The sequence below is a fragment of the Leptodactylus fuscus genome, chromosome 3, assembly GCF_031893055.1.
Source record: "Leptodactylus fuscus isolate aLepFus1 chromosome 3, aLepFus1.hap2, whole genome shotgun sequence".
Lineage (NCBI taxonomy): Eukaryota > Metazoa > Chordata > Amphibia > Anura > Leptodactylidae > Leptodactylus > Leptodactylus fuscus.
Genome location: NC_134267.1, coordinates 88,702,851 through 88,774,939, shown reverse-complemented (window position 1 = coordinate 88,774,939; position 72,089 = coordinate 88,702,851). Strand labels below are relative to the sequence as shown.

The following is a 72,089-nucleotide window of genomic DNA, read 5'->3' as shown; positions in this document are numbered from 1 at the left end:
CCGCTGCTCCTTTATACACAGCTCCAGTGCCAGCCAGCATCAGGCCAGCAGTCAGCAGTTCAGCATGTCCCAATGCTGATGCTGAACTGCGATGCTGGCCCGATAAGGGAAAAGTACCAAAAAGGCCTCCCATTGATTTCAATGGGTAGCGCACGTATGCCGGCTCCCATTCAAGTCAATGGGAGCTGCTTTTTACGCGCTCATTCTGAACGTGTTTTTACGTTCAGAATGAGCGCAACGTAACTCCATGTGAAGGCTCCCTAACTGAGGCTTGTACGTTTAGCCCCAGTTGCAGGAGGAATACAGCCTCCTGCCTATAACTATAAAGCTGATCTGGGTCCTGCGGGACCTAGCAGCTCTAACACACTCTGATCCAGACTGATCACGACTGCTGGGTCAGAGGGGAGCCACATCATGGCAGCACCCATAGCTGTGTATACAGCGCTCATTGAAAACTGCTTGAACGAACCCATAAGTCCTTGTTAGAACAAGGCAACTACTCTCTGGATGTATTTACCCAATGGTAAAGTTGTTAATAAATATCCATAAAAGTCTGATAGCTGTAGGTTCCACCTCTAGGACCTACAAAGGTTTCCTAAATGAGGGTCCTGTATCCTACGTTGTTTGAACAGCCTCTGGCTGTCTCATTTAGGCTGAATAGCTATAGAGAGTTGGTTGTACATTTGAGCGGCTGTCTACATTATCTTTTATGGGAATCACAGAAAAAGAAGAGCATACTTATAGATTGTTGTATATCCCACAGGTCGGACCTGCATCTAACAGACAGTTATGTCATATCCTATGGATCCTTTCTAGGATGAGTATATGGCTTTAATAGCTGTGTCATCATTACATATAAACTTGTAATAATTTGCTTTTCTATTTAAGTTCCTTCCTTCCTTTTTTTTTTTTTTTTATAACTTGGATCCTTTGTTATGTACTTCCTGTCAACAGATTCAGTTCCATGTTTCAGCTTACTTGCTTCTGCAGCTCTTAAAGGGGCTCTATCAGCAAAATTATGCTGTATGAGTCCCACATATGCGTGAATAGCCTTTAAAAAGGCTATTCAGGCACCGCAAATGTTATTTTAAACCTCCCCCCATTTTAAAATAAAACCATAAAAACATATTTGTAAATCATACCTATCGTGCAGGCTGGGTGGTCCTCCACGGTCTGACGTCATCTTGCGGTCACGCCTTCCTCTTCTTTCTTCTTCCAGCGACGTCCTCCTGTCCTCACTTTTCCCCACCTTCATCTTCTTTTCTTCTTGAATAAAGAAGTTTGCGAGCGTACTGCACATGTGCAGTACGCTCGCATAGTTCTAAGGGGTACTTAGAACTACAACAAAAATGGCAGGGAAGAGCCAGGACAGGAGGACGTCGCTGGAAGAAGAAAGAAGAGGAAGGCTTGACAGCAAGATGACGTCGGACCGTGGAGGACCACCCACCATGCACGATAGGTACGAATTACAAATATGTTTTTATGGTTTCATTTTAAAATGTGGGGGGGGGGGGTTAAAATAACATTTGCGGTGCCTGAATAGCCTTTTTAAAGGCTATTCTCGCATATGTGGGGCTCTTACAGCATAATTTTGCTGATAGAGCCCCTTTAAAAATTTAGAGGCTGGGAAGAATTTATTGAAAATGGAATTTCATACACTGGCTTTAATCTGGAGTAAAATAGGCCATTTATTAAGAGGCTCACACATCTCAATAAATTTGGCACATATTTAGCAGCACATGCACCACAAAATTATATCTATGGCAACCTTGAGTAATGTTGATAAGGGGGCACAAGTAGTATTCCAAAGCACATTGATCAAAATTCAGAAAATTCTGCACTCCAAAATTACTTTTCAGTAATGCTTTTCTGAAGTGTCTGAAGCAATTACATAGAGTATGACATACAGTCCTATGAAAAAGTTTGGGCACCCCTATTAATCTTAATCATTTTTAGTTCTAAATATTTTGGTGTTTGCAACAGCCATTTCAGTTTGATATATCTAATAACTGATGGACACAGTAATATTTCAGGATTGAAATGAGGTTTATTGTACTAACAGAAAATGTGCAATATGAATTAAACCAAAATTTGACCGGTGCAAAAGTATGGGCACCTCGACAGAAAAGTGACATTAATATTTAGTAGATACTCCTTTTGCAAAGATAACAGCCTCTAGTCGCTTCCTGTAGCTTTTAATCAGTTCCTGGATGAAGGTATTTTGGACTATTCCTCTTTACAAAACAATTCAAGTTCAGTTAAGATTGGTTAGACTGGACTGCGAAGTGGAGAAAGCATTGATGGGAGGGGGAGATAGGGATGTGAAGTTTTCCATATGAAAATGGTGAACCCAAAGAAAGCAATTGTTGAACTTGAGATTCAAGATTGAATGGACAGGGGGAGGCATAAAATAAATGTTTGAATAAAAACCAGCAACCATGTCCTGATAAATGAGTATCTTCTAGACCCTAAAAGACTAAGAAAGAAGGACAGAAAAAACAGCATGGGAGGAAAGTTCTGCATGTGGGACTTCCTAACGTGAAGGAACAGGAGCCTGCCCCTACCTAGTTGTTTACGCAGAGAAATGTAGGTTGGACCCAGCCTTAGGCTCCGTTCTCACAGAGTAATGCGCCGCTCATTTAGACACGTGTACACGTGTCAGAGTGCGGCGCTTCAAAACAGATCCCATTGATTTCAATGGGTGCCAGCTTACGCGCGTAACACATTGAAATCAATGGGAGGCTTTGTAACCTATTGATTTCAATGTGTAATGTGCGTAAGCCAGCACCCATTGAAATCAATGGGATCTGTTTTGAAGAGCAGTGCTCAGACACGTGTATACGTGTCTAAATGAGCGGCGCGTTACTCCGTGAGAACGGAGACTTATTTTCCTCATGAGTTTGCACACAAAGACTTCAAAAGGGCCAGGGTTTGTAGTACAGCTTCCTCTAGGATTCCAGCTGGGTGAAAGTCTTTGAGGGGAGAGAGTCAATGAAAATGGAGGTCATACACTTTGGGCCGAGCTTGGATGAGGCTAGTGCTCTTGCCATCTGTGGCCTAACCAATAGCAGTGTACAGCTCAGTGCCAAAAAGACAGGAGTCAACAAAGGGACAGGTACCTAGTTTGCAGGCCGAATCAGATCTCCACGTTTTGAGCCACAGGATACCAGAGAAGGTCACTGCCAGTGTGGTGCACAGTGAGCAAGCTTGCATCAGTAGAGGCCTCTCAGATGAATTGGACTGCATTGGAAATCTGAAGGGCTAACTTGGCTATCTCGTATCACAAGGAACCAGCAAGAACATCCTGAAGAAGATTCTTTGCCTATTCTCTGACCACTTTTGCAACCCGAGCATATGGGCCTAACAGCTGATCCTCCTGCTTCAAAGACAGACTTGGAGAAAGACTCCAAGTGTCTGTGTAAGCGGTTGCGAAAGGAGGCGTTTACAGCAGTGGATCACAGACTCATTGTGCTACCAAACCAGTTTGGCTTGGGACCACTTCTAAGGGTGTTATCCTAACAGACTCCCTGGTTTTCGCCCTTTTGAACTCCATATGGGGATCTGGTTTTTGCTATAGGGAGTACACCAGGCTGATACCTCCTGAGGTGGCCACATTTTGATAGAAGCTGACCAACAAGGACTGAACTATGGTGCAGACAACCACAGAAAATGCATAATGTGAACAGGGCTAAAACCAGGAGAGACAGAACATGACTACACACGAAAAACAAACAAGGTTACAGGATAGAAAGCAGAAGACACAGATAGTAGAACGCAGGTCTAACATAGGCCACAGGATAAGTCGTCGAAGCCCAAAGATCACAGGAATTAGGCCTGGATCAAATCTGTGTTCGGTAATCCGTTGGGGGAATCCTAAGCACTTTCCTGTCTGCATGACTCGTGCGGACAACGTGTGGAAAGCAAACAGACCCCATTATAGTCTATAGGGTCCGTGTGCTTTCATAAGCTCACTGCTTGACAATGGGTTCAGTAGTCTGTTGGGGTGGGTCCGCATGTGGACTCCCCAAACGTAATACCGAACGCAGATGTGAAGCAGGCCTTAGAAGTATTGCAGAAAGCCTAGAAGTACTTAAAGGGGTATTCCCATCTACATAATTATTTTTACATTTGTAGATAATTAAAAGTTAAACATTTTTACAAATATAAGTAATTAAAAATTCTGCAGCGTTTTAAAGATTTTCTCTAACTTTCTTAGTGGTGACAGTCTGTTATCTTGATCGGTTGCCAATGGATACGACCACCAATGCAGAAACTTTCTAAGGTCAGAAAATCAGCCATGATTTCCTTATTGTGGCCGGGATATCTTCTGATACATGTAGTGTCCCTGCCTGATAACCCGGTTACAATAAGAAAATCGTAGTTGGGTTCCTGACAAGTCCCAGACCATAGAAAATTTCTGCGTTTGTGGTCACAACCATTGGCAACCGATCAAGACAACAGACTGTCACTACTAAGAGGGTTAGAGGAAATCTTTAAAACTCTGCAGAATTTTTAATTACTTATATTTGCAAAATTTTGTAACTTTTAATTATCTACAAATATAGATATGATTATGTACATGGGAATACCCCTTTAAGAACAGCCGTCTAGGACTTTAAACAGATATAGTATCAAACAAAACAGAGGTAGGTAATCAAACAAAACGAGAGCCACAACTAAATACAGACAACAGATAACCAATCTCAATGAAAATGAGGCACAAAATAGCATAGCAGCATGCATACAAACAGAACTAAATCAAAACTTGCAATCCAAATAAGACAGACAGTCATTAGAATAAAACAGCATGCATTTACTGGCAGTACGCTGATACTGTTACAGGAGCCTTCTGCTAAGGGAATGGTGGTGATCTTAGATAAGCAGGACACCGGAAGATCCACCACAGGAGCAGAAGCCTGTTTGAATTTCAGATTCTCTGAAAAAGGATACAAACTGTAAGGATTGGAGTCAGGGTCAGGGTCAGGCAGTGCAAAGTGACACAGCTGGGAAAGCAACACTGTGCAACTAATGACAAAAGGGGTCGTAGGCCCAGCGGCTATAACTATGCTGTAATATCTGAGATGAGGCAGACCAATGTACTTCCTAATTGAAGTGCGTCTACCACGACTCCTTACGCTTCTATCCCGGCGGCTAGGATAAGGAGGCCCTGAAAGTGCTAGGGACTGGAGTCACGGGGGTCACACCTAAACAGAAAGCACAGTGTAACTGCAATGCAAAACAAAAGACTAAACAGCATGGAACCAGGGAGGACCACAAGTCCCAGCAAGACACAGAAGAGAAGGCGAGGTCAGACGAGCAAGAGGTCGAGCCAGGAGATATAGTAAAGGTACCAAATCAAAAGACAAGGGATAGTCAAAAATACCAGCCGGGTATAAAAACCAAGGAACAGACTGAATACAAACAGACAGGGAATCAGACTGAGCAGGGGAACCAGGAAACCCAAAGTGAATGGCTGGCAAAGATCCATGCCTGGGTGGGGTTTAAATAGCAGCAGAGAACACACCTGATGGCTAATGGCATGGAGACTGAGAGCAAGGAAAAGATTAATCCTTAATGACCTAAGTACACCCAATAGAACTCCTAACACGTCTCCCAGGGAGACGCCGCGCAGCAAGGAGACCATGGCGACTCCGTATCCTGACACAAACAATCTATGTGCTTAGGCATGGAAAAACACCTATCAACATGTGACTAGATTTGCAAAATGAGAAAAGTATCCTGGTAGAGGAAGGAGCAGACTTTTTGAGTTGGAACATGCCTTAGGTGGAATCAATTAGGCTATCCATCATGGTTAACAATTCGGACGACTGGTTTGTATCTGGGCTCATGTCTGATTGTAACAACTCGCTTCTGGACAAGTGAAAATGCAGCATCCCAGAGTGACGCTGCTTATATCATCTTTATTTTATGTGCCTCTGGTTGTATATATTGTCTTAGTATTGTATATTTTATGTTTTGCAGCTTCCCTTATGTGTCACCCATAATGGTTTATTCCCCACTGTTGGTCACCCCTCAACCTTTTCAAGGCTTGGCTCAGACCTGGCCAATCACAGGCCACTGGGTAGGGTTTGGAGATTTACGTCTCTAGGAAACCATTGGAGTTCTGTAGCGTTACAGTGAGTGTTGGTACTGTGAGACATGTTCCAGTCAGCCCCTGAGGGAGAGGATTACCGCCCAATTCTGCTAAAACACAGCTGTGACACAGAGAAGGATAGCCTTTCTACTTACCAGACAGTGTGCCAATGAGGAGAGAAGGAGTCCTGCTATCCAGGAACTGTATTCCAGGAACCACCTAGATCTGGGCTCAGAACCAGCTACTGGCTGAGGCTAGGTTCACTACTTATTTGATGGAGTGGAGTACAAGGCACTATCTACCATTACGGTCTGGGCATCTCTCATCCCCAAGCCTGGGTGAACCCCCATAATTGGGAGACTACTATCCCCATCAGGAAGCTGGATGTGTTCATGGTTGAACAGTTACGACAGTAAAGTTCACTGCATTACTGCTTTCTGCGTAGTTCCTGCATTCACCATCAGGTTCCTTCTGAAAACCATCAAAAGGCTCAAGGTAAGAGAGGACTCTCCAACTGGAGAAGCGTTGGCCTGGGAGGTGGTCTTCCATCTGGATTGCAGCAACTGATTTTTGGCATAGTCGGCAGGATCATCACCTCCGTGTCCTTTACCATCATCCAACATTACTAATTGGTGAGTAAAAAACCTCAATTATCTGTGTGAGAGACTTCTGCTTTTGGAGTAAATTGAGGACTCTGATATAGGCACAAGAGCCCAGCCCACAAGTGGTAATGCCAGTTGGAGATTTACAGCTGGTCCAAAGGAATTCTGGGCAACCAATGTGGACCAGATCCTTGTGTCACCGCTATTACAAGAGGTATGGGAGGAGTCAGTCATAGCCACTCCAGGGCATCTGCAACTGATATCTGTGAGCCTTGCATATGGTCCAATTCCCTCTGGGGATGCACCTATATCACCACACTCTGCACCTGCAACTACTCTACCTGCTGTCCTGAGTACCATCATCATCTTAGGAGGTGACCACATCTCTGTGGGCGGTCACTCAGCCACTCCTGCAGATGTACAGCAGGCCAATCCACCAGAGTTATAAGAGCACCTTCATATAGGCATGTATTAAATGCCCTGTGCTTAGCAGATATGAAATGAATATGTTATATGAGTAATTTACAGTTGAATAAACTCAAATTCCACATATGCAAGCATATAGTACATAACCTGCGTTTCAAAGATGTAGAATGAACAGGTTGTATGTCTAGTTTATGATGTAATCAACACATATTCCAGATACTCAGGCATTCCCCATGCTTTGTAGATGTGAAATTAAACGGTTATATGTGTAGTGTGACAGGACCAGGGGCACCGCGGCAAATTTAGCTCCACCCACTTTTGTTGACTCCGCCCATTCTCATTCATTTTTCATGTGCTCCCACAGTATAATCCTCCTACAGTCACCCGTCAATTATATGCCCACCTCCATTTCTCCCCCAGTTTCATATACAACCTTCCTCTGCCCCCAGTTTCATTCCCCCCTCCATCTCTGTCCCCAGTTTCATGCCATTCTCCCCCCTTCATATTCCACAGTGTCATGCCGTTCTCCCCCCCTTCATCTGCGCCAGTGTCATGCCGTTCTCCCCCCCTCATCTGCCCCATTGTCATGCTGTTCTCCCCCCTTCATCTTCCCCAGTGTCATGCCGTTCTCCCCCCCTTCATCTGCGCCAGTGTCATGCCGTTCTCCCCCCCTCATCTGCCCCATTGTCATGCTGTTCTCCCCCCCTTCATCTTCCCCAGTGTCATGCCGTTCTCCCCACCTTCATTTGCCCCCAGTTTCATAGGCCCCCTTCATTATGTTCCACCTTAATGTTTAACACAAAACAAACACACTCACCTTCCAACTCTCCCCCGCCGCTCTCACTCCACGTCATCACATCGCGCCTACAAATATAGAAGCCAGACTGCAGCGTTAAAGCAGGAGCTGAGCTGTGACAGCTCCTGCTTTAATCGCCTATGTATTCAGCTCATCGGCGTCGGACGGACGCCGATGAGCTGAAATCGGGACAGGCAAGTGCTGGGGTGGGCAAGTGCCGGGGGGCCCCCAGAGGCTCTGTGGGCCCCGGCAGTTGCCCGACTATGCTGTGTGCTGACATCGGCCCTGCTGGAATGTACACATATTTCACATATACAGGTATATAGTATATCCCCTGTGCTTCCAAGACATAGAATGAACAGGTTATATATCTAGTTTACAGTGAAATACACACATGTAGTACATTCCCTGTGTTTGTAGATGTGGAATGATCAAGTTATGTCTAATTTACAGTGTAATACATACATATTCCTCACATGTAGTAAATTTGTACGTGGTGTAAGCCGATGGCTGGTCAGGTAATGAAGAGGGTGTACATCTCACCCAGACTACTCAGGTGGGTGAGATGAGAAAACTCCAGGAGTGTTTGTTCTCAGCAGACAACTTTCGTCTGCTGAACATTTTGGTAAATCCTAAGTATTGGGCTGGATTTTTAGGAATGACAGGTAGGTTTGGTAGTGGGACCTGTCATTCCACCCCCCTCCAGTCCACACTTTGGGGATGTTCCGGCAGCGACCCAGCTGCAGAGAGTCTCCTCGTCAAGGAGGCTTAAGAAGTTGCTCCAGCAGCAACACCTTGGCAGAGTTTGGCTGGAGAGTGAAAGAGAGAGGTCATATTTTTGGAGCTGTGTCCTGAGTGATTCTACTGGCTTTTTGATTTCTGTTATTCTGGGTGAGGTAACCTATTCTATGTTTAGTTAGAGCCTAGCCGGGCAGGTATTTATTTTTGTGTTGTTTTCTTTTGTTGCTGCACTACCTTTTGTGAGTGAAAATAAAACTCTACACATCTATGATGCATAGGGAATGTGCTATTTAAAGAGATCCTATCATTAAAACGATTTTTTTCTCAATAACACGTAGGAATAGCCTTAAGAAAGGCTATTATTCTTCTACCTTTTAGATGTCTTCTCACTGCCGCCGTACCGTAGAAATCCAGGTTTTCTTTGGTATGCAAATGAGTTGTATCGCAGCACTGGGGGTGGTTCCCAGCGCTCAACAGCACTGGGGGCGTCCCCAATGCTGCGAGAGAAATCTCCAGCGCCGCCTCTATTTTCTTCTTGAATGCCTCTCCCTGCGTCTTCTTCCGGTGCTGACTTCAAACTTCTAGGCGTGCTTCTCTGCTGTTGGGCCTCGGGCAGAGCCGACTGTGCATGCCCGCCTGGTGTAAGCGGCCATTTTCTTGTGGCCGCTTACACAGTAAACTGGGGTAAGCGGCCACAAGAAAATGGCCGTACGCATGTGCAGTCAGCTCTGCCCGAGGCCTGATGGCAGAGCCGACTGCGCATGTGTAGAACTTTGATCCCAGCACTGGAAGAAGATGTGGGGAGAGGCCGTTCCAAAAGAAGATAGAGGCGTCGCTGGAGAGTTCTCTCGCAGCATTGGGGACGCCCCCAGTGCTGTGAGAGAACTCATTTGCATACCGAAGAAAACCAGTATTTCTACCGAACGGCGGCGCCGAGAAGACATCTAAAGGTAGGAGAATAGCCTTTCTTAAGGTTATTCCTACATGTTAGAAAAAAAAAAACATTTTAATGATAAGAATCCCTTTAAAAAAAATATATATAATGGTATATGTATTAATTTCTCCTTAAACTAAACACACCACTTGTTCCTTCATACCTAGGAGGCTCATGGAACATGCTTGCCTATGTAGAATATATGTTAATTCCACTGTAAACTGTACGTATAATCTCTTAATTTTATGTCTCCAAAGCGCAAGAAACTCATTATAATTGTCCATGGCTAACTGCTGTACTAAGACTTGGTGTAGTTGACACTTACAGTGCCTTTTCACTTATGCCCCATCATAGTATAGTCCCCTTCACCATACAGGCTTTTTGATTTCTCATTGTTTTGACTTGGCATATGATTTTAAGTTTGCTTGATCTGCCCAGCCTACAGATACACTGATGAGTCCTGTAATTTTGGGGTGAAAAACGTGACCGGATAGGACTTGTTAGGGTCATTGTCTGTAGGACTAGTTTGGGGACTACCCTGTTGTGATTATGGCATTTGCTTATTTTTTTTTTTTGTATATTGACCAGGGATTCAATCTGTTTTTGGATTTTAATGGTGTTATAGAGCAGATACTAAGAATTGCACCTACTATACAAGACAAGGGAAGTGGCACTGTGCATTGTCAATATATACTGATAAAGAGCACACAGTATACAGGACAAAGTAAGGGGCCATTCACACTTGCGCCTAGTGTCCGGTGTATGCAGTTCGCCGGGTTTCCGTTCTCAGCACTGGTGAAACTAGACAGGGGATGGAAACCCGGAGGTCAGCTTGGTGACCGCTGGTGTCCGCCTGTGGCCTGTTCACGGGGAAACGGTTTTTTTTTTTAGCATTGTTGTTAAAGGGGTTGTCTGGGATATGAGTCTGGGGAAGGTTAAAAAGGAACAAAAGAAAAAACAAACCAAAAAAAACATACCCACTTGTCCCTGGAGTGTTCCAGTACATTTCAGTCCTGCTGCTCAGGTGTTTTCTTCTCAGTGGCCTCAGGAAAGGGACACAGGACATCAAAGGTAGTGATGTTCCGTATTCTTTTGTTAGGTCACTGATTGGCCTCACTTAAGCTAATCAGCGGCCTAAAGTAACCCTTGGTTCACACCTGCGTTCGGTAATCGACATAGTCGGTAGTCTACATGGGGATGTCGGTAGTCTACATGGGGACATCCCCCCCCCCCCCCAATGGACTACCGAACGCATTTGCAAGTGGTGTGCAGTGAACGCACACAGACCCCATAGATCAGGGGTAGGGAACCTCGGCTCTCCAGCTGCTGTGAAACTACAACTCCCAACATGCTCCATTCACTTCCATAGGAGTTCCAAGAACAGCAGAGCAAGTCTGCATGCTGGGAGTTGTAGTTTTGCAACAGCTGGAGAGCCATTGGTTTCCTACCCCTTCCATAGACTATAATGAGGTCCGTGTGCTTGCCGCGAGATCTGCGCACGAGTCATGTGTACAGGAAAGTAGATTGTGAGCTACTTTCTTTTCCGCATGTTCCCTGTGGATATCTCGCGGCAAACACACAGACCCCATTATAGTCTATGGGGTCCATGTGCTTTCACTGTACGCCGCTTTCCAGTACATTTGATAGTTTGTTCGGGGGGTCCCCATGCGGATTCCCCTGAACGAATTACCAACACAAATGTGTACGAGGCCTAAGAAATATGGGATGTCACAGTGCGACAGGGACTGAAGAAAATACCAAAGCAGCAGGACCAAACCGCGCTGGGAACATCGGGGATCACCCTTGGACAGATGAGTATTTGAGTTTTGTTTTAATTTTTTTCACCTTCCCCAGCCTCATATTAAAAAGTGGTTGTCCTGGAAAACTCCTTTAATAACAATGCACTTTATTATGTCCCATCCATCAGCCTTCTTCCCTCTCCTCCTCTCCACGTGCGCTGCTCCTGCTATCTGTGACCCCGCCCCTTCCTGACCGGCCCCACCTCCATGACATCAGGGGGAAGCTGCTCCACTCTAGCGCGCTCGTCAAGGCTGGAACCTTCCCAAGTGTTTGTTATGAGCCTGCAGTGTAGGGGAAGCTCTTCCCTGCAGCGGACATGCGTGCCCGGGCGCCGCCCTCTCTTACTTCCCTACCACACTGAAGGGAGTTTCCAGGCGCTTTTCTTACGTGGGTTGTTCGTACATATAAAGCCGTGCCGCAGTCAGACATGGAAGCCATCCCATCCAGGACCGTATCTCTCCTGCTCTATGTCCTCTCAGTTCTGGCGGTGTCTGCTGTGCCAGGTAATGTTCTCACCTAATGGCCACCTGCTGACAGGTTTCTTAGTGTCAGTCAGTGACTGTCAAGCCTTCTGTCTGTTTGATGTTCTCCCTGTATCCTACTTAACTCCTACGTCATGTTCTCAGGTCTGAATGCTGGCTCACACTACTGCAGCTACAGTGTGGGAAATATATGCATGCATAGGCCTTGTGTTATTGTGTGCCGGAGGCTTATGTGTTCACCAGTGGTGTCTCCTTTAGACATCCATACACCAGTGGTGTTCCAGAGCACATCTCTTATAGATGTCTGTACATCGGGAGCATCCCCTATAGACATCCTTACACGAGTGGTGTCCCAGAGCACATCTTATATATGTCTGTACATTGGGAGCATCCCCTATAGACATCCATACACCAGTGGTGTCCCAGAGCACAACTCTTATAGATGTCTGTACATTGGGAGCATCCCCTATAGACATCCATACACCAGTGGTGTTCCAGAGCACAACTCTTATAGATGTCTGTACATCGGGAGCATCCCCTATAGACATCCTTACACGAGTGGTGTCCCAGAGCACATCTTATATATGTCTGTACATTGGGAGCATCCCCTATAGACATCCATACACCAGTGGTGTCCCAGAGCACAACTCTTATAGATGTCTGTACACCGGGAGCATCCCCTATAGACATCTGTACACCAGTAGTGTCCCAGAGCACATCTTATATATGTCTGTACATCGGGAGCATCCCCTATAGACATCCATACACCAGTGGTGTCCCAGAGCACAACTCTTATAGATGTCTGTACACCGGGAGCATCCCCTATAGACATCTGTACACCAGTGGTGTCCCAGAGCACATCTCTTATAGATGTCTGTACATCGGGGGCATCCCCTATAGACATCTGTACACCAGTGGTGTCCCAGAGCACATCTCTTATAGATGTCTGTACATCGGGGGCATCCCCTATAGACATCTGTACACCAGTGGTGTCCCAGAGCACATCTCTTATAGATGTCTGTACATCGGGAGCATCCCCTATAGACATCTGTACACCAGTAGTGTCCCAGAGCACATCTCTTATAGATGTCTGTACATCGGGAGCATCCCCTATAGTCATCCATATACCAGTGGTGTCCCAGAGCACATCTTATAGATGTCTGTACATCGGGAGCATCCCCTATAGACATCCATACACCAGTGGTGTCCCAGAGCACAACTCTTATAGATGTCTGTACATCGGGAGCATCCCCTATAGTCATCCATATACCAGTGGTGTCCCAGAGCACATCTTATAGATGTCTGTACACCGGGAGCAACCCCTATAGACATCCTTACACGAGTGGTGTCCCAGAGCATATCTCTTATAGATGTCTGTACATCGGGAGCATCCCCTATAGACATCCTTACACCAGTGGTGTCCCAGAGCACAACTCTTATAGATGTCTGTACATCGGGAGCATCCCCTATAGACATCTGTACACCAGTGGTGTCCCAGAGCACATCTCTTATAGATGTCTGTACATCGGGAGCATCCCCTATAGACATCTGTACACCAGTGGTGTCCCAGAGCACATCCCTTATAGATATCAGTGACATCCCCTATAAATGTCCATACACCAGTGGTGTCCCAGAGTGTGTCACCTATAGACGTCCACACACCAGCGGCGTCCCACTCCGATATATTACAGTATAGTTTTTACCCTGACCAGTACTGTTATATCCTGATGGCTTGTTGGATATACCTTTTTAGTAAAGTTCTCCAATGTGACATTTTTCCCTGATAATCCTGGTGGGTAGCACCACCACTTGGTGAGGGTGAGTTAGTATTAGTGATTTTTCTGAAAATGGAATGTCACCAGAAAATGTGCTTGGGGCGGTCACATGGCTGCGCAGTGATCTAGGTAACTACAGATTTTTGGTAAAGTAATTAATTTAGAAGGTAGACAGGGGTTAGGGTGTTTAGGTTATATAGATCAGTTTATCCAACAACCGCTTTAAAAATAGTCATTATTAACTGACAATGGTGAAGTAAATATTTTGTATTTTTAAATGGAAACCTGAATGATGCAAAAGAGTGAAAGTGTTAGAAATGTTACAATTACATTACAATTATTATGTTCAGACTTCCATTTCTGTTATGCAGAAGTGCAGCTCTGAAGATAAATCGAGCTGATCGGTGGGTTGCAGAGCTGCTGTAGGTCCCCTAGAAAGTGAATATCGATTCATTAAAAAGATCCCATCTGCTGTATATACTGTTGTGTACAGTTACAATGATTGACACACCATAGTGCAGTGTGCCCCAGGTCAGAAGTGGTGTACTTTAGTTGTTAGTAGCAAAACTGCCTGACCCCTTTAATATGTTTTCTACTTTTACGTTTGTTCTGTGTGTTCCTTTTCGTTAACCACATTAGAAGGATTTCTTGTATTTTTTTTTTTTTTTTTTTTTATTGTGCAACCTTGGATAGTGTATGCGTCAGTACTCTTTACTTCCTCATTATATTTTAGATTTGACAGATTTGTTCTCGGAGATAGGTCAGGTGGCTGGGTTCTTGTGCCATGTGACTTCCTTATTCAACTGTTGCCACCATGTTACAGAGCACATTACTGTGATAAAAAATAATATACCTCTGTTATGTACAGTGCTTTTGTAGATTTGGAGAAAAACATCTTATACAATTGAAGCAGGTAGTACACAGGGATGGATCTTTAGCCCCGGGAGCTCTGCTTTTGCTGCTCAACTAGGATGGGTGATGTCACAGCATTATATTAATATTCATTTCATGAAAGCTGAAGCCCGCCCCCAGCGCACAAACTGCCTCATATGCATAAGACGTCAAAGATGTATTTTATCAGAATCTACAGAAGTTACGTATATAACGAGAGGTATATGGTTTTACTATAATGTGCTCTGTAACCTGGTTGTGTCAGTTGAATATGTTTTGGGGAGGCAAGAGTTCCCTTAAAGGAATCCTATAATTAAAAAGCAAATGTTTTCTCTTAATAATAATAATAATAATAATAATACATTTTATTTATATAGCGCCAACATATTCCTCAGCGCTGTACAATTTGTAGGGTTCAAATACAGACAGAAAGATACATTACAAAGAAAGTCATTTCACACAATGGGACTGAGGGCCCTGCTCGCCAGAGCTTACAATCTATGAGGTAGAGGGGGTCACACAAGAGGTCGCAGGGGCAGAATTATACAGTAGACTGACAATTTTGTAATAAAGGTTACTTTCATTACACAAACATAAAATTTTATGAGCCGTCACTAGTTGTGTCCTTTAACATGTGGATGGTGCTTGGACATATAAAGTTAGCCTGAAATGGCATCATATCATGAAGGGTAATGCAATAGAGAAGTGTTACATTTTAGGGATTCTAATGAGGGTACAGAAGGGTTTACATTAGGAATTATGGTAGGCCTGTCTGAAAAGATGTAGGAATAGCCTTTAGAAAGGCTATTCTTCTCCTACCTTTAGATGTCTTTTCCGGCCGCCATTCGGTAGAAATCCCGGGTTTCAGTATGCAAATGAGTTCTCTCGCAGCACTGTGAGTGGTCCTCAGCATGTCAAAAGTTCGCCACGGGGCCCTTCCATTCCTAGTTATGCCACTGGTCTTCTGTATCCATGTTTTTGAGAGCACGCGCTCTTGTTGTAGTTGTTTACGGTATATATACAAAATTGTGTACACCTGGATCTATTATTTTATGTGTTTTGTCGGTGAATGTACAATTGAATAGGAGTTTTAGGTGCAAATATATGTGTTGGTGCTTAATTTTTTTATTTTTTTTTTTTTCAAAAAAAAATTGTCACAAAGTTACATGAAAGTGGTCATGACTATTGAGACACATGTAATCTGCAGGTTATATACTTTCAAAAAAAATGTAGGGTTTAGGGGTGCACTTTTTCATGTTCATGCAGGTGTAGGCTTATGTTGAGCTTTTTTTTTTTTTTAATAAGGAGCTTTGGTGCTTATAATTTTTTTGTTTGGTGTCTACTTTTAGCAACTAATATTTATTAGCTTTTTTTTAATATAAAACTTTCACCTTAAATAAAAATTGGATGAACGGGCCTGTTTGTGTACAGTACCAAGTGGCATTCTGACAATGCTGCAGGTGTCTACATTACGGAAAAATTATTTTTTATTTATGTTGCGATTTAGGTTTGATTTGACCAACGCAAAACTGTTAAAATTGCTCTGGTCACTGAAGGTGCAGAATTTCCGGAGACCCCGGGATGCGAAAGGGTTAATGACAGATGCAGTTGGAGCCCCATCTGTCCGTTTTGTACATCAGCATTCAGCCCCCCCCACCATGTAATAACATGACACAATCATCCAAAGTCACTACACAATGTGTTCCTGCTTCCTGAGAATCAGATCCCCATTGTTCAGATCCCCAATCTAAGAATAAGCCATTCATATTAACCCTTTAACCTTGAAAAGTTATGTGAAAGACTAATGTGACATGTTTAAAATCGCGTGTGTGTTGCTTGCCGTGATTGAAAAGCACAGATGGCACATGGATGAGATGGGATTTAACCGCTTTGTTTTCAAATGCCTATCAGAGGCGAAACCGCGATAGAACAGCATTTTGGCACTTTTGGTGTGTTTGTTTTTTTTTTTTTTTTTTTTTTTTTTTTACTATTTTATTAGTAAAACAAATTTTCAGATTAGGATGACTACTTGCTAGACTAGAAAAGGTTTACTGTACGTACACTTAAAAACTTGATGACTACTGTATTGTGCCACTTCCTTTACCCTAGAGTAAGCTGCTGTAAGGCGTCTGATATACTGTATCTGAAAACCATCCAAATAAGGAAGTTCTGTGCTTGTAACACAGGGTCCTAAAAATGTGTAATCTGGTGGTGTAATAAGAGCAGAAGTGCCATTTTATATCTCTAGCCTCTGTACTCCATCATATGTATTCCATCTTTGGGCAAGGTTTGGGCCCCCTTTTCCTTATTTCAAGATAATAACTTTTTAATCCATTTTTATTATATAGCACTAACATATTTCACTTTACAAATCATAGAGTTCATGTACAGACAGAATGATACTTTAGAGTAATAAATGAATTCACACAATAGGAGTGAGAGGGATCAATGATGTCTGAGGATTAAGCAGTTATGTCTTGGTGGATTGTACATGGGAAGAATATGCAAATCTGACTTCCATGATGTAATTAGGATGCCAGTACCTCAAGAATGCACACCAATAGAGGGCGCTCACTGAGAATGTGCAAGTCTATCTTCCATGATGTAATTAGGAAGACAGAGTCTCAGTCAAGCAAACTAATAGAGGGCGCTCCCTTTAACATCATGCCCGACCTTAGAGGCCTTTGTTTGCAATGATGTTGGGATTTTACCAGGCACAGTCTCTCAGCCAAGTACAGTTGTTTCGATGTGTTGCATCTCATCAGCTTGGCGCAAAAAAGAAAAGGGAGAGACACCGAGCGCACTAAGTTTAGTATACACTGGAAGAGGGACACAATTTGAAAAAATGTAGAATGACCAAAAGGCCTCTCACCTGACTGGGTTGTGATGGAGTCACAATGCCCTAAGATGCAATGGTGAAGTGAATATTTCTGGTAAGAGTGGCAGCGGTTCCGTCAGCAGACACCGGGGATTGAGCAGGACAAGAAATGGAAGCAAGGATCCGCGCTCACTGGTCATCCAGGGTAGGTAAAAGTCAAATGACTGTCAGCTTTTTTTATTCAGAAGAAGGTACAGTACAGCTGTGATCCTTGCTTCCATAGCCGTTCCGAATAGCACGCTCCCATAGAAATGAATGGAAGCAGCTGGCACGCATACTTCGCCGGCGGCTGGTCGCATAAACCCCCCCCCCCCCCGCGCTTGCCGGCTACATCCATTCATTTCTATGGGAGCGTGCTGTTTCGAATAGTATTCGCTCATCTCTAATAAGTAACCCTTGTCTTTTAATGTCTATCTCAAAAATTGTATCCACTGGTAACTTTCTGTGTGACCTTGTTTTCCAAGCACAAAATTTAACCAAGTGTGGGAGACCTGATGGCCATGCAGAGGTCCTACAGACTGACAAGTCTGTTTCCTTTTAGCTCTTATATCTAGGTTTAGTGTTGTTTCAAACCACTATGGCTTCACACCAAAACCCACATCAGTGACAGTCACACCTATTGTTTCCCTTTCCTTTTTACATTTCTTCTGTAACTACGCGCTGTGTCACTAACAATTTGTATTGACCACAAATAACACCTTGCTATGAAGAGGTTATGGTTTTCTGAGAGTACATTCAGTGAGAGAGTGGCGGTTTACGTGAAACCTCAGAGCAACGATGGTACATGTTCAGATTAGTTGTGATTGGTCTTTTAGCTGATGACAGTGGTCAGGGAAAGCCAGATTTCCTGGCCACTGTCTCCTCTGTAAATGGAATACATTGGCGCTCATCACTACTGCCTATAGAGTTCAGCACTGTGTCCTCCACAGGCAGCAGAGGCGAGTTCAATTTGCTGCCAGACATGTAGTATCTTTAGACTGGCTTTCCATGGCCACTGCCATGTTCCTGTTGGGCCCTGGCTAACTGCTGACTGTGAGCCTCTAACCCATCTGTGTCTGGTCACACCCCCTGTGACCACGATCGTTTTATCCTGTTCATCATCCTGTTTTTTTTTTTTTTGTTTTTTTTTTCCTTCCCCCTCCCCCTCCCCCTCCCCCCGGTGTATTTTGCACAAGATATTGAAAGGTAAAGTTTTTAGTATATTATAGTATAAGCACAATTTTATTTATTTTTTTAAAACTACTCTTTATATGAATATGTTGTGGCTCCTGGAAGGTTGGGTGTAAAACATGAAAGCACAGAAAAGGTTACATCCTGTAGACTATGGGACTATGTGGGTTGTAGAAGACCTTTCACCACCTCCACTAATTTCAGCAACTTTTCATTCTTTAAAAGATGCTGCGTCATCTAATTCCGTCACAGATGGTGTTTATTTTTTCTTCCCCTCTAACTCACCCCTTACGCTCGGTTCCTACGGAGTAACGCGCCGTGCATTCAGACACGCATACACGTGTCAGAGTGTGAGCGCTCCAAACAGATCCCATTCACTTCAATGTGTGCCGGCTCACACGTGCTACACATTGAAATCAATGGGTTAAAAAGCCTCCCATTGATTTCCATGTGTATCGCCCGTAAGCTGGCACACATTGACGTGAATGGGATCTGTTTTGAGTGCTCTCACTCTGACACGTGTATGCGTGTCTGAGTGTGCGGCGCGTTACTCCATGGGAACGGAGCCTTACAAACACACATATACACACCACGGTCTTTTCCGTCATCTTTTTTGGCTGCAGCTCTCTACATGGGGCTAGAACACACTGTAGAAGAGCAAAGTTATTGGCTGTTATAGAAATGTCTCAAAGTGAAATGATTCTATTTTATTTGGACTGTTTACCACACTGGGGGGAAAAACTTCACTGTTTCATATACACTGCATGTTACTTTTACTTGTAAAAAGCAGTTTTTCCCTTAGTTACATGTGGTCGGGAGGCAAAAATATGAAGGTACAATGAAAAATGCAAACCTGTTTTTAGTGTGTGTTACTCATAACATACAGCTCTACTCCTTTCACTTTCTGTAAGTAGGTACATACAGTATGCGTAGTGACATGTTATGTCACTATACATACTGTGTGACATACCATGTGAGCAACGACCACTCTAAGGGTATGTTCACACAGTTTTTTTGGAGAGGAAAAAAATCCGCTTAAGGAATTAGGAAATGGGTTTTTTTTTATGCGGTTTTTTTTTTTTTTTTTCTCCCCCGCTAGCTGAAAGAAAACACTAGTGGGGGGGAAGGGGAAGCTAGCGGCTTCCATTGAAATGAATGGGAGGCGTTTTTGCAGGTAGATTTTGAGGCGGATTCCATGTCAAAATCCGCTCGCAAAAAACTCTGTGTCAACTAGCCCTAAGGAGTGCATGGCAAACAGGCTTTTGCTAGCCTCACAGCCTCTACTGTGTTCTCAGTAGAAGAGTATTTGGAAGTATGAATATGGAACCAGGAAAGGATCTGCTGGAAAAGTGTGTCCACTATCTCACGTCACATCTCACATGTCTCATACCAATAAAAAAAACTACACTTATTATTGAATAAGTGTAGTTTTTTTTTTATGCCAAAAATAAGTAGTCAACTAGCTCCGATAACAGAAAAATCTTAAACCTCTGAAGATGATACAAAAACACTTGATTTCTTTTTCACCAAATGGATTTTTATTGTGCAAAATTAGTAATACATAAAAAAAACTGTATAAATTGGGTATTGCTGTAATTGTAATGACCAATAGAATAAAGGTGACCTATATATGTTGCATAGTGCATAGGCAAAAAAAAGTAACATGCCTGAATTGCGTATAGCTACCTCACTAGAAAAATAGAATATACTGTATTTTTCAGACTATAAGACACACCTAGGTTTTAGAGACGGAAAAAATTATTTAAAAGCAAAAAATGTTGTAAAACATTTAAAGGGAGTCTATCACTAGAAAAACACATTGGAATAGCCTTTAAAAAGGCTACTCTACTCCTTTCTACAGAGAACTACACAAGTGTACTGCGCAGGGATATGGGTAGTTATATATTTACTTAAAAATTAAAAAAAAAAAAAAAAAAAAAGTAAATTGGCAGTTAGGTGGGGGTAGGAAGTTTAGTTTAGGGGTTTATTTGCACTTTATCTCAGACAACCCCTTTAAGGGGTTAAATTCTAGAATGTGAGAAATATGTAAACAGAAAAATAAATTGGCAAGGTGGTAAATTATTTTACCGCACTGTGCTACATCAGCAGACTGTGTATGATTTTTTTTTTTTATTATTATTATTATTATTATTATTAGGCATCCACCTACTTCAGCCATGTCTACTCTTTACTGTTTAGCTAGTCTGCTCATAGCTGTCATGTGGATATCATCATTCAGCGCCGCACCTCCCATGAGGCAACCTGAAGCGAGTGCTTCAGGCGGCGCTATGGCAGGGCCCCAGGGAGGGCGGCATTTTTGATCACCTAAGCCAGTCCAGGACAAGCACCGAGCGGTGGTTTGGGGAGGCCACTGGAGCAGCGCTGCTCCAGCAGCCTCCCCTCACGCTCAGGCAGAGAGCAGGTTGTCTCCGTGCCTGCGAACGGTGCCCCTTCATGTCGCCATGCCCCTTTGCTCCGCCTCCTCCTCGGGGGGGGGGGGGGCTTTCTGTAGTTCGCCTCGGGCGGCGAAAGGGGCAGGTTCACCCCTGTCATCATTACTCTAATATCTCTATATCTACTCTAATATCACTATTTATTCATATAATTAAATAAGTAGAAATCTGTTTATTTCACAAAGTAGGCGGTTGGCAATTCAAAAGACTCAAATAGCCGCAAAAAAAAAAAAAAAAAAATTGCCCATCTATGATGAACAGAGAAACAGCAGGTGTCAGACCTGAACAGAGCCCACTTTGACTTTTTTTTTTTTTTTTTTTTTCTTCCTGAAATTGCTAAAAAAAAAAAAAACAACAAAAAAAACAGGCTGGCACCAGAGACTCCAAATGGGGATACAGATTTGAATATAGCCTTAAAATACAACCTCAATTCCAATTATGTTTGCACGTTGTGTAAAACAGAAATAAAAACAGAATAAAATGATTTGAAAGTCCTTTTCAAATTATATTCAATTTAATTCACTACAAAGACAAGATATTTAATGTTCAAACAGATAAATAAACTTGTATATATCCTATCCTACTAATATTATAAACCTATAAACCGAATAATAATAATAATGTTGTTGTTGTTATAATTATTTATTATTATTATTTGTTCCTCAATCACGCAAAAACGGCTGAACGGATTTGAATGAAATTTGACACACAAATAGATTGTAACCTCAGTTAAAATATAGGCCACCTTTTATCCCGGTAAATGACATGGTTTCATGACCGTTATGAATTTGGGTTCACATACTATATTAAGTTGCTGCAGGAACAGTGTATCTCACCCAGGGCTGCTATCTCTCTGTGTCAACACACGTAAAGGGGTTGTCCCATCACAAGCATCCTATCTATACTGCTAGTTTATGTGAATTTAAGACTTTTCCTAAATGTATTGCTTTATCAAAATTTTGTTTGGCCGCTATCTTAATTTATTCACTTCATTGTTTACACTCCGTTTCTATGGCCCTTGGGATTATCTGCTCATTTGTCAAGTGATGTAGCTGCCTGCTCTCAGGGGGGAGGGAGGGGCTGGTAGCAGCTCTGAGCTGTTTGTGTCAGATAAGTAGCGGAGCTTCTCAGATAGGGGAGGTGAGAGCTCCGGGATTTCTGAGCTCTTATCAGTCGGTTTAATTGAATTTGGCTGATAAGGACTGAGATAGGGAGTCCGTTACTTCTGTATGTAATGCAAACTCCAAGCTCAATCCCGTGCAAGTGAAACCCTGCCCACCGATGTGCCGAGAAAAGCAGGAAGTGAAGAGAGCACAACAGCCTGCAGGTTAGTGAACAAGCGTCATGGGAATACCCCTTTAACCCTCAGTGTGTAGACACCTTTGCATATTATCTGATCTGCTCCACTGCTGACAAACTCCTGTAATCTAAATTGGCAGTTTGCCAATTTTTAACATGCTTGGAAAAAGAGAATCAAATTTGTTGACAGCTATGAAGGTAGGGTAGCAAGAAGTCAGAGTTCTTCTCAAGCGCAGCTGAAGGGAATTATCAACGTCAATAACATGCTCATTATATGGCTTCCCAGCGAGCTGCTGAGATGCCGGAACAATCCCAGCCACAGTGCAAGAACCAAGTTCAGCGGCAGGCCAGCTTGAGAGCTGCCGAAACGCATGAGCATGTGGATCATCAACGCCAACAACACACTCATTATATGGGGTCCCAGTGAGCTGCTGAGATGCCAGACCAATCATGGGCACAGCGCCAGGAAAGAGTTCAGTAGCAGGCCAGCTTGACAGCTGCCGAAATGCTGGAGCAGGTGGATCATCCACACCAACCACACGCTCATTATATGATGTTCCAGCGAGGTGCTGAGATGTCGGAACAATCCCAGGCACAGTGCAAGAACCAAGTTCAGCGGCAGGCCAGCTTCAGAGTTGCGAAAATGCTGGAGCATGCTGATCACCAACGCCAAGAACACGCTCATTAATATTGTGTCAAAGCAAAGTATCTTCTTATTCGGACACCCCTGCAGAGACCCCCTTGTGGGACAATCCTGGCTTGTCTGATCTATTTGTGTTACCTGATGCTAGGTCTTGGTCACGATATGGGGTGTCTACTCTAGCGAATTTATATACACAGGGGGTGTTTGTTACTTTTGACTCTTTGACCGCATCACATGAGATCCCAAGACACCAGTTCTTTAGGTTTCTTCAGATACGTCATGCTCTTTCCTCGATATTTCCTGCCCAACCGTGTGCCATTTCCGAATACCCGCTCATTGGTGTGCTACGCTCTCAGGGCCCTGGGGGTCTTATTTCGGTTCTATATAACCATCTAATTCATGTAAAGGTATCTCTGGCTGAGTCCCCGGCTCTGACGCGTTGGCGCACCAATATCCCAGAATTGACTGATGAGCTGTTTCAGGAGGTTTTGGAATCTCCTCTTTATGTCTCTCCTTCAGCTAATAATAAATTGATCCAAATTTTTATCATACACCAATGTTATTTGACCCCTGTCCGTTTGCACAGAATGGGCCGTATGTCTAGCTCGACTTGTCTCAGGTGTCCGTATCCTCGTGCAGATTTTTGGCACATGATGTGGGGTTGTCCGGTGGTTCGCACCTTTTGGAGGGGAGTGGTAGACCTTCTGGCAGATGTCCTGGGCCGCCCAGTCCCGTTTTCTCCCGAAGTCTGCCTGTTTGGCGTTTTGGAGGAGGAGTTGTGGCAGCATCATACTCGATTTTTTCTTAGAGAGTGCTTGTTTTATGCTAGGAAAGCCATCGCCTTGCGGTGGATGGCCCCTAGATCCCCATCTGTCTCCCAATGGCGGAAAATGGTTAACTCGGTTCTCCCATTTAATCAGATTATATATAAAGGGAGGGGCTGTCCCCAGAAATTTACTACGGTATGGGGTGCGTGGTGTGATTCTCCCGTGACCCAATACTCTGCTCCCATGATGCGTTCGGCCCTAGACACCTTTGCTCCATAAATGGGAGCTACTGCCAGATAGGTCTGTGACTCCTCGTGTGGGGAATATATGTGACTGTTGTAACTTTGTTGTTGTGTCATGTGATATTGTGTTCAGAACTGTGTTGTGGTCGGGGTGGTTGGGTTGGGGTCGGGATGGACCAGTGCTGTGGCTTGTTTCTGGTTAACTATATGTTTCTTGTGCTTATACTGTACCTGTGTTTTTCTTTTGTTTTGATTGTATTACTTGCTTTGTTATGTAATCTTCAATAAAACGAGTTTAAAAAAAAAAAATATTGTGTCAAAGCGAGCTGCTGAGATGCCGGAACAATCACAGGCACACTGTGAGGAATATATAATTTTTTTTGGGGAAATACTCACTCTTTGAATTTGATTGAGTTTTAACCTGCACTTGTAGATGTAGCAACTAACTATGTTCACTGACAGTGGTTTTCTGAAGTGTTCCTGAGCCCATGTGGTAATATCCGTTAGAGAATGGCGGTTTTTAATGCATTGCTGCCTGAGGGATCTAATGTTACGGACATTCATTGCTGACTTTCAGCCTTGCTTAGGGTTGGTTCACATCTGATTTTGTATTCCGTCTGGGGAGAGTCCGCATGGAGATCCCCCTGAACAGAATACAAACGCAATTGCAAGCGCTGTGCTGTAAAAGCAAACAGACTCCATAGACTATAATGGGGTCCATGTGCTTGCCACACACTGCCTGCACGAATCATGCGGACACCCTTTTTTTTTTTTTTTTTTTTTTTTTTTTTTTTTTTTTCTCCAAACCCCCCCCCCCCCCCCCCCCTGACTTTTGTTGTCCCTGTCCTAGCTTTTTTGGTACATTTTTCACTCCTTTCACAAAATAAGTGAATATTTGCAAAAAAATAACCCGTTTGAACATTAAATATCTTGTCTTTGTAGTGTATTCAATGGAATGTAGGTTAAAAAGGACATGTATATCATTGTATTTTGTTTTTATTTATGTTTTACACAACATCCCAACTTCATTGGAATTGAGTTTGTATTAGGGCTAGTTCACTCGTGAAAACCGCCTGGCTTATTTTGGTCCGGAAAAAAAAAATGCTTCCTAATTAGGAAGCGGTTTTTGGTAAAGACCGCTTCAGAAAACGCCAGGCGGTTTTCTCCTCCTCTAAAGTGAATAGACCATAAAAAAAAAAAAAAAAAAAAAAAAAGCGGCCCTCCAATTCACTTCTATTGCTTTCCTTAGGCGGAATCTGCCTGAAGAAAGGTCTTGTTGCTGCTTTTTTCTGTTAGCGGGAAAAGAATTCTAGCGGAAAAACCAACACTAGCGGTCTCCATAGATCACCATTGTATGGAGGCGGTTTTTGAGGTGAAATCCACTGTCAAAATCCGCCTCCTTGCCCCCGTGCGAACTAGCCTTTAGTGGTATTTATTCAGCTATTTGTGGGAATATAGTGAATGTGAGAAAGCTGGAGGCTAAATAAATAGATATCCTCTTGTCAGGTTTTGTGATTGAGAATTGATCAAATATATCTGATTCTGAAGTTGGTTTTAACCCCAAGTGTATAACTATGGCGGCCGCCTGTACATATGCTAAGTCGCAGGCATTAACCCTTTTAGCACCTCGATGACAAAGGCACCATTTTCCTGGCAGCGCGTGGCGCCAGTGGCTGACGTCACGGTGTGACAGCCGGGAGCTTTGTGAAGGCTCTCTGGCTTGTCTGCAGTAACTTTCTTTTGCAGGCTAATCTATATAGCCTGCAAAAGAAATGATGATTTATTGCATTAGTAATCAGACCCCCTCGGGTTCAAGACCCCTAGGGGGTCTAATAAATGAATATATATACCCGGTCTACTGAATATAGGGTATCTGCAGTGCTCCTATTCAGTCGGGAAGGGGTTAATAGGAGCACTGCAGATACCCTATAGTCAGCCAGGCTGGATTCCAAGTAGGGGGAAAAAAAACCTCTGTCCTCAAGCTCAGGGAAGGGGCAGACAAACAACTAAAACACCCCCTCCCCTTCCCCAGCACCCACAAACTCCAACCTGCTGCATCCCCCCCCCCTTATACTCGAGTATTTACGGTATAAAAAAAATTACACAGTATTAAAATTTCAAATTGCCCCTGTTTATCTAGAACACATAGAAAAAGCACTTAAATACTGTGAAACACCTACACATTAGGTATCCCTGTGTCTGAAAACACCTGCTCTACAAATCTATATATAAAAAAAAAAAAAAAAAAAAAAAAAGTGTATATGTATATACACATAAACACGGGGAGAACATACAAACTCCTTGCAGATGGTTTTTGTTTTTTTTGTTTTTTTGCCCTTGGCAAAAAAAATTTCACAGCAAAGCGCTGCAGTGCTAACCACTGAGACACCGTGTGGCCCCTTATAAGAATATTTTTCCTATACGGTAAACCCAGGAGCGGGAAAAAGTCAAAAGTGCCAAACCGACGTGTTTTTCACAGTTTTGCCTCTGATAAAAAAAAATTTAATAAAAAGTGATCAAAGCAATAGCGATTCCCCAAAATGGTATAACTGAAAAGTACACCTGACACCGCTAAAAACGAAAAATGTCATCAGCGGGAAGGGGTTAAAGGCCGAAGGCACACAATGAGTAAATGGCCACTCATTGCGCTGGGCTGCTGGTGAACCTATAAAGCTACACAGCCATTAACTGGGGAATACCTTTACCTTAAAAATGTAGCCAGTAGTATCCAACTTCAGCAACTTGGGGAGAACAACCAGACTTTGTTGTGTCCTAGTTCCTGACCCTCAGATATAAACAGTCACACAGCAAGAAAATTTCTATAGGTGCCATTGTTATGATTTGACATTCTAACGTGAATGTATTCTCCATTTTTGTCTTTAGTTCAGAAACCATTTAACTTGAAGAAGATATCATACAACTTCAATACTACATTATCCTGGGACTACGACGTAACTTCTGTCACTCCCTATTTTCAAGTGGAATACAAGTCTCCAAGGTAAGAAACCTTTTAATGGGTCGTTATTGGATTATGTTATGATATGTGCACTGCTTGATGTAGTTTACAAGAACAAAGCATCATGCACTAATAATCAGCTAACATTGCACCCTACTGCAGAGCAGGGTAGGGCGTGAACGGAAATCAAAATCACAATTATTTGTACTTATTTCTTGCCTTAAAGAGGTACTATCTTTCAAGCACTTTTTTTTTTTTTTTTTTTTTCCCCTTCCCTTCCTGAGTAACTTGTCGGAATAGCCTTAAGAAAGGCTATTCTTTTCCTACCTTTCGTCGTCTTCTCTGCGCCGCCCTTCCATAGGAATCCCGGGTTTTTGTTGGTATGCAAATGAGTTCTCTTGCAGCACTGGGGGCGTCCCCAATGCTGCAAGAGAACTCTCCAGCACCGCCTCTATCTTCTTCAGCAACGGCCTCTTCCTCCTTTTCTTCTGGCACAGGTTTAATACTTCTAGGCCTCGGGCAGAGCAGACTGCACATGCCCACAGGCCACGAGAAAATGGCCGCTTACAATACTGTGTACACGGCCATTTTCTTGTGGCCTGTGGGCATGCGCAGTCTGCTCTGCCCAAGGCCTAGAAGTCTGAAACCTGCACCGGAAAAAGACTGGTGAAGAGGATGTTGCTGAAGAAGATGGAGGCGGTGCTGGAGAGAGTTCTCTCGCAGCATTGGGAACGCCCCCAGTGCTGCAAAATAACTCATTTGCATACCGACAAACTGGGATTCCTACGGAACAGTGGCGCAGAGAAGACAACAAAAGGTAGGAGAATAGCCTTTCTTAAGCGTATTCCGACGTGTTAGTCAGAAAAAAATGTGTTTGAAAGATAGGATCCCTTTAATGCCAAATCCTATCCCATGTAATGGTTTTCCCACAACTGTTCAAGCAGCAGAGAGAACAGTATAAACTATACAGTAAGAGCCTCTAAGTGTATAGCTCTGTATACAGTGCTGTACTCTTAGAATATACTGGATACCAAACAGGAAACAGTTTGCCATTAAAGTGTATACTGTAAGGGAAACCATATGTGCAAACTTGTGTACAATGTTTATTAGAGGACAGTGCTGTATAAATGTCCTTTTCATAGTGTCAGACCATATTGTATCTCCCCCCTTCCCCCTCTCCTTCCACCACAGTAGTGTGTGAACAATCAGCTGAGTCTGCAGGGTGATGTGTTGGAGAGTCTGTCACTAGAATCAGTCCCCTATGTGAATTTGAGCCGACTCGTAACATTTTTTGATATTTTTTTTTTTTTTTTTGTATTTAAAAATTTAGTCTGCTATGCTTACCTGTACTAAAAAGTTTGTCATGTGGCATAAATTTTTACAGTGATAGTGGCCGGTGTATGTATCCCTATGTAGGTGTATAGTACTCCTGATGCATACCTGTGCCAGAAACATCGGTTCACCCTTTGCCTCTTAGGCTGCGTTCACACGGAGTTGTTTTGGTCAGGAAACTGACTCAAATTCCTCCTCCTAAAAACACCTCAACATACAATTCTATGTATGAATGTATCTTGTGCATCAACTATGAGCTAATGAATCACTGAAGTCAAGTTTTTGTTTTTTGGGTTTTTTTTTTTTGCAGATTTTATGCAATTATTGCTTAAGTGTCTGAAAATACTCTTATGCAATAAAATGTTAAGTTAACTTTATCTTCCTTTTACTTCAGAAGCCATTCTTGGACAACTGTAGAAACTTGTATGAACACCTCAAGTAATTACTGTGATCTTTCCGAAAAGATTGTCGATCCTTATGTTTATTATGATGTTCGAGTGAAAGCCGTTGTGGGCTCTGGAATGAGCAACTATGCAAAAACTGAATTCTATTTGATAGAAGATGGTAAGTCATGTCTAATATTTCAACTTCTTTCTTTTCTTCCCTTTCTCCCTCCCTGCACCAGTGTTACAAATTAATTTCCATATAAGGGTGTTAGTAAGAGTGGTGGAATATACCTCCTTGTTGTATCATTTGGCCTTAGAGATGCAGTATTTTTGCTTTGCTAAAAAATGCAAGGCTGCATCTGTCTGATATTCATTGTATACCTCTGATTATAGTGCTGTTTATTCATTTTACTTTTTTTTTCCCATCCTTCTGACTTGCATTTTTTATTGTTTAAAAAACACACAAACAAAAAAACACCTAAAAGACTACATTCACACAACAGTGCCTTGCACTTGGCCATAAACAAAAGGTATTTTCCCAATGGCATTCACGGGGAGGATTCCTTTCTTCCCACAGGAATAAGAAACTGCATGTAATCTGTAAATATAAAGCCCCTCCTCCACTTGTTCCCTATTCCTCATGAGAAGCGTGCAGTCTGACCTATCTTAAGATCAGGGCCCCACATATGTCTGCGGTTTGGCTACTGTCAGACAATGTGTCATCTTAAACAAGCACGGCGGCACAAGATCAGTAAATCTTTGGAGCATTTCACGTCAAATTCTGACCTGGGTACAAAATAAATCGTTGACTTTGTCGTTGTACACCTGAAAGGGGAATAAAAAGTTATAGTGGGCTACCTCAGCCAGGTCCAAATAAAAGGAGTGCATGTTAAATTCCAAGATCTTTTCCATGATGACTGCAGAATGGAAATGATTTAAAGGAGAATCGCCAATCCCAACTTTTTATTCCCCATTCCAACACGACAATCTGTTGAAAGTTGATGCTTTCTCACAATCCTGGGGTCCAGGTCTGATGTATGCATTACTTTCTGATTGTCAAAAAGGGCCTGGCTTCCTCTTCTTTTTCGTCTTAGAGCAAGTAATTACTGGACTTTACCCCTCTCTCCGGCTCTTTTTCTCCAGAGCCCACTCAGTCATCCAAGAATATATCAGTTTCACTTGGCTATTGAATGAAGTTTGAATAGTGAAAACCACAGCCCCTTGTACTTTAGCATAGTAGGTAACCTATCACCTCCAAAATTTACCTATATACGGTATTTAGAGTTTGTCTTCAAAACCAGATATTTCCTTAAAGGATCCTATCATTGGATACCCCCTTTTTTCTGACTAACACGTAGGAATAGCCTTAAAGGCTATTCTTCTCCTACCTTTAAATGTCTTCTCCACGCCGCCATTCGGTAAAAATCCTGGTTTTCTTCGGTATGCAAATGAGTTCTCACAGCACTGTGGGCGGTACTCAGCGCTCAAACAGCACCCAGGGAGTCCCCAATGCTGCGAGACAAATCTTCAGTGATGCCTCTTCTTCAGGAACGGCCTCTCCCTGTGTCTTCTTCCGTCCTGGGCTTCAATCAGGCCTGAGGCCCGATAGCAGAGCAGACTGCGCATGACTAGAAGATTGAAACCCAGGACTGAAGAAGACACAGGGAGAGGCCGTTCCAGAAGAAGATAGAGGCTTCGCTGGAGAGTTCTCTCGCAGCTTTGGAGACGCCCTCAGTGCTGTTTGAGCGCTGAGGACCGCCCCCAGTACTGCGAGAGAACTCTTATACATACCGAACAAAACCTGGATTTTTACCGAACGGCGGCGCAGAGAAGACATCTAAAGGTAGGAGAATAGCTTTTCTGAAGGCTATTCCTACGTGATAATCAGAAAAAAAGGGTATCCAATGATGGGATCCCTTTAATCTTCTAGTTTATTCAAAGGGTCCTTAATAAAGGACAAAAGGTCAGTACCCTGAAAATACAGACAGTTGTCTGCATTAAATATCTTCCCAAATAAGAAGTTTGCTCTTGAACAGGAAATACTTAGAGGACCTGTCACCGATTGGGGCACAGTCAGTTTCATATACTGCTGGAAAGCTGACAGTGCGCTGAATTCAGCGCACTTTCGGCTTTCCCGATCTGTGCCCCGGGTAAAGCGCTATCGATACCGTAGCGCTGTACAGTCAGAAAGGCGTTTCTGACAGTTAGCCAGGGACGCCCTTCTTCACAGCAGCGCCTATCGCACTGTGCTGTGTGAGCGGGGAGGAACGCCCCCTCCCTCGGCTCACAGTGCTCGTCCTTAGACGAGTATTATCAGGAGGGGAGGGGGCGTTCCTCCCCGATCCACAGCACAGCATGATAGGCGCTGCTCGGCAGAAGGGCGTCCCTGGCTAACTGTCAAACGCCCTTCTGACTGTAAAGTGCTACAGTACTGGGACCGATAGCGCTTTACCCGGGGCACAGATCGGGAAAGCCGAAAGTGCGCTGAATTCAGCGCACTGTCATCTTTCCAGCAGTGTATATAGAACTGCCTGTGCCCAATCTGATGAAAGGTCCTCTTTAAAAGGAGTCAGTTATCTTCACCCTTCCTTCTGTTCCTCTGTGCCTCCATAAGATCTTGACCTGGACTTACCTGCATTATCCAGAGCTCCTTTTGAGCTGATTTCTTCGATTTTTTTCTTGGCTAGCTGTAATTTAAAACTGAGTGGAACTGCAAGCTATTTCTTATCAACTTCATTTGCTCTTGGAAGACAGAATTTAAGCACCATTTTTCACTTCTTCTGAAGGTTGTGTTGAAATTTCATCAAGAAATTGTTTTTGCCTAATGTTGTCCTAATCCTACCTCTGATGTACAGAGGTTTCCATTGTTTGAATGTTTTTCTGTGTCCCAACTTATCTTGCAAGATTTCAGAAATTCTGATGCATATTTATTATTATTATTATTATTGTTATTATTATTATTATTTTGCTTCATGCACTATGGCGTTAACTGGGGAACTAATGGAGAGGCTCCATGCACTTTCCTGTTTCTGTAGGCGGTGTAGAATGCCAGGGTGGAACTCTGCAAATATTGAGTCTTTGCACAAATTTGATGTACTTTTCAAGAGCTTAGAAATGTAATAAATTAGCTTCATTATCTATATACTATGTAAACCAAATTTTGTCAGTCCAGTTTTGGCCATAACTATTAAAACCGCAGTTATCAGTCAAAATTGATTTGATATCTATTGAAACCTTGTGTTCTGATACAGTATAAAGGGTGTCCAGGAAATTGCCATACTCATTATTTATTATTATGATTATTTATTTTTTAAAGGTATTATTGGACCCCCTACAATAAATGCATCTGTCGATGAGAAGTTTATGTACATTGATGTTGGATACCCAGATGCACCACATGTTAATGGAAAAAAGAATGTAGGAGACTATTTGGATGACCTTACATATGACATACATTATGGGGATGAAATGCAGGTATGCTTATTAATGACTATTAGGAAGGATTTTTCAAGAAGTATTATGTTATAATGAACATAACTTGTTGAACTCATTGGTGTTTTGCATCATACCATTATGTATTTATCCAGTATGATGAACAACATTTATAGATAAACAATGCAAGAAAGTCAGAAGTACCTGAATATTGTACATGTAAAAACTACAGCTGAGGGGGGGCGTTCAGACTTGCGCTCCTGTCTGTCCGCTATGTTTCTGTCCTAATTCCCGGGGTAAATTGGAAAGCAGATGACTTGCCGACAGTCCGTTTTAAGGCCTAGTTCACACGTAAATTACGTGTGGCTTTTTTTGGACCTTGCCGCGCTTTTTGGAGCTTTTTTTTGGAGTGGTTTTCCCCTCCCATAAAGTGAATGGGCTGGAAAAAAAAAAAAGAAAAAAAGCATTTTGTTTTTTTCAGCACATTTTTTTTGCAAAAAAACGCGCAGGGAAAAATGCGCGTTTTTCGCCTCCCATTCACTTCAGGCGGAAAAAGCCTGAACAAAGGTCATGTCGCGTCTACATAGACCACAATTGTAAAGGGGCGGATTTTGAAGTGAAATCCGCTGTCAAAATCAGCCTCTTTGCCCCCGTGTGAACTAGACCTAAAACCCATCCATTTGAATGGAATTTTAAAGCAAACCACCGGTCTCCATATGCTGCCCCTCCGTCTGGAAACCGTGGTGTGTGTGCGTGCGTGGATTTTAAAACTGACCGCTGGTAAACCGTCCTCTATCCAGGTTTCCCTGGGGATTAGGATGGAAACACAGTGGACTGATGGGTGCAAGTGCGATCGGACCCTTAAACCTCTTATACAGCATGCAATATATATTTTTTTTTCTCTTAAGAGAACCTTTCACCACCTCCGCCAAGTCCAGCCCTTTACATGTTTTAAAAGAAGCCTATTAGCAAGAAATTATTGTACATTTCACACCTTACCTTGCTGGCTGTTTTATGCATTTTCAACAACTTTTAATAATCTGCAAATTGGATGTAATGGGCATGTCATATTTTTATTTTTTTATTTTTCTATGGGCTTTGGTAATCTGTGTAGTGTGACGTCAGATATATGCATGTGCAGTATAGAGAAAACAAAATGCAGTTTTCAAACTTAGAACTTGACTGTCTATATTAAAGGCATGCACACTACCCAAATTACTTCATAAATATAATTTACCATATCGATGCCTTATTTTGCAATCAAACTTTAAACACCCTTTCATTTTTTTCCAGTTATAATATTTCTAAGTCTATAATATTTCCAAAGCACACCTTCCCCCCCCCCCCCCCCCCAAGGGACCAGTTCAGTGTTGAAGGGGTCTTGAAAGGTCTTTCTAAAGGGGAAGTTCACAACTGTCAGTAACATCCACTGTTAGTGTGTGTTGCAAGATTTTAACACATTAGCTGAACAGTCATAAACCCATTAAAATACCATTAATTTCAGTGGAATTTTATCTGTTGTGACGAATTTGTTGTAAACAGACATGACCGTTATTTTTCAGACACCAAAATCTGAGGTGCACGACTCTTGTCTATGGAAATTAATGTTTTTATGATGTGTGTGTGTGTATGTATATATATATATATATATATATATATATATATATATATATATATATATATATATATATATTATAAAAAAAAAAAAAAAAATTTTTAACCATTAAAGGGATAGTCACATTAACAGAACCATTTTTAAATTTGTAGTTAATTAAACGTTAAACATTTTTGCAAATATAAGTAATTAAACTTTTTGCAGAATTTTAAATATTTTCTCTAAATATCTTGTGGTCTTGATCAGTTGCCATTGGATATGATCATGAATGCAAGACCTTCCTAAGGCCATAAGATCAGCCATGATGTCCTTATTGTGGCCGGGATATCTTCTCATACATGTGACCCTGAATGATAACTACAATAAGAAAATCATGACTGAGTTGCTGACAGGTCCCAGTTTCTGCATTTGTGGTCGTATCCATTCGCAACCGATCAAGACAACAGATTTCCCCACTAAGGTGATTAGGGAAAAACTTTAAAACTCTACAGAATTTTTTACTTTTATTATGTTTACTGTACATCGAGTGTTGAATATTTGTATCTTTACACCAGGAAATGGAGGAATGTGATCATTATGGATGCAGCACCCAAATTTTAATTACAAACCAAACCAAGTATTGTATTTGGGCACAAGGCAAATCAGAAAGTGTTCCTATGACTATAGAAAAATCAAAAGAAATTTGTATAAATACTGCTGTAAAAACTGGTAAGCAACTTATGCCATGCTATTCTTGTCAACAAGGCAAGACATCTCCTAAATACTATTGCATTACAGTGCCCTCTAAATAGTATATATATTTTTTTACCCAGAATCCCTAGCAGAGCAGGAATGACTTATAAGTCTCCGTGCAGCTATGTAGGCACACACTCTCACTAATGTGTATGATTATTCCCTGACCCTGGTCTATAGTCTCTCACACTGCCAAGTTAGTATCCCTGCGCTATGCTGTGGAGGTCCAAAAGACCGAAACAGCACTGTCCATAGCTGGGAATCTGTTCCTTTTGGAATAGAAATACTAATTTGGCAATAAAATCCCCTCATCATTCTGTAGGCTTATTAACTGAGTCATACATGATATTAAGGGTGCTGCCCCTAGAAGGCGGCATACAGAGGCACTGTTCTCCTAATTACATCCTGGAGAATAGATTTGCATATTTTTTTACCCAGAATCCCTAGCGGAGCAGGAATGACTTGTAAGTCTCCATACGCCTATGTAGACACACACTCTCCCTAATGTGTATGATTATCCTCTAAATAGTAATACATTATGTATAATTTGTATGAGGTGAGAAATGTATTTGTTTTGTTTTTTGTCTGGATATTTCAACAGTCTTTGTCAAGAAATGACCAGGCCTCCAGCACATTTTATAATCTAGCTTTGAATGTTAATGCTGCCTTCACTGCAGAGACCTCCCAGCATGTTTCCCTCTTTATAGTATGTACTTGTTTCTGCTGTATGGTATAGAAGTCTCTGCTTTGCTATTCCATGCAGAGGCATCCAGTAAAAAAAAAAAAAAAAAGTTGGACAATACAGGTTTTAAAACTGATCAGTTGTGCCTAGCGACTGATACAAAGAACGGGGCAGGAAGCAAACTCTAAAAGCAGCTCTGTTCTTTGTTGAGTGGAAACACCAGGTACTGCAGATCAGCTCTCATTCATTTGAATAGGACCTAAGCTGCAGTTAGTCAGTTCTGCTATTACACCCCTTCAATAATGAGAAATAGCCTGGAATTAATCTGTATGTCACTTATTAGTGACTGTACCAGGGACCCCAGAACTGACTGCAGGTATAACTAGCACCTGGTGCATGAGAAACTAAAAAAAATTTTTATTTTTTAATACTGTAGTTTTCTCCCATTTTGTCATCCATACTATATACAGATGTAGCATAGTTAACTCGTATTTTTGCAATTGGTTAACTGTGCTACATCTGTATAGACAAAAATTAAAAAAATATGAAGTCACACATCTTCACATACCTCTTCTGTGATAAGAGATCACGCTGCAGCAGTTTAACCAATTGTGAAAGTTTGATCTATAATTATAATAATTACATATTATTAAAAGATATATATATATATATATATATATATATATATATATATATATATATATATATATATATATAAATTTAATGTATAGAATTTTTTTTAATCAATTGTCCATCTCAAATTCCTAATTTAATTTTAAGGGTTTAAGACAGACTATACTTCACCCGCCACAGGCTGGGCTTGGATGGAGCTACTGGTAAACCAGTCACCAGGCCCAGCATGCGGCTGTTGACACATCTTATATCTTCTGACTAAAATGTGCTCCAGCCATATCAAGGGGCACCAACTTGAGGGGAAAACAACCAGGTTTTGGGGTTTCCTGGTTCCCAGCACTCAGATATAGAACTGTTTTGTCTGTGTAACATTGTTGTCTTCTCTTTATAAGTATCGTTGTTATGACTTTGCAAAATACTATTCTAACATGAACATTAATCTCCATTGTTTTCTTTAGTTCAGAAACCTTTTAACTTGAAGAAGATATCATATAATTTCAATAGTACATTATACTGGGACTACGACGTAACTTCTGTCACTCCCTACTTTCAAGTGGAATACAGGTATTACAGGTAAGAAACAGCTTAATGGGTGATTGTACACAAATTTTAAAGGACTTGCACAATGTAGCTCATGGTGAATAGAGTATTGTGCACTAATAATCAGATAACATTGCATCCGTCAGCTTGACAACATTCGCATGATGGAAGGGGGGGGGGAAGAGTTGTTTTATAAAACTGAAATACTATGGGTGTATTAGATCGCATGCACACTAACCTAGAGGGAAAAAAAATGAAAGTAATGTTGGTTTTACATTCATGAGTCATACATTTTCACGAATCTGTGTCTATTGATGGTTTTCTGAAAGTGAACAAAAATAGGCCCTGTCATACTTTACATCGAGACTTATTTTTGACATGTGACTAGGTGCATTGGGGTTGATTTATGAAGACTGGCATCTCAATTCAAGTCCAGCCTTTGACTCAACCACACTTTTAAAAATAAATAAATAAATCTTAAGGGTGAGGCCGCACTCTGTAGAGATTTTTTGGGTGGGTGGTTCAGAAACTTTACTAAGTGAATGAGATTTTATTTAATCTCCTCTGCCTTTTTTTTTTTTTTTTTTTTTTTTTTTTTTTTTTCTCCCCATAGCGCTTTTCACAGAAAGTCTGCAGAGTTTTCCTCTGCAGACTTTCTGCTTTAGTTATACTTCTATAGGGATACTTGCTGGAGAACACCCAATGTCGACATCTTCGCCTTCCGCCTCACCCACAAGCTACCCCGTTATACGGCCAGGTCTCTGGATCCTCGAGCCATCGCTGCCGATGCTCTCGTCATTCCCTGGTCAGGCTTTCGCCTTCTGTACGTATTGGCTCCATTTCCTCTTTTCCTTCATGTCCTCAAGACCAAGGGGTTCCAGCCATCTTGTTAGCTCCAGATTGGCCCCATCGGGCCTGGTACGCAGATCTTATGTTTCTGCTGGCAAACGCTCCTTGGCCTCTTCCTTTGCAGTTCGACCTTTTGTTTCAAGGTCCTCTGCACCTTACCGCAGCTGCATTTAACAGCATGGCCGAGGTTTTGAGACATTGTGGTTTTTCGGACCAGTTATCCAAACCGTGAACGTGATCAAGGTCCAAAAACCCCAGTCTGCAAAAATTTACCATCACACTTGGAAGGCTTATGTCCGCTGATGTGAGAGCTACGCATTCCATCCACTCTCCTTTTACCTTCCCAGGATCCTGACTTTCCTCTAGTCTGGCCTGGGGATTGTATTCAGTCCGTCTCCATCCTTTCTTTTTTTCAACTGTAATTTTTATAGAACTTTTTTACATAAAAGTTATAAGAAAATTAAAACAAAGAACAACAAAAGGTGAAGCAGGTTGCCAAAACCCATAAATGCAAAAGATCAAATACAAAAACCTAACGCAACGGAAGAAATATGGGGAGGGAGGTGAGACAAAAGACAGGGGGAATACAAGGAGAGAGAAATGGGTGGTGGGGGGGGGGGGGGGGGGAGACACACAGAGATCAGAGACCCCGTAAAATACAGTACATGTTCCAGGGAGACCAGAATGAGTGGAAGGCGTCCAGAGCATTAAGACTAGCAATCGGTAATTCCAAGGCTTCTCACATCCTTCATACGAGCCAAGAGCTCAAGACCAGATGGAGGGTAAGCCCTCTTCCAGTTTCTATCAATGAGGCTCTTTGCCGCAGTGCATAGGTACAGGAAGAGCCTAGATGCTTTACTACCTAGGTGTCTGGGGAGAGAGGTTTCAGGAGATAAGAGGATCAAGAGGGACCCCCTGCAAAAAAAAAAAAAAAAAAAAAAGGGCATCTGTAAGAGACCTGACCTCACTCCAGAAGCCCAGGGTGAGGGGGCATGTCCGCTAGTGGGGAAAAAAAGCTAGCTGAACCCATTAAAGTCAATGGAAGGCTTTTTTTTTTTTTTTTTTTTTCTTGGTGCCAAATAAAGCACCATTGTCCTCTGTGTGAATGGACGCTTAGAGAACCTATGAAGGGAGCTGACAAAAATGAACCACCTGGGAGTAGTGAAGCCATTCAGTGGTTGGGAGGTTCAAATTGGCCTTAAGATAAGCAAAGGGCCTGAGCTCCAGTGACATGGGGTCAACCATCTCAGCAATCGGATAGAGTCCTGCCACAGACCACACCCTAACCGTGGCAGAAGTCAAGCTATCTGGGAGGAGAGGGTTATATAAAATAGACACTGAGGAGCGTGGGGAAAACTGAACACTGCAGGCAGACCAAATAGGCCTAGTGAAGCGGATGGGGCCAAGGAGGGAAGGGGAAGAGCCAACCCACAAAAGCGCATTGGGATGCATGGGTGCCAGCCAGTTTCTCAATCTCAACGCATTTAGTATATGCTGTCATAGCAGCTCAAAATTGAAATATTGAGAGGCAAGGGTCTGCGCTCACTGGTAGATCTTGAATAACAGCCAGAAAGATGAGTGAAATGGTAAAAAGTGGATTTATTCGAAATAAAAAGCACGACGCGTTTCGGACCTCCACGGGTCCTTTCTCAAGTGCAGATTTTGCTGAGAGCTGAGATGCATCCAGCCCGGCTCTCAGCAAAATCTGCACTTGAGAAAGGACCCGTGGAGGTCCGAAACGCGTCGTGCTTTTTATTTCGAATAAATCCACTTTTTACCATTTCACTCATCTTTCTGGCTGTTATTCAAGATCTACCAGTGAGCGCAGACCCTTGCCTCTCAATATTTCAATCTCTCTCGCTGGTCCTCCGGTGTTTCTGTTGGTTCTACTGCCACTCTCACCTGGATTCTCACTCTGTGACAACAAAGATACATATTTTTCAGGTGAGAGGCCTACTGGTAATATTTATTTCAATCTGTAATTTGTTCATAATAATACTACACTCAGAGCGCTCGGTGTCTCTCCCTTTTTGTTTAGCAGCTCAAAATGGGATGCAGCGCAAATGGGTTACCCAATAATGGTGCAATAGATTTGGGACAGCCAGACCCCCGCACCCTCTCCCCACCAACATGACAGAGCGGGGAATGCGATGACTCTTAGCTTCCAATTTATTTGGCAAGCTATCTTCCTGGTGGTTTCACAGGTCTTCCCGAGGGACTGCAACCAGGAGAGTCTCAAAATAGTATGAAAGCTTCGGAAGGAGAGTCATCTTGACCGAGGCAATTCTCATAAGGAGAGAGATAGGCAGGGGTTGCCATTTGTCCAAGAGGGCTCTCAATTCGCGAAACAGCCAGGGTTAATTGCAGAGTACAAGGTAGCATAAGAGGAGGATATCTGAATCCCTAGGTATCGGATAGAGGATGCCCACCACTGGAAGTCATTATTCCCGTGGAGGAGGGCATGGAGGTCCTGCGGAACATTAAGGGGAAGTGCCTCAGTTTTTGAGGGATTCACCTTGTACCTCGAGAAGTCGCTATAGACCTCAAGCAAACAAAGCATATTAGGGAAGGTAGTATGAGGAGAGGTAAGAGTGAGGAATACATCATCCATGAAGAGTGAGACTTTAAATTCCCTATCACGGACTTTTAATATCTCAGACGTCAGGGTCCCGCCATATCTTAGCTGCCAGAGGTTCAATGCACAAGGCAAAAATAAGGAGAGCGAGGGGGCAGCCGTTATGGATAGAGAAAGAAGGTGAGGAAGCATGGGAAAGTTTGACAGTCGCTGTGGGGTGAGGGTAAAGAGCCTGGATCACTGCAAAGAAAGGCCCCGCAAACCCAAAGGCCTTCAGCGTAGCCTGCATGTATGGCCAATCTAAACAATCAAAGGCCTTTTCAGCATCCAGACTCAGAAGGGAGAGCTGGGGTAGAGTGACGATTGACCACCTCAACCAAGTGCACAGTCCTTCTGGTGTTGTCACAGTCCTGACCAAAGGGAATGAAACCCACCTGGTCCTTATAGACGAGGAGAGGAAGCCAAGCATTTAACCTATTAGCCAAAGGCTTAGTAAAGAGCTTCAGGTCTGTATTTAAGAGGGCTATTGGATGATAATTAGCACAGTCTTGAAGATTGTTACCTGGCTTAGGGATTAGTGTGAGGAGGCAATGCTGCATAGCCGGGTGGGGGTGGGGGGGACGTAGGGGAACATCTCCGTCCTTTCTATCTAAAGTGATCGATCTTTCACATCAAGAATAGAGATGAGCGAGTAGTATTCCATCGAATACCTCCCCTGCAGTTATTGGTGTAAAAAAAATGCCAGGGAAGGTGGGAGGGGCGTCCCACTTTTTACTGCGTTTACCGCATGGTATTCAACCTATTACACCAGTGCAGGGGAGGTATTCGATCTTATACTACTCGCTCATCTCTAATCGAGAACATTGGTTTAGCTTCCTTCTGTCCAGACCCCAAGCATCCACGTAAACGTGCCCTTCATTGTCTGGATGTTGCTTGGAGAGTTCTGATCTATTTGTCGCGTACTGACTCCTTGGCTTGAACTGTTTGTCCTCCCTGAGGGCCCTCTGAAGGGTTTACCTGCCTCCAAGGCTTCCATTTTGCAATGGATTTGTTCTGTGATTAAGGAAGCCTATCGACTTGAGGGTAAGACCTTCTGCGTGCCGGCTCACTCCACGAGAGCTGTTGGAGCTTCCTAGGCTTTTCAGCATCAGGCTACTGCTGCCCAGGTCTGCAAGGCTACCACCTGAGCCTCCATCCATACCTTTTCAAAATTTTATAATATCTATTCTGTGGCTTCTGCCGATGCCGGTTTGGGTCTCAATGTTTTGCAAGCAACTGTGCGCTAAGTGATTCGCATGGCTGTGCATTTCCCAACCTCTAAGACTGCTTTGTGACATCCCACTGTGTCCTCCCTGTGAAAATTAGGCGAGAGAGAGGTGTATTGCCCAGAGGTGGATCCAACAGACTTTTTGTTCTACTAGTGTCGAGTCTACTAGCGGCCACACTAACGCCCACTGTGTCCTCCAGTGAAAATATTAAGAAAAGGATTTTACAGCGAGTACAAAAATCCCTCTTTTCCTTTAGGCACACCCTTGCAAAAGATATGGCTCATTTATGTCACTCAAGGCCCATGATTGATGTTAGTAACTAGTAATTTAAATCTGCCCCATTAGCTTTTTAGGTTTTTACTCTATATTCTGTGTATGTGCCTCCAAAAACACTTGCTCACACCAAATGTCATATTCCGCAGCACTGTACAATTTGTAGGGTTCAAGTACAGACAAAATGATACATTACAAAGAACGTCATTTCACACAATGGGACTGAGGGCCCTGCTCGCAAGAGCTTACAATCTATGAGGTAGAGGGGGTGATACAAGAGGTAGTAGGGACGGCATTGCTTACAGTGGTCAGACAATTTTGTAATAGAGGTTACTGTCATTACACAAACATAAAACTTTGAGCTGTCACCAGTTGTCTTTTAACATGTGGATGGTACCTGGACATATAAAGTTAGCCTGAAACGGCATATCATGTGGGACCTGGAACAGAGTAGGGTTCATTTTAGGGATTCTAATTACGGTACGGAAGGGTTTACATTAGGAATTGTGATAGGCCTGTCTAAAAAGATGTCTTCAGTTTGCGCTTGAAGCTGTAGAAATTGGGAGTTAATCTGATTGTCCGGGGTAGAGCATTCCAGAGAAGTGGTGCAACTCGGGTAAAGTCTTGTATACGAGCGTGGGAAGTTCTGATAATGGAGGATGTAAGTGTTAGGTCATTGAGTGAACGCAGAGTACAGGTTGGGCAGTAGACAAAGATGAGGGACGAAATGTAGGGAGGTGCAGTATTATGGAGAGCCTTGTGGATGAGGATGATAACTTATAACCACAATAAGTGTCTTTAATGTATCTGTTAAGGAAAGGGCATATTCTGGAGATGTTTTTGAGGTGGAGGTGACATGAGCGTACGAGTGATTGGATATGGGGTGAAGGAAAGGTCTGACATAATAAATAAAGGTCAAACATAATCCCAAGGCAGCAGGCCTGCTGCCTAGGAGTTAGAGTAAGGTCTGAGACTGAAATGCATATATCAGGGACAGATCTATTAGATGGTGGAAACAGTAGTAGTTCAGTCTTAGAGAGGTTTAGTTTCAAATAGAGCGAAGACATGATATTTGAGACAGCAGAAAGAGTCACTGGTGCTCTGTATTAGTGCAGGGGTGATGTTACGGGAAGATGTGTATTATTGGGTGTCGTCAGCATAAAGATGACACCGGAAGTCAAATCTGGCAATGGTTTGTCCAATGGGGGCTGTGTAGAGAGAAAAGAGCAGGGGGCCTAGGACTGAGCCCTGAGGAACCCCAACAGCGAGGGAAAGAGGGGAGGAAACAGAGCCCGCAAATGATACACTGAAAGTGCGGTCTCAGAGATGAGAGGAAAACCAGCAGAGCGCAGTGTCATTGAGGCCAACTGAGCGGAGCATAGTGAGGAGGAGTTGATGGTCAACGGTGTCAAATGCTTCTGAGAGATTCAGAAGATTAAGAAGAGAGAAATCGCCATTAGTTTTAGCTGTCAGGAGATTGTATACCAGCATAACCCCCTTTAAGCAGTGTTAAACTTTCTATTGACCACAGCTGAAACTTAACCAAGTCAGGCTATGTTCACATCTGTATCAGAGTCTCCATAGAACCCAGCACAAGTGTGAAATTAGCCTCACCTGAATGTTACTACTGTTAGATTACTATGGTGGGAGCAGGGTAAAGCCCCTTTTAAACACCCCTGACCGTGCTTATTTAGAAAGGAAAGAGGGTTCAATACCCAATCCGTGTTTTACTAGATTGTGGTCTAGTAATCTGGTTATGACTAGAGATGAGCGAGTAGTGTTCGATCGAGTAGGTATTCGAAATACTCGTACTCGATTGAACACTACTAGCTGTTCGAAGTTTAAGGTTCGATGCAGAACCAGCGTTGATTGGCAGAATGCTATACATTCTGCCAATCAACGCCGGTTCTTCTCTTACCTTTAGAAGTCTTCTCCGTGCAGCGTCCCTGTGGCATCTTCCGGCTGGAATTCTCTCGGCCTAGGCAGAGCCAACTGCACATGCGCGGGCATGCCCTCGCATGCGCAGTCTGCTCTGCTCAGGCGTCGGTCCGGGCAGAGCCGACTGCACATGACCGCGCATGCGTAGTCTGTTCTGCCTAGGCCCCGATGCCTAAGCAAAGTGAATTCCAGCCGGAAGACACAGGGATCCTGCACCGGGAGAAGACTTCAAGGAGAATCCATCCCGACCGTCACTCGTGGACTTGGTAAGTATAAATTTTATCGAACTTTGCGTACCCCTGAAACGAGCATTTCCCCCCCCCCCATAGACTATAATGGGGTTCGAACAGTGTGCAGCTGTTTGAATCGGATTTCGAACCTCGGACATTTTAGTGTTCGCTCATCTCTAGTTATGACGATAGACCTGTCAGGATCCATGTAAAGAATTATGAAGGCTGTTGACCACTTCCCCTTCTAGCACTAAAATAAGTCCAAAATAGAGTTTTCAGATGTGCCATAGAAATTGAAACTGTGCGAAAAGCGACATTTCTACACTATACACCCTTTGTATGTTACTGACCTGTGACTGAAAATATTCTTATGTAATAAAATGTTAACATTTTTATTTTTTTTATCTTCTTCAGAAGCAATTCTTGGACAGTTGTAGAAACGTGTGTACACACTTCACATAATTACTGTGATCTTTCCGAAAAGATTGTCGATCCTTATGTTTATTATGATGTACGAGTGAAAGCCTTTGTGGGCTCTGAAATGAGTGACTACGCAAAAACTGAATTCTATTTGATAAGCGATTGTAAGTAGCTTCAGTCATCTCTGATAAATTGTCCAACAGATAAACCAATCAGAAGCTTTCTATATAATGGCATCATGTAATCTGCAAACAAACTATAGCCATAACTGTGTGGGGGGGGGGGGGAGCAGCAGTCATTCTAAAGGGATTCTCTGGGAATTGGACAGAAAATGAACTGAAATGTCAGGGTGCCTGCCATGATACATGCCTGCACTGCATTCTCTTACTAAGATGGAGGAGCCTCTGGGTGTAATGGCCACCACCGCTCTTCTATACAATTCATTTTGCTGCGGCAATGACAATTCATATATCCATGTAATCACTTAAGACAAAAACCATCAGGTACCACCTTAGTGGCAGACTTTTTTTTTTTTTTTTTTTTTTTTAATTTATTTTTTTTAGATCATGGCCAACTCCTTTTAAGTTGTTTCAAAGAGTAAAACACCTTTTTCGTTTGAGGCAGAACATTCTTTTATTCTAAATTGGCATGACTGCCTTGCCAGTTATAAATCCAAGGAGATTAAAATACTGCAGCTCAGTTTATATGACTGCAATGTCTTCATATGTATAAAGGGTCAAATTTCCCATTTTAGTATTGGGAAAAGTGTTATTACTAATTTCAACCCACACTAGGTTGCTTTGGTAAAAAATAAAATTGGGTAGGGGGGGGGGGTAGAGGGGCATGAACAAATGTCACAAATGTTTGAACACCACTTCATTATAGGTGCATGGTTCGGCAGAGGGTGCAATTCATCTTAAGTGATGTGCACCATCCTCTACTGCAGATGATATGAAAATACAAGTCTATATAAACCTCCGCCAGTAAATCTGGAAAACCACAGGGTGTGATTGAAGCAGGTTAGCCACTGTGAAGTCACCGGAGGCTAAATGACTGATATCTACAGTGTCTGCTTAGATGTGCTATTGCTACCGGCCTTGCAGTGAAATTTATTTTATAACTTTTAAGATCTTGTTTTCTGATATAGTATGTGGCCATGAGGGGTAATAGGAAGTTACAATATTCTTCATTTTGGATTTTGTTTTTTAAGGTATTATTGGACCTCCTACAATAAATGCATCTGTCGAAGGGAAGTTTATCAACGTTGATGTTGAGTATCCAGATGCACCACGTCTTAATGGAAAAAATAATGTAGGAGACTATTTGGATGGCCTTATGTATGACATACACTATGGAAATGAAACAAAGGTATTCTTATTGATGACAAATAGGAAAGATTTTTAAATAGAAGAGTAACATTTACTGAAAATTGCTTAATGAGAACCTTTCAGCCCCTGGCTAAGTCTAGCCCTTGGCATCATTTAATAGTTGCTGTTCCACTGATTCAGGCACAGTTGGATTTTTTTTCTCTAGCCCCCATTGTTCCTGAGCAATAATTACTGGGATGTTATGTGCCTGATATGCTCTTTAGGCTCTGTCAAGTGGGCAGAAGTGGGCAAGAATTGCGATCCTGACAATGCAGAAGCCAAATAGCATATCAGACTCCAAAACTAGCAGCTCTGATTGTTCTCAAGCACTGAGAGCCAGAGAGAAAATTCCAACTGTACCTGTTAATGGATGCTACGACCTGGGGTTGGTTGTGGTGGTGTTGAAAAGCCCTTTTTAACGCATAGTTAAACTTCTTATTTTCAGGCAATATTTGTGTCATTAATAAAATTTAGTCATGTATACTAGAGATGAGCGAACAGTGTTCTATCGAACACATGTTCGATCGGATATCAGGGTGTTCGCCATGTTCGAATCGAATCGAACACCACGTGGTAAAGTGCGCCAAAATTCGATTCCCCTCCCACCTTCCCTGGCGCCTTTTTTGCACCAATAACAGCGCAGGGGAGGTGGGACAGGAACTACGACACTGGGGGCATTGAAAAAAATTGGAAAAAGTCATTGGCTGCCGAAATCAGGTGACCTCCATTTTAGACGAATAGTGGATTTCAAATCCGGGTCATATGAGAATGTGAACTTTGTGACTATGAGACAGGGATAGCTGTACAGGCAGGGATAGCTAGGGATAACCTTTATTTAGGGGGGAATGTTATTAAAAATAACTTTTTGGGGCTCTATCGGGTGTGTAATTGTGATTTTTGTGAGATAAACTTTTTCCCATAGGGATGCATTGGCCAGCGCTGATTGGCCGAATTCCGTACTCTGGCCAATCAGTGCTGGCCAATGCATTCTATTAGCTTGATGAAGCAGAGTGTGCACAAGGGTTCAAGCGCACCCTCGGCTCTGATGTAGCAGAGCCGAGGCTGCACAAGGGTTCAAGCGCACCCTCGGCTCTGATGTAGGAGAGCCGAGGGTGCACTTGAACCCTTGTGCACCCTCAGCTCTGCTACATCAGAGCCGAGGGTGCGCTTGAACCCTTGTGCACACTCTGCTTCATCAAGCTAATAGAATGCATTGGCCAGCGCTGATTGGCCAATGTATTCTATTAGCCTGATGAAGTAGAGCTGAATGTGTGTGCTAAGCACACACATTCAGCTCTACTTCATCGGGCTAATAGAATGCATTGGCCAGCGCTGATTGGCCAGAGTACGGAACTCGACCAATCAGCGCTGGCTCTGCTGGAGGAGGCGGAGTCTAAGATCGCTCCACACCAGTCTCCATTCAGGTCCGACCTTAGACTCCGCCTCCTCCGGCAGAGCCAGCGCTGATTGGCCGAAGGCTGGCCAATGCATTCCTATGCGAATGCAGAGACTTAGCAGTGCTGAGTCAGTTTTGCTCAACTACACATCTGATGCACACTCGGCACTGCTACATCAGATGTAGCAATCTGATGTAGCAGAGCCGAGGGTGCACTAGAACCCCTGTGCAAACTCAGTTCACGCTAATAGAATGCATTGGCCAGCGCTGATTGGCCAATGCATTCTATTAGCCCGATGAAGTAGAGCTGAATGTGTGTGCTAAGCACACACATTCAGCACTGCTTCATCAAGCCAATACAATGCATTAGCCAGTGCTGATTGGCCAGAGTACGGAATTCGGCCAATCAGCGCTGGCTCTGCTGGAGGAGGCGGAGTCTAAGGTCGGACCTGAATGGAGACTGGTGTGGAGCGATCTTAGACTCCGCCTCCTCCAGCAGAGCCAGCGCTGATTGGTCGAGTTCCGTACTCTGGCCAATCAGCGCTGGCCAATGCATTCTATTAGCCCGATGAAGTAGAGCTGAATGTGTGTGCTTAGCACACACATTCAGCTCTACTTCATCAGGCTAATAGAATACATTGGCCAATCAGCGCTGGCCAATGCATTCTATTAGCTTGATGAAGCAGAGTGTGCACAAGGGTTCAAGCGCACCCTCGGCTCTGATGTAGCAGAGCTGAGGGTGCACAAGGGTTCAAGTGCACCCTCGGCTCTCCTACATCAGAGCCGAGGGTGCGCTTGAACCCTTGTGCACACTCTGCTTCATCAAGCTAATAGAATGCATTGGCCAGCACTGATTGGCCAGAGTACGGAATTCGGCCAATCAGCGCTGGCCAATGCATTCTATTAGCCCGATGAAGTAGAGCTGAATGTGTGTGCTAAGCACACACATTCAGCACTGCTTCATCACGCCAATACAATGCATTAGCCAGTGCTGATTGGCCAGAGTACGGAATTCGGCCAATCAGCGCTGGCTCTGCTGGAGGAGGCGGAGTCTAAGATCGCTCCACACCAGTCTCCATTCAGGTCCGACCTTAGACTCCGCCTCCTCCAGCAGAGCCAGCGCTGATTGGTCGAGTTCCGTACTCTGGCCAATCAGCACTGGCTAATGCATTGTATTGGCTTGATGAAGCAGTGCTGAATGTGTGTGCTTAGCACACACATTCAGCTCTACTTCATCGGGCTAATAGAATGCATTGGCCAATCAGCGCTGGCCAATGCATTCTATTAGCGTGAACTGAGTTTGCACAGGGGTTCTAGTGCACCCTCGGCTCTGCTACATCAGATTGCTACATCTGATGTAGCAGTGCCGAGTGTGCATCAGATGTGTAGTTGAGCAAAACTGACTCAGCACTGCTAAGTCTGCATTCGCATAGGAATGCATTGGCCAGCCTTCGGCCAATCAGCGCTGGCTCTGCCGGAGGAGGCGGAGTCTAAGGTCGGACCTGAATGGAGACTGGTGTGGAGCGACCTTAGACTCCGCCTCCTCCAGCAGAGCCAGCGCTGATTGGCCGAATTCCGTACTCTGGCCAATCAGCACTGGCTAATGCATTGTATTGGCTTGATGAAGCAGTGCTGAATGTGTGTGCTTAGCACACACATTCAGCTCTACTTCATCGGGCTAATAGAATGCATTGGCCAATCAGCGCTGGCCAATGCATTCTATTAGCGTGAACTGAGTTTGCACAGGGGTTCTAGTGCACCCTCGGCTCTGCTACATCAGATTGCTACATCTGATGTAGCAGTGCCGAGTGTGCATCAGATGTGTAGTTGAGCAAAACTGACTCAGCACTGCTAAGTCTGCATTCGCATAGGAATGCATTGGCCAGCCTTCGGCCAATCAGCGCTGGCTCTGCCGGAGGAGGCGGAGTCTAAGGTCGGACCTGAATGGAGACTGGTGTGGAGCGACCTTAGACTCCGCCTCCTCCAGCAGAGCCAGCGCTGATTGGTCGAGTTCCGTACTCTGGCCAATCAGCACTGGCCAATGCATTTCTATGGGGAAAAGTTAGCTTGCGAAAATCGCAAACTGACAGGGATTTCCATGAAATAAAGTGACTTTTATGCCCCCAGACATGCTTCCCCTGCTGTCCCAGTGTCATTCCAGGGTGTTGGTATCATTTCCTGGGGTGTCATAGTGGACTTGGTGACCCTCCAGACACGAATTTGGGTTTCCCCCTTAACGAGTTTATGTTCCCCATAGACTATAATGGGGTTCGAAACCCATTCGAACACTCGAACAGTGAGCGGCTGTTCGAATCGAATTTCGAACCTCGAACATTTTAGTGTTCGCTCATCTCTAATGTATACTTCTAACAAAACTTGTCGTCTTTCTGAGAAATCCTGCACTTTACTATTTCCATTTATTACTCTGAAATCTGTACACTGCTTTCACTAGGTGGGAGAGGTGGGCACATGTTTAAGGCAGTTAAACTCATGATGGAACTGGGGGGGGGAGGTCAATTCCAACAGTAACATTTCCAGCATTACAAAACCTAAAGCGTGCTGTAGAGGTCCTCATAATTCGTAAGACTCCAAGTCACAGTTCTATCTGTAATTTTCCCAGAGGGGTTAATCTGCACGTGGATGCGACAGTGTTTTTAACTAGTAATGTCTCTGGACATTTTATAGACAGAATTACATGAAAGATGTAAGTCATATCTAAGTTTTAGAGTGTGTGTGTGTGTGTGTGTGTTGTGTTTTTTTTTTTTTTTTTTTTTTTTTTTTTTTATACATTTAATACACGAGCCCTCCAGTGGAAGTGGCATACAGTTCTAAATAAAGGGAAAGGGTAAAGAGGTACAGGGTTTCATGGTAAGACACCAAATTTTTAATTAAAGTAATATTGCAGAATTTATTAGTCATTGCACTTTAATTAGGCATTTTTATATATCCTACTAATATTATAAATGTGAAAGTTTGGATGTTTGTTCCTCAATCACGCTAAAACGCCTGGACGGATTTGTGTGCAATTTTCCACAAACATAGTTTTCCCTCAGGATTGAGTCACAGGCTACTTTTGGTGCCACTAAACAACATGGCTTCCTAGCAGGAGACTCTCAAAAGCAGGACTCCTAGCCCCAGCTATAGACTCACACACACTGCCTGGCATTTCCTGCCTCAACCTGCCTGCACACTCCTTACTGTCACCTCAGGAGTCGCCCTCACTCTACTCACTCACATTTACATATAGCTTTCCACTATACATACACCATACAACACATCACATTGTAATTACATGTATCTCCTATCACTGCTATATACAGTGCCTGATACATATATACCCCTGTACACAGACTGTATATACTATATATTACATGTATCTCCTATCACTGCTATATACAGTTCCTGATACATGTATACTCCTGTACACAGGCTGTATATACTATATAATTACATTGTATCTCCTATCACTGCTATATACAGAGTACCTGATACATATATACCCCTGTACACAGGCTGTATATACTATATATTACATGTATCTCCTATCACTGCTATATACAGTACCTGATACATATATACTCCTGTACACAGGCTGTATAACGCATCACATTGTCTGTATCACAACATACACAATATAACACATCAAATCACATTTGCTAGCCCACCAAACTTTTTAAAGCACTTTTAGTGTTTCACACATCTGTGTCCGCCCAATACTCAACTCACCGCAGACGAAGTTGCGGGTAAAAGCTAGTAATAAATATAAATACAAAGCTGTTTAATGATCTGTGCCAAACTATTTATGTATGCATGATTTTAAAAATATGATCCGTTCAAAAAAAATCGTATGCATATAAACTACATCTCACACCGCAAAATAGGCCACTGCACATCGTCATTTTTAAGTGTAAATGTCATCAAAACGCAATTCAGAAAGTGACTAAATTGCATGGGCTTCTAGGTGGATTCCCCCTGGCCTATCCTGTCTGTCTGTCTGTCTGTCTGTCTATCTGTCTATCTATCTATCTATCTATATCTCTTGTAGCCCAAGTGCCACCATTCTCATCTGACCTCATAATCTCGTATGTCGGCATCCTCTAATACAATTTGTTTTTCTGTTGTGGGACTCTATAGGAGTTGAGTATGTGTTGGGCATACCTTACAGTTTTATTTGGACCGAACCAATCCGAGGTGAAATAATAGAAATATGTCACTCTCCTTCCTTAAGCTCTGGCATAGACCATCAGCCGCTTCTGGCCTCCTGATTGAGTCAAGGACCCACTCATTAGTTCTGAATAAAACTGCAGGTAGAAGCGGTTGTTGTAATAACTGAACCAAAGTAACTGATGTGTACAAAATCACGGTTAGGCAGAGTGACAGTCTATTTTGCCTATATTTCGATTAATTGCACAGTGCTAGTAGAGGTATTTCTATAATTTCCAAATATCTCTGTTCAGCTTTGGAGCCCCATTCCATGTAAATCACACTTTTATTCATCTGGGAATGAGGCAAAAATTGCTTTGGGGTGTGCATTCACTTGTCTGGACTTTGGTCTCTGCTCTAGATTTCCAAGAAAAGAATGGTTTCCCTTCACTTGCATTTGAATAAAATGCTTATTTACATGAAAATGAGGCTTCAAAGCTGTATAACATTGGTATATTTGGAAAAGGTTGATTCACCTCTACAAAGCGCTAGAATTAGGTTTATAACCAATCTTTAAATAGCTTTTGGCCTAATTTGTTAAATCTTTGACTTGGTGCTGTACGATTATGTCAACTTGAGCACATAGTTAAAGAGTTTGGCCACTTTCAAACCAATATTGACAAATATTATTGTTAATAACATATTGTTTGCATAATAAAAAATACAATTTTCCAATATACTTTTTGTATCAATTCCTTACCGTTTTCTAGATCTCTGCTTGCTGTCATTCTGTTACTTTTAGTGGATAAAATTCTGCCCATGATCATGTGATATACGGTCCATGGTCATGTGATGAGCACAGAAGTTGCACAGCTGATTACCAGGCAGATGTCTGATTACTGTGCTGTGACTATAATTAGCTGTGGACCTGTGTCCATCACATGACCATGGTCAGAATTTCATCCGCTAGGGTAAGCCGAAAGAATGACAGCAAACAGAGATTTAGAAAGCTCAGAGGAATTGATACAGCAAACAAACATAATTTGTCTCCCAAATTGGTCTGAAACCAGACAACCCATTTAACTTAACCCTTTTACATATAGGGAAGCAAGGGTGCAAGGGATTAAATGATCACAGGTTTAAGTATCTTTGTGGAACAGTAACAAAAAGGGGAAAAAAAACCTCTACACTTTAAATAAGTATAGCCCTTTCCAATTTGGCTATAGCTAATTAAAAACGTGATTTAAACACTGGGTCATTTCTTGGTGATACATTCCCTTCAAGGGGTTAAACAGCTAGAGCAGGGGTGGGCAATTAATTTTCCCATGGGGCCGTATAAGAAATTGAAACTATGCTAGAGGGCCGTGCCACGACAAATTTAGCTCCACCCACTTCTACGTTGACTCCGCCCATTCCCAATCATCTTTCCATGTGCCCCCACACAGTATAATCCTCCTACAGTCACCCGTACATTATATGCTCCCACATTGTAATGTTCCCTTCCAACTGTCCCACAGTATTAGGTCCCTCTCCTGGTGTCCCAGTATAAACTGGTGGAAACTAGAAGGGACACAAAACTGGAGCAGCTGGAGGGGGACATTAAACAGTGGGGGTAGTTGGAGGGCGGCAGTAAATTGACAGCTGGAGCGGGACATGAAACTGGGGGCAACTAGAGGGGGACATTAAAATAAGGAAGCTGGAAGCAGACAATAAATCGTAGGGGTAGCTGGAGGGTGACATTAAACTGGGGGCAACTAGAGGCAGACAGGTCCCCCTACAGCTTCCTCCACGGTTTAATGTCCCACCAGTCTAAGTGCCCTCTTCATCTTCCCCCAGTTTCATGTCCCCCCCCCCCTCCATTTCTCCCTCAGTTTCATATCCCCCTTTATTTTCCCCATTTCATGTCCTCCCTCCATCTCTCCCCCAGTTTCATTTCCCCCCCAGTTTCATGTCCCCCCCCCTCCATCTCCCCCCTCCATCTGCCATCTCTGCCCTAGTATAACATTCCCCTTCCATCTCTGCCCCTAGGTTACTGAGACACACATACATATATATATATATATATATATATATATATATATATATATATATATATATATATAGACAGACACACATATAGACAGGCAGGCACACATATATAAACAGGCAGGCACCCATATAGACAGGCAGGCACCCATATAGACAGGCAGGCACCCATATAGACAGGCAGGCAGGCACACATATAGACAGACACGCACACATATAGATAGACACACACACACACATATATACACACACTCTCTCTCTCCCCCCTGCAGCTCACCTTACATCTCAGTACTTTATGACACGCTCCACATCTCCATCTTCGGCCGGCACTAAGACACGCCCCCTAGACACGCCCCCTAGACACGCCCCCTAGACACGCCCCCTAGACACGCCTCCCTAGTCAAAGCTGTACGGGCCGGACTTAATCAGTCAGAGGGCCGGACTTTGCCCAGGTCTGAGCTAGAGTTATTCTCCTCTCCTGGACTCCGATGCAAGTCTTAAGGCCTCTTCGATGATGTCACGTGGGTCACACCAGCGTCACAATGCATATTGACACCAGCGTAACCAAAGTGATTGATGAGGCCCAATTACAGATTTCAGTAGTCTGTGATGTCATTTATGACGCCTGAAGACTGGTGCCAATGCCCAGGAGGGGTGAGTATCAGTGTTTGATAATAATAATAATAATAATAATAATAATAATAATAAATTATACTTTGGGGTCTCTTAAGACCCCAAAGAATAGTTTGTGGCTGTTGAACTCAAAAATGTTTCCAATGAACACTGTAGGGCCACTATGGGCCATTACAATATCCCACAGTGGCCCCTTCAAACACTATACTGTGTGAAGGGAACAGTATGGGACATTATATTGTATGAAGGCCACTATGTAACATTCTACTGTGTTTAAACGGAGTGTTATACCATGTGATGACCAGGAAAGGTGGCACTATTCCTTGTTGGGGTGGGGGCTCCCAAGTCAAAAGTTTGCTATGGGGCAGTCTTTGCTAGCTACACCTCTACTCCCTCCCTTCATGGAGTGTGTCTAGAAACTCTCCCATAGACCTCAATGAGCAAGCTGCAGACTTGTGCTGACCATGCTATGACAGCCCCATAATGTACAGAAAAGGGAATACAAATAATCTACAATCACAAAATAAAAGCAAATTAGTAAAAAAGTGATACATTTCACTCACATGGTAGTATGCACACATTTGCTTGTGTATGTATGCTGCTGCATTGGAAACTTGTGTTAAAGTGATATGTTCCAGCCCTGCTGCTTCACAATGAAGTGGGCAGATAGGCTAGGGAGTGATTATCTTCTGTGCCCATCCATTCCATTCACTTGCCAACTATGCTGACAGCAGGCAGGTGTCAAACTGTAGACTTCTTGGTTACTGTATTTTACGGTACGTTGAGTGATGAATATTTGTATCTTTACACCAGGTAACGGAGGAATGTGATAATTTTGGATGCAGCACCCAAATTTTAATTACTGGGAACCAAACCAAGTATTGTTTTTGGGCAGAAGGCAAATCGGAAATTGTTCCTATAACTATAGAAAGATCAAAAGAAATTTGTATAAATATTGCTGTAAAAACCGGTAAGCAACTTATGCCATGCTATTCCTGTGTCAACAAGGCTTTGTTTTCATTCTAATAGTTACTAGTGCATTACAGTGTCCTCTAAACAATGGTAGACTAAAGGGGTTGTCTGGGATAAGAGGAAATCCCTACACTAATCTAAACACCCTCCTACTTTCTAAATAACATAATAAAAAATAAATGTATATTTACCTATATGCTATGGTTATCCGGTAACTATCTATTTCCGGAAAGAGAACCCTAGTACTACTATCTCTCCCCCATCCACTCCATCATACTTACCTTCCAGGTTTTTTCCTGTGGGACGGCACATCCTTCTTTTCTGACGGCATTCTGTATAGTACCTGCGCTGCTCCGTGCTCTGCAGCCAATAATCCATCTGTAATTCTCAGCTCCCACGTCTGCACAGTAGAGGTGGATCGTCGCTGCAGAGCAACGCTAAGACAAGCAGTCTAAAAAGGATGGGCTGTCCCATAGGAAGAAGCCTGGAAGGAAGAGTGGTACGTATGTGATGGGGTCGGGGGTTAGGTTGAGTAGGGTTGGAAGAGCTGGTAGTTGGTGGGATAGCTAGAGAGACAGGGAGGGGTTGTGAGGGGGGGGGGGGGGGTGAGAGGTAGCTAGTGCAGAAGTTGCATAGCAGGAAGCTGAACCTTGTAAATAAATGCAGAAGATACAAGGAGCTCCCAGAGAAACTCAGAAATCAAAATATCAAACAAAACTAGAACAGAGAAGGTCCCTATAGATGAATCCCTATATGGGAAAAATAAAACTTAACATTTATTATGAATAACTATTAAACCGCCCCAGAACTATGTGAGAAAAGTGCTCCTGTGCAAAAATAAAAATGGTCAATGTACTATATACCAGACAGTACCCGCATAAATGCTGTGGGATAGACACGCTCGAGGAAGCCTTCAGTTTATGATTGGCGTGGGTCCGTCTACACGTTCTTCTCATACTCCAACTGACGAGAACGATAATGTGAACCTAGTGTCATTGTTGTACATGCATTCGTATTTTATGATTTTCAACATGTACAGTATGTATGTGAAATTACCTGCCAATAAACTGACTTGTTTACAGGTTAATGGCTGAAAGATAACCTTTTTTTTTTTTTTTTTTACCCCCCTCTCTAGGTACCTTATCTAACAATCAAATTGCCATAATGGTTTCCATCTTGGTTATAGTGATTGTTTTACTGGTTTTAACTTTTTTTGTCATGAAGAGAAAATTGGAAGACAAACCGGTGATCCCATGGTCATTGGTAAGTCGACTACTCTGTATTTTTATGTATTAGCAACTTGCAACATGGTGAACGAAAAAACAAAACAGTTCTTCCTGAGAAGAAAAAAAAAAAAAAAAAAGCCCTTACACAACTCAGTCTGGGTTCACATCGGCATCGTTTTCTTCTGTCCATCAGACTAAGTATGGGCTAAGCATTAAATATATAATGGTGTCCGTCGTTTTAAAAACTGAAACCAGCAAAGGAAAGTCCTTCTTGCAGGACTTTTTCCTCTGCAGATTTTCAGGTGGACAAGATATGAATATGGCTTTACTCCTGCACCAAATGGAGAATCTGACACAGATGTAAGATAAGATAAGATAAGATAATCCTTTAATAGTCCCACCTTGGGGAAATTTCAGATGTAAATGTAGCCTTAGGGTTTTTTAAAAGAAAGAAAAAAAAAAAAAGTTTTAGAATATGTTGACACAAAGCAAATGTATTTATTTAAAGTAGGAAAACCTAGCGTAACCTCAACACATTTGTTGATGGCTACTATAAATGGGGGCAGAGGGTTGTTATGTTGACCACTATGTAGTAAAAGAATGAAAAGTGCAAATTGATTCATAGAGGGCTCGTTCTGAAAGACTTGACTCATCCTTGTATAATATGTCTGTCCTGGCAAGATAAGCAGGTTGTTCCAGGGGTGGGACCTGTAGAAATGAGCTGATCATTACAGTACCAGCGGTCTGACAGGCATGCTCTGAGTTTACAGCTATATTGTGTAGAAAGGAGGAGTGACTTTTCTACCTAAGCCTGAATGATTGTGGAGGACTTGGGCATCCTGCACACACTTTTTTTTTTTTTTTTTTAATCCACAAATGATGGCTATTGGTTTTGAGCCTGCGTGTCAGGGCCGAATTGAAGATTCAATCCATGTGTCATCTTTTTACTGACCTGGATATGGCCCATGGTCGTGTGAAGGAGGTCTTAGGGCTTGTTCACATCTGCGCCCAGTCTCCATTCTGCAGGTTTTCGTTTCCTGCACAAAACAGAGGCAGGAGACGGAAACCTGCAAGACTCTTTCAAGCCTGTACATGTGAATGGGTTTGAAAGATGTCCGGCGGTGAGCGTTTTATGCTCTGTCGCGAAACCGTTTTTTTTTAAATTGGACACAGTTGGACATGCAGTACTCTGTCCGATTTAAAAACCAAAAAAAAAAAAAAAAAAAAAGTTTCTCGGTGGAGAGCATAAAACGCTCACCACCGCTCATGGACTGACCTGCTCTGACAGATTTCCGTCTTCTGCATGCAGAAGACTGAAAGCTGAGAACGGAGACCTGAACGCTAGTGTGAACCTAGCGTTAGTCATAGTAGAAACACAGATACCACAAGTTGTAGACACCACAAGTAACTGGGTATGGGTGGAATGACCAAGGCAGTGTCTGCCCAAAAAGCATTAGAATGGCTACTTGCACACAGTTTTTAAAGGCTCTATTTTATTAGGATCCTAGGAGTGCTGCATGCTTTCTTCATTCACAATTACTTGGTGTGTGTTTTCCATTTAACATGTACATATATATGTATATATGCCATATATTGATATGTGGTTTCTGTTTTACAGCGCTCCTTCACAACCGGCATGCAACATGTGTATAGACCAACTGATCAATTGTCTAAATATGATCCAGTGTCAATATCTCCAGTAGAGTCACATGTAGAGAGGCCGGATAAGAAACTTAATGTATCAGATGATTCAGACCTCGGGGACAGTATTGCTCATGGATCTCAGAGCTCTGTAGGGGAAGCTGAACAGAAAGCAGATACAGATCAGAATGCAAGTGAGGAGTCAAGTGGAAGCAAAAATTACTATCGCACTGAAGACAATGGTGATTCTATCGGTGGTAGTGTAACCGAGAATGAGGTTACTGAGCAAGAGCCCCCAAGAGACATTACACCACCAATAACAAACTCCAATGGATATGATAGACCGCATTGTCTTCCATAGACTACACTAAAGTATAAATCAATGAGTGTGTCATACTGGATACAGGAGCTTACAGAATGTAAAAACTTCTGACTCTGCTACTTTTGTGTGCGGAAAAATATCCTACCTTATGTATTTAAAGAACAGTATGCAATGAGACCTACATATGTGTTTCATGAAGCCCTGTACAATCTGGGTATGATGATGGGCACACAGATATGCAGTGCACTATTTACAGTGGCTAAGTACGTATACTCTGCATATGACCACTAGTGTCTGTATCATCTATATGTGGTTGTCACTAGATTTAATGTCACGTCTCTCTCCAAGGACTATTGCTGATAATCAGTGAAGTGCGTACAGTGACATGTCAAAGGGGAGACATTACAGCCTTGGCTGGCTGATATAAAATGTCGATTTTAGACATTTTGAGGTCTCTGCAGAACGTTCTGGGAGTGTGGGCGGGTGGAGTTGCAAAATGCACTATAATGGCCTGTTGTAGACTTTTATAGATCCTGCACCAGGCCTCTTAAGATCATACTTACAGTGACTTATTACAAAAGGTAGAACCTAAAGTATTAAAAAAAACAAAACCCTTTTATCCTAACTGATAGTCCATTTGTGCTTGACAAGCAGCACAGAGTTACATGCAGACCAGCCTCTTCATTCTCACAAATAGATAAGCCATTCTAGGTTTATCCAGTAGTGAATACTTTTAAAGTGCAAGGTCGGGCCCCCCCCCCGGGACATTGCAGCGGTTTACAGTAAGGACAAAGTGGATGGGATTCTAAGGAATCTCAGGCCTACTTGGCAGTAAAAACCATGGTGTGGACACGCCGCTATTTCAAAAATTGCCACAGTTTTGAATATCGTAGCCTTATAATTATACCTACGGAAACACCAGCGGTTTCCCCATAGATCTAATTGTAACAAGGTCTGCAGAGGACACAAACTTTGGCTAAAGTGCTGTGGAAAGAGCCGCGATGCATTACAACAGTCTTTCCCAGGTGTTTTTTTTTTTTGTTTGTTTGTTTTTCCTCCTGCAGAACATCCCATGGGGCCTTAGCCTAAGGTCACTTGATGTAAGCCATAAGCGAGATTTATCCTATTGCATAAACAGAAAAAAATGCCATTGCTCAGTGTCTTATTTCACATTGTTTGAAGTTTTTTTTTTTTGTTTTTTTTTTTTTTTAATGATTTTAATCAGGGGTTTTTTTTCTATTAATACATGTGTGGATTTTGAATAATTATGAAGCATATTTATACCACTGTTTGCTTTTCTATTGTTATATATGTAGTAAGATGTGTTTTACTACTCATTGGTTAATTGCAAGGCTGCACAATACATCTCTATCTAACATTGCCAGACTGTGACAGGGCAAAACCCATTTGACTTCAGGCTTAGTGGTTCATAAAAAGCTCAGGCTACAGCACTATTGTAATATTAAGAATTAGTTCATTTGCAAAAACGAAGATAAAGGAAAGAGCGAAAACAACCCACAGTAGACATGTAGCAGAATATAAATGATAGGCCAGCTAGAACGACTCTGAATACTGAAGTATAGGAGATTCAATGCAGTGTGGCGCTGAGTGCTCTCACAGAATGAGGCTATAGTCGCATACTGCGGGGTTATCGGTCATGTGCTAGCTGTTGTATTAACAACCAGCACACTGCCCTATAGACTTCTAGATAGATCTATTCATAGGACCATGTAAACGATCCAGTAACAAATAAATCATATTCCACAGGACAAGTTCACTGATTCCTTAATACTTTTTTGATGGTACAGTGCATCTCTGTGTGAATGTAGCCTTACACCATACATAAGCTCCAATATTTTGGTCACAATAAAACTGTTTGGATATATAAATAATCTATCTCTTGAAGTATTGAAAACTGTTCCCACATCAAGGCAACTGAAGGTGTAACTGATAGTGGCCGTGTGACTTTCCTACTTTCATATGCAAGCAGTGGAACAGACTGGACCTGCAGGAGCTCAGGTTAGATGGATTCAAACGAAACGTAGACATGATGATATGAGTAGGGTTGAGCCGATCTTGAGATTTCAGGATTGTTTTTAAAATCCGATCTCCAATCATTTTCCATTCAAACCCGATCCCAATGCAAGTCAATGGGATTTTTTAAATAATCTAAGATCGGATTTTAAAAACGATTCTATTCCCTACACAGTGTGGAATCCAAAAATTGAACACTTTAACTTTTAGACTTCATGCTGTGTAGTGATTTAAAAAAAAAATCCCCTGGCTACTTAAGTACCCCCCTGCTGTCCTCTTACCTGCACAGAAGCGCTGCCGTTCCATGCTGTTTTCACTCCTCTTCTTTCTACTGCGCATGTCTGCAGAGCACCGTATGTGCCCCCGCCTCCCAGGCTATTGTTACTGATGCTGGGAGTAGTCAGGGCTTGTTGTGGCTTAGAGTGTGGGTGGGTACTGTACCCGCCCACAATCTCCTAAGCCACAAGCCCTGCCTTCTTCCTAGGTCTGTAACACTAACCTGGGAGCTAGGGGTGCGCACAGACTAAGAAAAAGCGAGAAGAGAACGGACCGGGAGTGACAGCGGATCTGTGCAGGTAAGTGGACTTGTCTATCGACTCTTCTGCTTCGTCCCTGCTTTATCGTATACTCAGCTTTGCTACATCTGAGATGTAGATCTCAGATGTACTAGAGCTGATGAGTATATGGTAAAGCAGGGAGGATGAAGAAGAGTAGATAGACAAGTCATTGTACAGTAATGCAGATGTAGCATAGCCGAGGATACAGCACAGAGTAAACAAGAGTAGATACCCTCTACTCTTCTTTTTCCTCCTTGCTATGTCGCAGGAATGAATGGATGCGCAGGGGGTTAAACGGCCGGATGCCGACACAGGCTGTGTGTCGGTGGCATCCATTTATTTCTAACATTGTTAGCTTTTCCCACAATGCTTGGCCAGTAGCAAAGCATTGTGGGAAATAACCTCCGACCTCGATCCTGCCTAAAAAGATCAGGATTGGAATTCTGATCGTGAAATTTACTCGATCGCCGATTGGAATCCGATCCCGATCGCTCAACCCTAGATATGAACCAACGTGGGCTTATTTGATCCAAGAACAGCGACAAGCAATGATACAATATTGTAATGGACTGATGCTGTCGCAAGCCCAAAGTGTTAGTAAGTCTAGTCACACAGCTATAAAGCACTAAAATGGCTGCAGGAAGTGACATGGACCAAGGTTGCCTAAACCGTGCCCAGCGAGAAAAACCTTTAAAGGGCTCTATCAGCATGATTTTGCTGATAGAGCCCCTTTAATAAATAGAGCAGAGGCGTTCAGCATGCATATTCTGTCCAGCAGATGGCAGCAACCAACAATGCATAGAAATAATAGGAGAAGGAATCCTAATACAGGACATCTAATTATCAAATCTGAGGAGATCAGCACAATGTGAGAAGGTCACGTGGTTTCAAGCATGCTGAATGTAATGAAGAGCATAGATGAGCATGACCCTCTCCTTTTAAAAGCTGTAACCAAATGGTTTTCTCTAGCATATTTATAGTCATCTTGTAGAAAAAAATATCTGGCACAATGTGAATCTAGCTAAGGGTCAATGCACACAGTTTTTTGGCGCTTATTGGGAGGCTTTTTTGGAGTCTGATTTTGAGGCGGATTCAGCATCAAAAAACTCTGTGTGCACTGACCCTAAGATGCTACACCCTGTTAAATGTTCTAATAATAACCTTGTGATTTACTTGACAATATTGACAGACCCGTGCAAGGTCCTAAAAGTCCATGTCTTTTTCAGTTGGCAAACTCAAAAAAAATCTGCAACGGATCAAATAATTATTTCCTTCAGTGTACTTTTGTTGTTTTTCAAAATGGAGTTGGTGAATATAGTGTTGAGAACAACTAGGTTCACGACAAAAGCCCGTGAGCAACTTGGTTGACAATAAAAGCCAAATAAACAATTCTGTAAAAAAAATAAAGTGATATTTTGTGTTTATGTATAGTGATTTCAAAGAATTATATTCTGTAAACATTATATTTTTCAACAGGTATCCTGGCTCCTTGTGGACTATGTCATTGACAGGGTGGGAAAACCTATGATTTTTGGGCTTTCCCAGCCAAATAACATATCCTCCAATAAATGACCATCAATAGATGGTTCAGATTGCTGATTTGGACCTAGCCCTTCCCGGCACACTTGGTGGTGTTGGGTACCGGGGTAATAATGGCAGTAAGCCCCTGCAATGGTAATGGATGCTGTCAATCAGTCAGATCCATTACTAAGGGCATAAAGGGGGGGGGAAAATACAAATATTGCTTGAACATGATGGTCAATGATGTAGTCCACAACAATCCATCTGCATGCGTATTATAAATGTGAAAGTTTGGATGTTTGTTCCTCAATCACGCAACATCGGCTGAACGGATTTGAATGAAATTCGGCACATAGTTCTTGCAGCAGCCTTATCTAAGCTTCTGAGAAAGCCAGGTCTGTTATCTCTCTGTGTAAACACACGTTAACTCTCAGTGGATTTTGTACACGTATTTGCGTATTACCTGATCTGCTCCAGGCAGTGCTGACAAACTGATGGGCAAACACCTTTAATCCAAATTGGCAGTTTGCCCATTTTAAACATTGATGAAAATAATGTCTGAAACAGACAGGATGACTTTAAATATGAATAATATTTATTAAAAGATAAAAATACAACAACAGTTGCCACATAATATAAAGTGGGAGGGGAAAAACAACCCAGAAAAGTAAATAAACCAGGTGGTGGGAGGCAAGCATGTACTGATAAGGCATATAATGAGACTACCAAGCAAGGTGGAGTGTAACAGTTGAATAAAACACACAGTGTTAAAATGAATATTAAAGTATACACCAGTAAAAACACAATGATACATACTATATAAAACACACCAGTGTGGATAATGCCCACTGCATTATCCACACTGGTGTGTTTTATATTGTTGTTTTTCCCCTCCCACTTTATATTTATATTATGTGGCAACTGTTGTTGTTGTATTTTTATCTTTTAATAAATATTATTCATATTTAAAGTCATCCTGTCTGTTTCAGACATTATTTTCATTAATTAGTTTGGATGTTTACTTATTATTAAGCCTTTTTGCATATGTTTTTTGCTTTGTATTCCCATTTTAAACATGCCTAGAAAAAGAAAATTAATTTGTCACAAACAACGAGAGCTATGTAAGCAGCCAGAAGTCAACAGACTTCTCAACCGGAGCTGAGGGGAATCATCGATGCCAACAACACACTCATTATATGGCGTCCCAGCAAGCTACTGAGATGCCAGAACAATCACGGGCACAGCACAAGAAGCGAGTTCAGCAGCTGGCCAGCTTGAGAGCTGCCGGAGCATGCGGATTATCAACGCTAACAACACGCTCATTATATAGCGTCCCAGTGAGCTTCTGAGATGCTGGAACGATCACAGGCACGGTGTGAGGAACAAGTTTAGCAACAGGACAGCGTAAGTGCTGCCGAAATGCTGCAGCAGGCAAACCATCGACAGCAGCAATTCCTGGACAGTCTGTGGTGCAATGTGACGGTGGATGGAGCGAAACATAACGTCCCAGATGTGCTCAATCGGATTCAGGTCTGGGGAATGGGCGGGCCAGACCATAGCTTCAATGCCTTTATCTTGCAGGTACTGCTGACACACTCCAGCCACATGAGGTCTGGCATTGTCCTGCATTAGGAGGAACCCAGGGCCAACTGCACAAGCATATGTTCTCACAAGAGGTCTGAGGATCTCAACTCAGTACCTAATGGCATTCAGGCTACCTCTGGGGAGCACATGGAGGCCCTCCAAAGAAATGCCACCCCACACCATTACTGACCCACTGTCAAACCGGTCATGCTGAAGGATGTTGCAGGTAGCAGATCGCTCTCCACGGCGTCTCCAGACTCTGTCACGGCTGTCCGGCTGTCACTTCTGCTCAGTGTGAACCTGCTTTCATCTGTGAAGAGCAACAGGGCGCCAGTGGCGAAGTTGCCAAGCCTGGTGTTCTGTGGAAAATGCCAAGCGTACTGCACGGGGTTGGGTTGTGAGCACAACCCCCATCTGTGGACATTGGGCTCTCATACCATCCTCATGGGGTCGGTTTCTAACAGTTTGTGCAGACACATGCACATTTGTGGCCTGCTGGAGGTTATTTTGCAGGGCTTTTGCAGAAAAGCGGAGGTAGCGGTCCTGCTGCTGGATTGTTCTCTTCCTATGGCCCATCCATGTCTCCTGGTGTACTGGCCTGTCTCCTGGTAGTGCCTCCAGCCTCAGGACACTACACTGACAGACACAGCAAACCTTCTTGCCACAGCTCGCATTGATGTGCCATCCTGGATGAGCTGCACTACCTGAGCCACTTGTGTGGGTTGTAGAGTTCGTCTCGTGCTACCACGAGTGTGAAAGGACAACCGACATTCAAAAGTGACTAAAACATCAGCCAGAAAGCATTGGTACTGAGAGGTGGTCTGTGGTCCCCACCTGCAGACCCCTAACTTTATTGAGTGTGTCTCGATAATTGCCAATAATTTCCGTCTGTTGTCTATTCCATGTGCACATTTTATGTATTTTTTTTGAGCTGTGTGTGTGTGTAATATATTACTAGCAGGAGGACCTGGCTACGCACGGGTATGCTTTAATTATTCATTTTTTTATGTAGATTGTGAGCCCCACATAGAGCTCACAATGTACATTTTTCCCTATCAGTATGTCTTTTTTTGGAATACGGGATGGAAATCCATGCTGACACGGGGAGAACATACAAACTCCTTGCAGATGGGTTTTTGCCCTTGGTGGGATTTGAACACCAGGGCTCCAGCGCTGCAAGGCTGCAGTGCTAACCACTGAGCCGCCATGTGGCCCCCTTCAATTTTTTGTTTGTGTAGTGGCCCCATAAGAATTGTCCAATTTTGCACTGGTGTATTTTGTATATCGTTTGTGTGTGTCCATAAACATCATGTGAATCTCATTTTGAATATCAGTGAAAAACCTGCGATCGGTTGTTATGGATACCTGGAGTAAAGCTGTGTGTATGTGACCTTGTGTAACAGTGTCATTCACAGCGCCCTGCCCCTTTAAGGCTGACATAAAGTAGTGAAGAAAAATGGCTGGGTTGCTATGGAAACTCTAATATGTGGTACTCTGTTAAGAGCCATGTATCTAATCCTCCGGCATGTGGTACTGTATGCTGACGCAGGTATGTATTACACTGGCATGTGTTACTGTGTGGAGTGGTGCGTATCTAATCCTCTAGCGTGTGGTACTGTGTGCAGTGGCATGTATCTAATCCTCTGGCGTGTGGTACTGTTTGCAGTGGCGCGTATCTAATCCTCCCTTGTGTGGTATTGTGTGCATTGGTGCATATCTAATCCTCCGGCGAGTGGTGTTGTGTGCAATGGCGCATATCTAATCCTCTGGCGTGTGGATTTGTGTGAAGATGCGCGTATCTAATCCACCGGCTTGTGGTACTGTGTGCAGACATGCATATTTAATCCTCCAGCGTGTGGTATTGTGTGCAGATGCACGTATCTAATCCTCCGGTATTGTGTAAAGAGGTGTGTATCTAATCCTCCGGCACGTGGAACTATGTGCAGACGTGCGTATCTAATGCTGCGGTATGAGTAACTGTTATAGATGCACGTATCTAATCCTCTGGTGTGTGGAACTGTGTGCAGAGGAGCCTATCTAATCCTCTGGCATGTGGTACTGTGTGCAGACGCGTGTATCTAATCCTCTGGCGTGTGGTACTGTATGCTGACATACGTATCTAATCCTCTGGCGTGTGGTACTGTGTGCAGACGTGTATTTAACCCTCCGCCATGTGGTATTGTGTGCAGTGGCGCGTATCTAATCCTCCATTGTGTGGTATTGTGTAAAGACGCATGTATCTAATCCTCCGGCATGTGAACTGTGTGCAGACACGCGTATCTAATCCTGCGGCATGTGGAACTGTGTGAAGACGCACATATCTATTCCTCTGGCTTGTGGTACTGTGTGAAAACTTGCGTATCTAATACTCTGGTATGTGGAATTGTGTGTAGATGCGTGTATCTAATCCTGTGGTATGTGTAACTGTGTGCATTGGCGCATATCCAATCTTCCGGTGTGTGGTATTGTGTGCAGTGTCGAGTATCTAATCCTGTGGTGTGTGGTACTGTGGGCAGACTTGCGTATCTAATCCTCTGGCGTGTGATACTGTGTGCTGACCTGTGTATCCAATCCTCTGGCGTGTGGTACTTTGTGCAGATGCTCGTATCTAATCCTCTGGCATGTAGAACTGTGTGCAGACGTGTGTATCAAATCCTATGGTGTGTGATACTGTGTGCTGACCTGTGTACCTAATCCTCCAGCGTGTGGTACTTTGTGCAGACACGCGTATCTAATCCTCTGGCATGTAGAACTGTGTGCAGACACGCGTGTCTAATCCTTTGGCATGTGGAACTGTGTGCAGACGCGTATATCAAATCCTATGGCGTGTGATACTGTGTGCTGACCTGTGTATCTAATCCTCTGGCGTGTGGTACTTTGTCCAGACACACGTATCTAATCCTCTGGCATGTGGAACTGTGTGCAGATGCACATATCTAATCTTTAGCGATGTGGTACTTTGTGCAGACACGCGTATCTAATCCTCTGGCATATGGAACTGTGTGCAGACGCGTATATCTAATCCTTCGGCTTGTGGAGCTGTGTGCAGACGCGCATATTTCATCCTTTGGCGTGTGGAACTGTGTGCAGACGCACATATCTAATCCTCTGACATCTGATACTGTGTGCTGACCTGTGTATCTAATCCTCTTATGTGTGTGACTTCATCTGCGTATTGTTGGCCTCGATGGTTTGCTTGCACCTGCGTTTCGGCAGCTCTTAAGTGAAATTAAATGAATGGGAGATTTTACGGCGCACAAACTCTGACACGCCGTATATGTGACAGATCAAGCTGCACGTTACATCGTGTGAACTCACCCTTAGGTGATATCCTAATGAAAGTTTTCATGCGGAGAGGGGAACAGAATCCCAGAATATAGTGCAAGCGCTGATGTGAATCCAGCCTAAATTTGTAAAAGAATTAAAGACGCAGATCCCTAATCTCCAGCTTCTGTGATCTAGCAGTTTGGTCTAGCACCGTGATGGCTAACCTTTTGAACTCTGTGTCAAAATTCATAAAAGCACTTAGCTTAACTCGAGTGCTGTGCCACATCTAGAAATATCCAGGCCTATCACATGGTATATGACCCCCTTTTTCTGGCCATTCACATAATATATGACCTACTTTTTTTTAACCCCCCCCCCCCATGGTATATGACCCCCTTTTTTGCCCCCACAGTATATGACCTCACTATTTATTGCCACCCACTGTATATGACCCCTTTCTTATACCATCCCCACAGTATATGACCTCTTCCCCACACACACACACACAGTATACAGTATCTCCACTTTTTATGGAACCCAAACAGTATAAGACCCTCTTTTTTTTAACGCCCACAGCATATGATCCCCCTATTTATTTATTTATTACCCATACACAGTTTATGAACTCTTTTTTTAAAGCCGAACTGCAGTATATGACCCCCTTTTTTCCCCCTCACAGCAAAGGGCGGCCAGGACGGGAGTGTGGACAGGTAAGTAAGAGAAGTGACATTGGTTGCTGCTAATAGTATCACCTGCAGATAATCCAGGGGGAAGTTATGGACTTTGCACCTGGTTTCTATGACTAAAAAAGTTACAGATTTTGACACACGCAATATATGTGAAAGAATTTGCATTTTAAAGGGCCTTAGGCAAGCAAACTTTACTTTAATTCATGCCTTATGCAGTCCAAAAATACGTACAATTATCTAGCAGGTGACATTTTGGTTCAAGGTACTCAGATCAGGGGGAACTGCTGGAGATCTATGAACAATTTATAAGCACCATAATTTTAAAGTTCGCACTCACTGGAAATTTGGACCATTCTATGTCATACTCTATGTAATTGCTTCAGACACTTCAGAAAAACATCACTGAAAGTAATTTTGGAGTGCAGAATTTTTTGTATTTTGATCAATGTGCTTTGGAATACTACTTGTGCCCCCTTATCAACATTATTCAAGGTTGCCATAGATATAATTTTGTGGTGCATGTGTTGCTAAATATGTGCCAAATTTATTGAGATGTGTGAGCCTCTTAATAAATGGCCTATTTTACTCCAGATTAAAGCCAGTGTATGAAATTCCATTTTCAATAAATTCTTCCAGCCTCTAAATTTTTAAAGGGGCTCTATCAGTAAAATTATGCTGTAAGAGCCCCACATATACGTGAATAGCCTTTAAGGCTATTCAGGCACTGCAAATGTTATTTTAAACCTCCCCCCCCCCCCCCCTTTTTAAAATGAAACCATAAAAACATATTTGTAATTCGTACCTATCGTGCATGGTGGGTGGTCCTCCACGGTCCGACGTCTTCTTGCTGTCACGCCTTCCTCTTTCTCTTTCTTCTTCCAGCGACGTCCTCCTGTCCTGGCTCTTCCCTGCCATTTTTGTTGTAGTTCTAAGTACCCCTTAGAACTACGCGAGCGTACTGCACATGTGTTTTTATGGTTTTATTTTAAAACGGGGGGAGGTTTAAAATAACATTTGCGGTGCCTGAATAGCCTTTTTAAAGGCTATTCACACATATGTGGGGCTCATATAGCATAATTTTGCTGATAGAGCCCCTTTAAGAGCTGCAGAAGCAAGTAAGCCGAAACATGGAACTGAATCTATTGACAGGAAGTACACAACAAAGGATCCAAGTTATTAAAAAAAAAAAAAAAAAAAAAAGGAACTTAAATAGAAAAGCAAATTATTACAAGTTTATATGTAATGATGACACAGCTATTAACCCCTTCCCGACATCCGCCGTAATAGTACGGCGCAGCCGGGAAGGACTTCCCGCAAACCACCGTACTATTACTGCAGCTGCATGGTGCGCACACAGGACCTGTGTGCGCACCATGCGCCGCGGGTGTCAGCCGTAATACACGGCTGACTATGCCCTGTAACACCCGCAGTCGGAACCGGGTCCGATCGCGGGTGTTAACCCCTGAGATGCCGGCGGTCATTTTCTTGTGGCCTTTTTTATTTACTTTTTTATTTTTTTTATTTTTTTATTTTTTTATTTATTTTTTTTTCTATATATAGTGTCTTGATATTTACATCAATGAAGTATACAAGAACAAAGAAAAGATTTAATGAATTGAAAATTGCGACGCATCATACATTTTTATTAAATATATATTGCACCTAAAATGTCATATGCATATTATGTATTTTATTGTGGTACTTATTTATATGAAATTCACTTATATATATGAGATATTATGTGTTTCTAACTTAAGCACTCTTTATTTATTTTTTGTCACTGTTTTTTTCACTTCGCCACTGCGCACTAACCACTTTATTCACTTCACTGTTTATTTATTTATTATCATTATTTTATCATCTTTTTTATATATATTATAGCACTTCATATGATGAAATGATTTATATATACTACTTTTTAGTACTTAGTTCTTTGACACTATTCACACTTGATGCGTCTATGCTGTAATAGTTAAATTGTTCTTTATAGCAATAGATGATCTGTCATGCGACTAACTGATGCAAACTGCCGTTCTACTTAATTTATATACATTACATTCTGTGAGGTTCTTCATATGTGCAATGTGCATTTAGATGTTATTTGCATATAATTATATACTACAATCATAATTATAATTCTTTAGGCCAGTTTTGGTAATCCTATGCACCGCTAATGTTGTGCGATGTCTCGCACATGCGCTGTAAGTGATGACTCGTCTTCCACACGTATTATCGCAAAGATACATCGCGATACTATGTTATACTCGCGCATGCGCATTGGAGATATGAGATGTTCGGACGCACTAATAATAGACGGCAGTTCCGGTCTATACTGGGTGTGGACCATTAGGCAGCTGTATTGAATCTATGATCATCCAGACACTATATATATCTAGTATATGTATTCAGCCACATAGCTACTTCCCCCTGACGAAGCCACTTGCGTGGTGAAACGCGCGTCGGGGCGCGTTCTGATGCATGACATACTTACAGGTAAAAGTTCAATGTTGTCCATATGTCCTCTCTTGTCTGCAATATCAAATGTAAATGTATTGGCTCTCTAGTAAGAATTGCTAGTGATTTGGATCTTTATCCATCTGTATATAGCTAATGATGCCCATTCTTATGGGGTGAGGAACTCTTTTCATTGAATATTGTATTGACTGAAAATGTAAAGCATATTTCCTTATGGAAGCCTAGTTGTATGTATGTCATTGCATCCATAGCTGGTGCATTATTTACCTCTAATCTATTATTATTATTTATGTATTTTTCTAAATAAAATTTATATATTTTTATAACTATCCTGTCTTTCATGCGGTAGTTTGGCCTGTTGGCCAAATGTGGTTTATCTAATAGTACTACCCAGTATTGCCCTATATATTTTGTGCAACGTTAACTGCTTGTTAATGTGGATGTAAGACTTTTCCTAAATACACTGCTTCAGCAAAACTGCTTTGTTTGTCCACTATCTTACTTTATTCAATTCATTGTTGACACAGCCCTTGACTTATCTGCTCATGAGTCAAGTGATGTATCTGCTGCTCTCAGGGGAGAGGGAGGAGGGACCAAGTGCACGGGAGCGAGCCTGTGATTCTAGCTATTCCTGTGTCTACACCACGTGACCTAGCTCCCTGCTCTCAGGGGAGAGGAGCTGCTTTCATTTCTGAACTCGTCTTCTGTTCTCCCAGTTATCAGGCTAGTTAATTCAATTGTGTTCATTATGGCAGAGACAGGCAGTCTCTGTATGTAACACAGAATGGAGTTGCTCCTGCCTGTACTTCATAGTCCAATATTGAGGACCTTTGATGACATCACAGGCCCTTCAACCACCCCATAGGATCACGTTATGCGGTGGGCGGAGCTACATACTAATTTGGGGGTGGAGCTAAACGGCAGGTTGCATGTGAAACCCCGCCCACCAAATGACGCACGAAACCAGGAAGAAAGAAGATTTTACAGCAGTGAAAACTGGTGAGTATGCGACGTGGGAATACCCCTTTAAACTGTGGAACAACAGGAAGTGGACATTAAACTGGAGCAGCTGGAACAAGGCATTAAACTGTGGGTGCACCAGGAGAGAGACTTTATACTGTGGGGTCAGATTGAGGAGAACATTATAATGTGGGGCCATATAATATTTGGATGACTGGAGGAGCATTATACTGTGTATGGAGCACAAAGAGAAAAGAATGGGTGGAGTCAATTTGGAAGTAGGTGGAGCTAAATTTGCCAGACATTTTCTCCCTCTTTCTGTCCTTTGAAAGTTAGGAGGTATGCAAATTTATGTACAGTGCTGTAGCTAACACATCAATTAAAGTAAGTACCTTACAGACAATCCATCTTCTAAAAAAAAAAAAAAAAAATTATATAACTGCTGTTTATGGACAACTGAAAACAGACTTTATTAATCCTGCAGTGTTCCATGGTCCCTTACTGATTCTTATTTTACATCAGCATTGAAAAGGCATAATGACATGACGTGATATAATATAGTCGTGATATATTATGTGACCACTACGGCATTCATGTTAATATTGTATGTCACCACTGCAGTTATTATATAGAGCCATGGGAAATCAAAGTACATCATCATTAAAGGGGTTGTCTGGGATAAACTATGTATTAATCCCTAAACTAATCCCCCTCTCCCTGTCTAACTTCTAATTGACTTCTATGAAAAAAAAAAATGTATAATTACCCATATCCCTGGGACAGTCATGTGACCGCCCCATGGACACTTTCTGATAATTCGGAGACATTCCATTTCACCACTTCTGAAACGGAACGTCACAAGTATTCCCCTGCCCCCCAACCCCATCAATACAAAACACTAATGCACAGAGAATAAGCTGTAGAGGAACCAGGGACTAGAGCCTAGATAGTTGTAGACACACAAACTAGATCCAGGTGAGATGATAAATCTGGTGCGGAGCTTTAACTGATAAAATTTTTGGACTACACTTTCATGTATCATTTACTATGGTTAAAAATGTGAGGTTCTTGGCGCACAGTTAGGTAAATTGTGCGAGCCCATCTGCCACGTCACGGCGACCTCATTCAGATGGGTCCCTACCCTAAGACTTTACTTGTACTCGTAGAATAAACGCTGTACTCTCCACCCTACCTCCTCTCTTTAGAAAGGTTATCTCCTGACCTATATGTAAAGTGTTAGTGTAGGGACCCATCCTAATAAGGCCACTGAGTGGTCGATGGGATAAAACATGACATGCAAATATTTTTATAATGTCGCTAGTGCTAAAACATAATAATATACTATAGTATAATATTAATAGTAATGTACTACAACATATTTTATATCTATCTATCCATTATCTATCTATCTATCTATCTATCT

At 42.7% G+C, this 72,089-nt stretch overlaps 1 protein-coding gene across 2 annotated transcripts; it reads left to right on the top strand.

Annotated features, from left to right (window-relative positions):
* Nucleotides 1–11,669: 11,669 nt before the first annotated feature.
* Nucleotides 11,670–61,544, top strand: IFNGR1 (interferon gamma receptor 1). Of its 2 annotated transcripts, none has more exons than XM_075267945.1 (11): nt 11,670–11,896; nt 26,877–26,991; nt 28,676–28,845; nt 31,984–32,141; nt 34,269–34,422; nt 36,220–36,334; nt 43,852–44,018; nt 45,065–45,222; nt 54,232–54,388; nt 55,526–55,653; nt 57,235–61,544. In XM_075267945.1, the coding sequence occupies exons 1-11, from the start codon at nt 11,821–11,823 to the stop codon at nt 57,616–57,618; spliced, it is 1,782 nt and encodes a 593-aa protein (XP_075124046.1). In that variant the 5' UTR covers nt 11,670–11,820; the 3' UTR covers nt 57,619–61,544. The 2 variants fall into 2 exon arrangements, with proteins under 2 accessions (XP_075124046.1, XP_075124045.1); XM_075267944.1 differs by having other exon boundaries at nt 11,671–11,896; nt 43,849–44,018.
* Nucleotides 61,545–72,089: the final 10,545 nt, after the last annotated feature.

Coding starts and splice junctions, on each gene's coding strand:
- IFNGR1 (XM_075267944.1), top strand. CDS start 11,821: ATGGAAGCCATCCCATCCAGGACCGTATCTCTCCTGCTCTATGTCCTC. Junction 26,992..28,675: donor GTGGAATACAAGTCTCCAAG/GTAAGAAACCTT, acceptor CTTTTACTTCAG/AAGCCATTCTTGGACAACTG. Junction 28,846..31,983: donor ATTCTATTTGATAGAAGATG/GTAAGTCATGTC, acceptor TATTTTTTAAAG/GTATTATTGGACCCCCTACA.